The 56,795-nt window shown below is 45.5% G+C and overlaps 3 protein-coding genes across 6 annotated transcripts; all 3 read right to left on the minus strand.

Annotated features, from left to right (window-relative positions):
• Positions 1-13,674: 13,674 nt before the first annotated feature.
• LOC116502511 (zinc finger protein 501-like) lies at positions 13,675-14,841 on the minus strand. The gene has a single exon (XM_032208391.1). The coding sequence runs from the start codon at positions 14,839-14,841 to the stop codon at positions 13,675-13,677; it is 1,167 nt and encodes a 388-aa protein (XP_032064282.1).
• Positions 14,842-22,190: 7,349 nt separating this feature from the next.
• On the minus strand, positions 22,191-38,898 carry LOC116502768 (gastrula zinc finger protein XlCGF26.1-like). Of its 4 annotated transcripts, XM_032208694.1 has the most exons (7): positions 38,712-38,898; positions 34,794-37,727; positions 33,395-33,574; positions 29,472-29,654; positions 26,665-26,885; positions 26,435-26,547; positions 22,191-23,974 (listed from the first exon to the last, which is right to left on the minus strand). In XM_032208694.1, exon 2 carries the CDS (start codon positions 37,521-37,523, stop codon positions 35,640-35,642), a length of 1,884 nt encoding a protein of 627 aa, XP_032064585.1. In that variant the 5' UTR covers positions 37,524-37,727; positions 38,712-38,898; the 3' UTR covers positions 22,191-23,974; positions 26,435-26,547; positions 26,665-26,885; positions 29,472-29,654; positions 33,395-33,574; positions 34,794-35,639. The 4 variants fall into 4 exon arrangements, with proteins under 4 accessions (XP_032064585.1, XP_032064582.1, XP_032064581.1 ...); XM_032208691.1 differs by lacking the exon at positions 26,435-26,547 and having other exon boundaries at positions 29,472-29,623; XM_032208690.1 differs by lacking the exon at positions 26,435-26,547.
• On the minus strand, positions 22,604-23,887 carry LOC116502512 (gastrula zinc finger protein XlCGF26.1-like). Its single transcript, XM_032208392.1, has one exon. It carries the CDS (start codon positions 23,885-23,887, stop codon positions 22,604-22,606), a length of 1,284 nt encoding a protein of 427 aa, XP_032064283.1.
• Positions 38,899-56,795: the final 17,897 nt, after the last annotated feature.

Below are 56,795 nucleotides of genomic sequence, written 5' to 3' on the forward strand. Positions count from 1 at the left end.
AAGTAGACCCCGGCCTACTTCTTTGCAAGGTAGAAAAATGAGGGATTGACAGCATCACCACCAGATGGATTTATGACTGGCTGACCAATAGCACTCAATGTGTAGACCCGAATGGAACTATATTTTACTTTCATTCAGCATCTTTGGAGCAAAAGCCAATTTTTCTACATTGCTCATTTGTCCACTAAAGATAAAATGCATATTTTCCAAATCAAGATGTCACCAAGATTTATTTACTCACTTTTAAATTTGCAGTTAAGAGGTCTCTAGGTTACTTGTTACACCTCTGGGTCAAGGCCAGGTATGACCGTAACCACTGACCAGTTTGATTTCTCCTTAATTGATTGGCCCTTTGCGCAGGAAGCTGCTTCTCCAACTGAGCCAAGATTTCCAAATTCTCTAGAACGGAGTCACAGATAAAACTTGTGGGTTGTGATCCCACAAAGCCCCTTTCCCCTCTTTGGAGTTCATAGAGACATCCTCACTGGTCTCCTGCAAAGAGAAATGAAAGAGACTCAGATGCTGACTGTAATGTTGAAGGTAGTCTATAAATGACCTGGAAGAGGGAGGAGGAAATGGAATTAATTGTTTATGTTACAAATAACGGAGAGAGGATCTAAAATTCAAGAAGATCTTGATAAGCCAACATGGAAGAAACCAGCAATGTGGAAGCCCAAGAAGGACCAATGCATAGTTGTGAGTAGAGAAACTCAAAGGAAGGTGAGAGAGATCAGATGAGGAAGAGCAGATGTGAAAAGAGATGCTCTTTCCGGCTCTTTTGGGGGCTGCAAATATCCAAGGCTTCCTGGGCCCTAGAGCCATCTTGGATAGGCCTTTTGGGAAATATTTACAATGATGAAAGGCAGCCAAATTTTGGCCATCAGTTTATTCTGTTACCTGCTTTACAAGACCAGCCTCAAAACGTCCTTAGAATTTGTGCTTTGTATAAAATCCATCAAGAAGGGGCTGCCACTTCATAGCCCCTTTAGGGAAGAAGAAGGAAAATGCTGGTATTTACTGACTCTACCCAACTTTTAAAATCAGAAGCAAAGTAATCATCAGTGAAAAAGCAAAGGATTTCATTGTTCACCTTATATATTGGGAAGAAAGAAAGAGGGACTCAATTCTATTTAAACTTTTATTTCCTCCAAAACCCTCCCCCTCCCTACTGCAATGGGATTAGTCTCAACAAAGGTTTTAAAGCTCCATTTTTCCACCTGCACGTGCTGGATAGGATTCCTCAGAGACCTCGTGCTCTGACGGATCATACAGGGACCTTCTGAAAGCGACCTCCCCAAAGCTCCTTCCCGGCTCCACCCGGAGCTCCCCGAGGAGCCTTGGCGAGGAGGGGGCAGATCCAGGCGTGGACGGAGCCCCCTTTGTCTCCCTGGAGGGAAGGGAGGGATCCGCTACCTGCAGGGAACGCAAGAGTCGGATCTACCCGAGGAAAACCCTGCAAACCTAAGAGCGGGATCCGCAGCTCCCTCCCTCCTGGCAGGGAAAAGATCTCCAGGCTGGAGGGAGAGCAGCCCTACCTGACCCGAGCGGGATTCAGGAATCTCTCCCGAGGGATCCAGCGTCGAAGCGGGACACGCGGAGGGAAATGGAGATCCAGTAGGGGGATGGGATGGGGCGGGGCTTCTGTTCTCCTCTAGGGCCCCGCCCCCGCCTTGAAGCCCCGCCCCTCAGCCTCTTCCTCTCTTTGCCCCTTCAGTCCAATATCGCCCCCAGTTAGGACCACGTGCTCCGAATCCTCCTCTGACCCTCCGATAGGTATCTGTGTGACGTTTGGGGTCGAGGGGCGGGAAATGCGGAGGAGCCGCTCCCTCCAGACGTTCTGAGCAAGAGAGACACGTGTTTCAAGAAAGGAATCTCGGTTCTTTTTCCCGGGAAGCGAAGTTGAGCCTTTCCCGAGAGAGCGCAGCGGAGAATTTCCCAGGGGAGTGGAATGTTGGGTGGGGGCTCGGGAAGGGCTGAGGTGTCAGCGACCCTACATGATTAGGGGAGGGACTCTCCCACGCGGGAAATTTCACACTCTCTGTTTGTGCGTGCGCAGGTGTTTTAAGGTGCCCAAGGATTCCCCGTTGAGTCCTCTCAGAGACCCCCAAGTCTTCGGAAGCTTTGGGGCCGCTGCCCTCCTCTTTTTTCCTCCACTGCATCCCCACTCCGCGCCGGATCGGTGGGGAGGGCAAAAAGAAGTCCACGCTCTCCTCTGGGTCTGCAACGGACGCCCCCTTTGAACTGCGCCCCGTCCCCAAGACTGAACTCTTTCCTCCAGCGTGTGAACACATGAGACTCTGCCTGGAGACTGATGACGCTTCAAAAGGGGAAATTCCCATTGGCCCTTTCGCTTTCGCGGCTACTCCCAATTCCCAAGTTCAAGGTGAACGCTCCCTCCCCACCCAATCCAGCGCCACCGATGCGTCCTCTGGGGCTGGGAGCATCTGTGTCTTTCTCCCCTCTCTTTAAGGGGGCTTGTGGGGCAGTATCCATGGGCTCTACTGGAAGCGAAGGGGGTAAGGAGGGGGCTCCTCTGTGGGAGGAGAGGGACCCTCGCTGCTCCTGGGGGAAGGAGTGGGGGGGGGGGGGAGAAAGAGGCTGTGATCTCCGCAGTGGGAAAAGGGGTCGAGGATAAGAGAGGCGGGATCCTGCAGGAATCTCGATCTCCGCGTGGTCTCTGCCCCCTTGCTTGTCGCAATCCCCCCACGCTGGACGAAGAGGGAGCCCCCCCCCCATTCCCTTGTTGTGGCCGAGGTGGGAAGGGGTGGCGGAGAGGCCCCCCGATGTGGATAAGACATGCCCCGCGCCACTCGTGGCTGGGTGGGAGTGGGATCTTCCAGACCCCGAAAAAGAGATGGAGTTTCCTGCATCGAAAAAGATGCTTTTTTGGGGGCAAAATTGTTTTTGCAACTTCAGTTTTTCTTCTGAATCTCCATTTTTTAAGGTGTGGGAAATTGAGCTTCAATTCCCTTTTTGGGGGAGATCCTGAATTTGAGGAGACCCAGAACCCCCCCCCCCAATCCTATAATGCCCCATTGCTGAATCCGAACCTGGATGGGAAGTGAAAATTGAGGGAGAAGCATATGGGGGGGGGGTTGCTCCCCTGAATTGGGTCCCACAAACTTCCTTTGTTGAGGGGCCCTGGACACCCTCCCTTTAAGATGACCTTGGGGGGCTGTAGGGGACAGAGGAATGAACCCCAACTTCATGGAAATGCTGATAGTAGGACAAGTTGTGGGGAGAAGAAAAGTTGGGTATAACCAGGGAATCTGGGAGTCCCCTTCTCACATCACCCAGACACCCCCTGCAGTCAAGCCTCCCCCCCCAAATCATCTGAACTGGTTCTGCAGGACTGTTGCTCAAAGCAGGACCTGGGCCAGGCCACAGCAGCATCAGGATTTGAACCCAGGACCAACTGGCTCCCTAAGGGAACCTTCGCCTCTAATTCCTCATCTGTCGCCCGGGATTGCTGCAGCAAGAAGCAACTTCTGGAGGGAGGGTCTGTCCCACAGGCGTAGAACAGGGTCCTTGCTGCTGAAGGGGTGTCTCTCCTTGGGGGGCATCTCCTGGGGGCTCCTTCACTCTAGGCTCTTGGGGGGGGGCGTTTTATCTCTCCAGGAGTTGATGCTGAGACAGGGAATTTAACCAGCCAATTTCAGACTCTGAAACCCGAAGTCTTCACGGGCTCTTGGGCTGCGCCTCCTCTTTTTTCATCCAAAGCAGCCCCACTCCACGCCTGATCGGTGGGGAGGGGTAAAAGAAGTCCACGCTCTCCTCTGGCTCTGAAATGAACGCCCCACTCGAGCTGCGCCCCCTCCCCAAAGACTGAGCTCTCTCCTCCAGCGTGTGAAGACAAGAGACTCTGCCCGGAGACTGATGACGCTGCAGAAAGGATAATTCCCATTGGTCCTTTCGCTTTCGCGGCTACTCCCAATTCCCAAGTCCAAGGAGAACGCTCCCTTCCACACAATCCAGACTCACAGATGCGGCCTCTGGGGCTGGGACCATCTGCGTCTTTCTCGCCTTTCTTTGGGGGAGCTTGTGTGGCAGCATCGATGGGCTCTGCTAGGATTCCCCCGATGTTGATGCGGGGGAGGGGGGTGCTGGCTCCCTGGAAGCGAAGCGGGGAAGGAGACTCCCCGTAAGGAGAGGGCTTGTCTGTGGGAGGAGGGGGGCCTGAGAGGCACCCTCAGTACTTGTGAGAGAAGGAGGAGGGAGAAAGGGGCTCCTCAGGGTCCCGACTCACCCCCTTCAATAAGCTCCTTCCCCGGAGATCATCCGACCTGGCTCTACGGACCTTTGATCAAAGCAGGACCTGGGCCAGACCATACCAGGCTCAAAGGTGAGGTTGGCAGCATCGGGATTTGAACCCAGGACCAGCTGGCCCCCCAAGGAGAGAACTTTGGCTTCCCATTCCTCAACTGTAGTTCCAGGGCAGCTGCAGCAGGAAGCAACTTCTGGAGGGAGGGTCTGTCCCACAGGCCAACGCAGAGTCCTTGGTGCTGAAGGGACGTCTCTCCTGGGGGTGGGCTTGGGGGGAACTTATCTGGGGGTTCCTTCACTCTGGGCTCTCGGGAGGAAGAACTTTTCATCTCTGGAAACTTGAGAATTTAACCAGCCAATGCAGGCAGAAACAGGGCTGCAGGGAGGGGTGTCTGGGGGCCCCAGCGTCTCTCTGCCTCCCCCTTCCTGTTATCCTCTAAAAAAGACTCCGGACTGGCCGCTGTTGGGGGCTCCCCCCCCCCCCGGGTCTGAGTCAGAAGGAAAAAAGAATCCTTGAAAATGTTTCACTTCTCATCTAAGAAGCTTCTTCAGTTCTGACTGACTAGGAGAGGGGTGGGGGGAGAAAGGAAGGATTTGTATTGTGTCTCAAAGGAGAAGCCCATCAGGAGGAGAGGTCCATCTGCACCTGAAAAGCCCTGGGTGGCTCTTTCTGGGACAGCCACGTCCACCTTCTGGACAGAGAGGAGCCCTGGATGGAGAGAGGGGCCAAAGCGGCCATCTTTGCCAAAATGAGGAGCCCCCCCACAACAGAAGGGGGGAAAGGACGCCCCTCCTACGGTCTACAACAGGGTCCTTTCAGCAGCCTCAGGAAGGCTCCGCACCCCTTTGCACCCTGATTCAGAACCAAAGGACTGCAAGGAATATCAATCCTTCCATCCTCCACAACTCAGTCAGAACTGGGGAAGCTTCTGGGATGAGAAGGGAAACGTTTTCAGGGGGGAAAAACCAAGAAAGTCCCGTTTCCTTTTGGAAAAGCATCTTAGGGACAACCATGACCTGGAGGATGGAGGCTCTCCATAGAGACCCCTGGCTCCACTTTCCCCTTCTGAAATCTTGGCAGACCCAACCTGGACTCGTGGCGGCCTTAAAAGTCCTCAAGGGGGCATCTAGTCCACCCCTCCAATCAGATGATTCCGGTTGAGAGTGGGGGGGGGAGGAAGCCCACACTGCCCTCCCGTCTAGTAGAAGAAACGTTTGGTGTATCCAGGATAGGTGGGGCTTGAAGGGCTGGGAGAACCCAGGAGGATGGGGGTAGGTATCCTTATTGTGATCCCCCCACCAAGGCCCCACCATGATCCAAGGGCCCCTCCAGAGTGCTAGGAGGACTGCTGGACCATTTGAGCGTCTGCCTGCCCTTTTCTACTCTGGGAAGGTGGAAGCAGTGCATCAGGAAGTGCCTCCCCTTCCCCTCATTTTCCTCCCCCCTCCAGACCCCCCACCAAACGTGGATCTCTCTGGAAGAGACAATTCCCCATTTCTCCTCAAGGGGGCATCGTCCTGAAGCCTTTTTCTCATGTTTCCTGCCCCTCCTCTGAGAAGTGTGGCTCCCTCCTCTTAAGTAGCTGCTGGGAACTATGGGCCCTGGACTCCCTGATGGGTTCCTCCTCGGCCTCCCTGCACCCCTTTTCCTGATCCAGGGCAGATCTGAGACCCACTTCCTCCCCCCACTTTGACTGCACAGTCATCTTGTCTGTCGTGGCCCCTCCCAGTGCGTCTCCTGAAAAAGGCCCTCCTGATTGGTTTGAACAATACTTTTATTAAGGATTATATGCACAGAAAGAATACAAATATCTGTGTGTAAATATATGAAAAAGACAATGAAAAAAGGGAAATGAATCCCTCCCCAAAAAAAGAGAATAGCAAGAAAAAAAACTTTCCCAAAAACAGGCTGTGCGGAGGCCTTCTGAACAACTTAAAAGAACCATCCAGTAAAAAGAAAAATCAACCAAAAGAGCAACATGGAATCAAAAGCAAATAAAACTCCCCCAGGAGCAAAACAAAGAAAAGTTTTATTTGTATGTGTTGTTTATTTTTAAAAAATAATTTTTATTAAATGTTTTGATCTTTAAAAACAATAGTTATGTGTTCTGACCCCCTCGTTCCACACCCACAGACACTCCGAGCCAAAGATAAGTTACGGCATTTAATTAACAGAAAGACAGGTCCTTGGCAGCAAACCGGCACAGACAAGCTTGGGCAGCAATCCAGCACAGATAAGACGTGGTAGCAATCCAGCCTGCCAAGCTCACCATAATGTTCTCCAACATTAGTTCCTGCGTTGACTTCTGCAAGAGGGCCTTGTGCACAAGCAGTCTTTTTATAATCTGGATTGGAGCCTAATGTAAGGTGACCAGATATTCATATTTGTAAAGAGGGACACCATTGACCGTGTGTGTGTGTGTTTTGATTAAAAAATTTACGTGGAGCAACAAAAATTTTCATAGAACGCAAAAATAGTATTGTAATATATATATTTTTATTTCAACATAACTATAATTTACAAATATAATACATTTATTTACATTTATATTTATAAATATATTTACCAAAATTATATACAGTATTATTTTATTCTTTGTCATATTTCTCACTTGACTGAATTTTTTTTAGTAGATTGCTGTCGTTGTTTAAAAGGTCATGAAATTTTTCACAAGAATTTGTTAAATTATATTTCACACATAAAATGGCTTTCAAAGTCTCAACACTTAATTGTGATTTTTCTGATGTCCACACTTCATTTACCATAGAAAAAACGCGTTCAGTCGCAGCATTAGTTCCTGGTAAGGACAGCGCGTATTCCACAATTTTTAATGCATTATTGTATGGAATATGGTTTGTTTGAAAATGATGAAATATTTCTAACCATTTGTTCTCTATTGTGATTTTTGCTGATGCCCAAGATTCAACCTTTTCCTTATCAATATATTTTTTTAACAATGATACCTCATCAAAAAGATTATTTTCAGAAATATTATTATTTGGGAAATTTTGATTAATATGATCGAATGATTTTTGCACATCATTCCAATTAAGTTCTTGTTTTAATGCAACCCAATGAAAATGTTCAATATCATTGTACTGTACCGTCCACTCTTCTAAATAATCTACGCAGTTACTATAGAACTTTTGAATGTCATTGATGATCTCTGCATGATTTATTGCACCTTGTTCTTCTAGCTGGCTTATACTATTACGGATAGTTATCGGAATAAAAATATTTTCTAACCGCTCTTGATAGTGAAATTTTAAATTATTAATTTCATTTGCTACTTTGATTACCGAAATTTTGTCACTTTCAATAAGTTTTATACTGTTTTGAAAAACAGCTGCTTGATTGTGTACAAACTCTAGCCAAATTTTTGAAGATTCTTTTTCAAAAAACTCTTCTAAAAATCTAGGACATTTATCCTGTGATAGAAAGTAGGACTTCAAAGGATCGTATATTTTCAAAATTCTTTCGACAGCTGGCAAAAGAGCTAACCAGGGCGTTTTACTGCATCCAAGTATTTTCTGATATTCGACTTCCAGAGTTTCACAAAATTCTTTAAGCATTTCAACGCGCACAGTGTATGTATAGAAATAAGAATATATTTTAAAAACAATGTTTTCCACATCTACGGGCAACAAGTCAGCAGCTGTTTGAATAGCGTTATGTATTATGTGCACTGCACAACCAACACCAATAATGTTTTGATTAAGGTTTTTGTTTAATTTATAAAAAATATTATTTATATCTCTTCTTGGTTTTCCTCCAAAATTTGTGTTCATGCTGTCTCCACAATGTGCAATTATTTTATGTTTTAAATTGTTTTTTTCCAAAATATTAATAAAGGAACTGAAAATTATTTCAGAAGTTTCGCCGGGCAAAGAAACAAAATCTAAAATTCTAATTTGTATTCCAGTTTCCGAATCAAAAAATCTAAGAATGGTTGGAAATAACTTTATATCCTTATGATTAGATGTATTAGAATATATGGATATAAAATTAATTTTTTCTAGATTTTTGTTTAATTCTGAAAATGCATATGGGGAAAGCACATTACACACAATTGCCTCTGATTTTGTTCTAGCGCAGGCAAAATTTTTGTTGACTAACGTTTTGACAACTTGTGATGTACAGTCCATAGATCTGAAGGAATGGTGATTAATAGCATGAAAAGACATAAGTCCTTCTGCTAATGCTAATTTCTTTTCTTCTTCTCCATAAGTTGTTTTCCCAAAAAAATCCTGTATTTTGGAGGAAGATGCAACAACATTTAAATATCTTTTATGTTTCTGTGTGTCCAAGTGCTTTGAAATATCATTCTTCCCGCCGTGCAAAATAGAAAATTCACCATTACATTTCTCACATTTTACCATGTGATCACTTTTGGTTTTTTTAAGAAAAGGAAATTCTCTTCTTAGATCATCGTTGAATTTGCATCCTCTTTTCTTACTCATTATGTTAATAATCTAAAAAAAAATTAAAATTATACGATTTTATACGATATAAAATTCAATGAGGGTGAAACACACTCAATCTGGCAAAGCTGCCTTGCACCAACCTGGCCTGCCCATAGAATAGCAGCCACTTTGAGACACATAAACCTGGTCTGAACATATTGCATCACAAAGAAAACATTTGCAAAAAGGAACATTTCTTGTAGTAAATATATTTTATAAACAATTAAAAAATAAAATTCCCCCAAAAATAATTTTAAAAGATATTCTATAAATAAAAGAAATCCTTAAAAACCATCGTTAAGTATTACACCAGCAATAATTTACACTGTAACCATTTCAAACTATTCCACACAGAATAAATTGAAGTAAAACTATTTTTAAAAATTCTATACTCAATATTTTGAAATGTAATGTGCATAGAATTTTTAAAAATAGTTGTACTTCAATTTATTCTGTGTGGAATAGTTTGAAATGTTTAACTTCAATTTATTCTGTGTGGATTCTTTTTTAAAATTGTCTTAGACTATTTAAAAAAAGATTCTATCCAAAATAAATTAAAATAAAGCATTTTTAAAAATTCTATGCACAATATAGAATTTTTAAAAATGGTTTATTTTCATTTATTTTGGATAGAATCTTTTTTTAAATAGTCTAAGACAATTTTAAAAAAGAATCCACACAGAATAAAACTATTTTAAAAAATCCTATGCACAATAAATAAAATATTATTTTAAAATACATTAAAAGAAAAAAACCTGGGTCACTTACCAACAGGCAAAATCAACAGAACTCCGATGCGATGGATCCTTGCAGCGATGGATGGAAGCAACAGGGAGCAGGCAGGCAGAGAGGCAGCAGGAACAGGTAAGACACGGGACTGGACTGTGGAGGGACAACAAGGCTAGGGTCACTAAGCAGGTCTGGAGAGGGGGGGCGGGGGGGAAAGCTAGGCCGCCTTCGCCGCCAGCCCGCAGTTTTTGTGAAAGCTAGGCCGGGCCGCCCACCCGAAGCCTCCTGAGTCCCGCCGCCGGGGTTTAGTTGCTTACCTGAGGGGGAAGCAGCAAGCTCCTGGAAGGCGAAGCCGAAATGGAGGTCAGACTCAAGCTTTGGATGTTTTAGTGGCAGTGTTTATAACCTGGAAGAATGGCGCAACATGAAGAAGAAAAAGAATTAACATTGCAAATGATTATGTTTGAAATTCAAAAAGTATAAATAAGTACAAAAAACATTGAAAAGAGGATGGAGAACATAGAACAAAAAAACAGAAAAAATAGAGGGAAGAGTTGAAAATATTTATAAAACGATGAAATTTGAGGATAGAGTTTTTAAAAAATGAAGAAAAATATGAACAAAGTGGTAATAAAATTGTTGACATTGGCAGCAAAAAGAACGTGGTTGGAAACGTAGGGGGAGGGAGGTAAATATTTGTAAAAGTTTTGTTTTTAAAATTTTCAATTAAAAAAAAAAAGCCATTGGTTTCCTTGCTCGCCTTTTAGACGGAGCAGAAAAAAGAGGATCTCAGGTGGGCTAAGACAACCTGACCTCAATTCGGTGGATTCAAACCTTTCCTTTCCCCCAAACTCTCCCCACCCCATTGAAACGAGGTCGGGGCGTTTTAATGCCACACTACGAATCTCAAGAAATGCTCCAAAGCTCCGTTTCCTCCGTTCCTGCAACGGGCCTTCCGAGATATGCAATGCTCAGAGACCTCGTGCTCCAACGGACCACAGAGATCTTCTGAAAGCAACCTCCCCCGAAGCTCCTTCACGGATCCCCCCAGGATAGCCTTGCCCGGGCGAGGTGGGGGCAGATCCAGCCCAGGGACAGTCTCCCCCCTTTGCCCCCCTGGAGGGAAGGGAGGGATCCGCTCCCTCCAGGCAACGCCGGAGCCGGATCTCCCCGAGGAAAACCCTGCGAGCGGAAGAACGGGATCCGCAGCTCTCTTCCTCTTGGGGGGCAGGAGATCTCCTGGCTGGAGGGAGAACAGCCTTACCTGAGTGGCATCCAGAAGCCTCTCCCGGGGGATCCAGCGCCGACCCTCTAAGGAAGAAGCAGAACACGTGGCAGGAACCGGAGATCCAGCAGGGGTGGGGGGAAGCAGTGGGGCGGGTAATATTATCCCCTCGAGCCCCGCCCCTCCCCTTTCAGCCCCGCCCCTTGGCCTCCCCCTCTTCTTCTCTAGGCCCCTCCCCTCTAATCTCCCTTTCCACCCTGGACCACGTGCTCCGAAGCTTCTTCCAGTGTCCGTGTGTTTGTGATATTGTGTGTAGCCAAAACTGGGCCATTAACCTAAGCGGGAACTTTTCAAGATGTTCACAAAGAAACTCTTTTTAAAGTGCTTGGCCATTTGCCAAGAAATATTCCAGAAAGGACCTGGGTGAGGAAGGCAGGCAGAGAGGCCAAAAGAGAAATTCCCCCTTTTCGGTTTATTTTAAGGAAAACTCGGTTCAAAGGGCCAGGAAGTCCCAGCCATCTTCTGTTGCCTTTTTTCCTTCCTGCTAGAAAACTGGTTTGGTGATCCCAACTAACTGGATAGTACATGCTTAATTTTACTCTCAGCGATCATTAAGTCTTATACTGATCTGTAGTAGCCTCTGGTGCAAAGGTTACATCATGATCCTCCATGGTGAGAATTTAAATCGATTTTGGGGGGGTCTCTGAAGACCATGAGCCTGGGTGAGTTTCCTGCAATCTCGCCCTCTTTGGGTTGGTCATCTCCCAATCGGCAGAGCCCCTGGGACAGGAAGGAGTGGAGTTTTGGGGAGCAGCCCAGCTCTCTTGCTTGTTCTCATTGGGCCAATACAAGCACAGGTAGTCCTCGACTTGCAACAACTTCATTTAGTGTCCTTTCAAGGTTGCAATTGCCCTGAAAAAAGTGACTTATGACCGTTTATCACACTTGTGACCATTTCAGGAGCCCCATGGACATGTGATTGACATTAAGATGCTTAACAACTTGTTTCTATTGATGAAGGTTGCAGTGTCCCAGTGTCATCACTTTTTGTGACCTTCTGACAAGCAAAATCAATGGGAAAGCCAGAGATTCACTTAACAACGGTGTTGCTGCCCCACCTTATGTCTGGCCAGAGCCCCTGTTATCTCAGTCCATGGAGCTTCTCTTCCCACCATCCATTGAGACTGAAACCTCATCCATTCCTGGGCTGGACTGGGGCTGGTTGGTCAAAGGAGAGATCTCCTAGGAACATTGAGTCTTTGGCTTTCTACAGCCTTCACCCACGACCTCCATATCTAACCCCCAGGAGGGAGGAAGGTGGGAAAGGCCTTTGACTGTCTCTTAATAAAGGCAGCTTCTCTGGGCGGACATCTCTGATACAGTTGGAACCAACCTCTAAGCTGCACTTCAAAGTGCCGGTGAGTCCCAGCAATTTACAGCTGGCTTTTTTGGCAGCTGCTTGAAGACTTTGTTGGTGTTCTCTCTTAAGTGAATGGTAAACATTTTATTTTAACCCTTGGGATTTTTAAAAAATTCAGGTATCTTCAGGTCTTAGACTGGTCTATAACAGCCACTAGTGTGGGGCTTGTGTGACCCTCCATTATGAGCACTTGAAACTAACTAGCCTGACATTCACTGAATTATGGGGTGCCTGAAATGCAACCTGTTATCAATTAACTATTCACACAAAACTGATTACATAATTCAAAGTCGTACTTCCAGTGACCTATATGTTCTAAGTAAGATGTGGTCCAATTAATCATGAATGTGTCAGGCACATGTAGGTAACCAACAATGATCTGCCTTTAGGAGCAGGAGTCCATCCAAATCTTCAGAACATTTTCCCTAAAGTTCATCCAAAATCAACTTCTTTTAATTCAATACTGGAAGTCAGCAGTGTCCAACTAGAGAAGATGGAGTCAAAAGAATCAAGATGGCGGCTGTTTTAAAGGGCATCACCTATAAAGCTAAAAAAGCAGCAGGACTTTGACTGCAAAGCATGGCACAATCTATCGGCCATCTCGACTTTTTTGAACTCCCAGCCCGTATCCTGAAAACAGTTCTCTTGATTATTTTGAACAATAATTTTATTAAGGATTGCATACAGAGATCAAACAAAGAAACATAATACAAATATATGTCAGTGAATATATGAAAAAGACAAGGTGAAAAGAGAAATAAACCTCTCCAAAAAAGATAAAGGGAAAAATTAACTTTCCCTCTTCATCCTCAGCCAGCAAATTCAACTTCAACCCTAAAAGAACCACCTCTATAATTTATCTCCAAATAAAAAACCAGATGGATCTTCATTCAAGCCTCATCCCATTTTTCTCCTTTCTGAATCTCCGGTTCTCCTCATGAATCAACAAAGCTCTAGTAAGAAGTAACAAAAACACCTGTGTGCCTTGATTGATGACTGGAAATCCATTCCCAGTTATGGACATAACTCGAGGACTATCTATACTCTGCAAAACATTATATATAATCTCCAAACCCTCGTAGGTCTTTTGTGACATCATGGTGGTAAGTTACTAATTCAGCTTTGTCAGCAAAACACCCTCACACTCCTAATACCAAACAATTGTAGGATTTCCCTCCTGTCACTGTGAAATTGCTGATGAACGGTAAGGTGTGATTTTTGAAAAAAAAAATGTTTCCGCCTTGTTCCCAACTGAAGAGATTTATCTCTGCTATGGACTTTCTGGTACATTTTTAGTTGTGATTTACAATGAAAAGGTTTCTCACACTCTGCACACTTGTGATGCCAGTCTCCTGTCTGATTTCTGGTGGGACTGCAAAGTTCTGAAGGTTGGGCAAAACATTTCCCACATTGCAAACTTTTTTCTTCCCAGTGTGGATTCATTGATGCATCACAAGAAAATCTTTCCATGAAAAACATTTATCACACTCTTAGCATTTGTGAGGTTTCCCTCCTTATGGATTCGGCTATGAACTCTTAAGTGAAAATTAATGAGCAAATGCTTTCCCACAGTCTAAATATGTGTAGTTTTTTCCTCTGTGTGACTCTCCACGTGACTTCTAAAGGCTGATATGGAAATATAAAAGCTTCCACATTCGTTGCATTGATATGGCATCTCCCCTGCGTGGGTTTTATGATGTATCGAAAGCTCTCCCACGAATCGAAAGCCTTTTCCACATTCTACGCATCTGTAAGGCTTCTCTCCCGTGTGGATGCTCTGATGGCTTTCAAGGTGGTGTTTTCGGAAGAAGCATTTCCCACACTCCTCACATCTGAACGGCTTCTCCCCCGTGTGGCTCCTCTCATGAACCTGGATCTCTCGTTGTGTAGGGTAACTTTTCCCACACTTCCCGCATTTGAATATCTTCTCCCCCGTGTGGCTCCTCTCATGAACCTGGACCTCTTCTTGTGTAAGAAACTGTTTCCCACACTCCCCACATTGATAGGTTTTTCCCCCATCATGCCTCTTCTGGTGCGTACGAAGGTGAGAAGAATCCACAAATCGTCTTTCACATTCTGGGCATTCATAGGGTTTCTCTCCGGTGTGAATTCTCTGATGTCGCACCAGGGATGATTTCTGGATAAAACATTTCCCACATTCGAGGCACTTTTCGTTTTTCTCCCCTGTGTGTATTTTCAAATGACTGCGAAGAGATGAACTCAGGGTAAAACTGTTCCCACACTCAAAGCATTTGTAAGGCTTTATTCCCAAATGAATCTTTTTATGGCGCTGAAGATCTGACTCCTGAGAATAGCTCTTCCCACATTCCCAACACTTGTAAGGTTTCTCCCCTGTGTGAATGCTCTCGTGCTTTCTGAGATAGGCTTTTTTACGGAAAAATTTCCCACATTCCAGACATTGATGAGGTTTCTTTCCAGTGTGGATTTTCTGATGTGCACGAAGGTATGACTTTTGACGAAAGCATAAGTCACAAGTCTCACATTTATAGGGTTTTATTCTCGGGGACCTTCTGAGAACTTTGGCTTCTTTTCCAAAGAAGGATTTCTCTTCTTCCAAACCTTGACTGGATCCACTTCCCACATGGACCTCCCTGTGGGTCAAAAGGAGGGAGTGGAGACTAAAAAATTTCCCACACTCTGAGCATTCATGGGTTCTTCTGTGATCTTTTGAGGTGCTGCTTGTGTCTGATGGGGGATCCCAGAGTTTCCCATCCTCCATGCTTTCTGGCGGTGGTGGCTTTTCTGAATTCCTACTATCTACTGATAGCAGATAGTATCTTGTGGGTACATCTTTGGTCACAGCTGTTTTCCTGCTGGAAAGAAGAACAAAGGAATTGTATTTTCTTTTGAGAAACACAGAGAATCACATAAACTTACATTTGGAGGGGACCTTGAAGGTCTTCCAGTCTTGCCTCCTCCTCCAAAATGGGACATGGGTCCCCAGACACCCGAGACGAAACCTCCAGTTATTTTTGTCACCCCACATGCCTAGGAGGCAAACTCTTCTGCTGTTCCTTGACTCTTATCTTTTCCTCCTTGGTTTCTGCCCCTTGACACAGTGAAAAGGAAGCTCTGAATGTAGCAACAATTGAGACTGCAATCTTGGTCATTCAGTGAAGCAGTCGGTAAATGAGGGATCAGGTCTCAACCACCGTAATCCCAAACTCCTGTTTGCGGGTATTAAGTGATATGATGGTTTTTTAAATGGAGGAAAGCCCAGCCAATGGATGTGGAGGGTCTCTGTAGGGTGGGGGGGGTCTCTCCTGGAGCCATGGAATAGCCCTCCACATGAATTGGGGGTCCTGAAATAGGATGCCAAGCTGCAGCCACTCCTGGAAACCTCAGTCGCCTCAGCCCAGCCATGCAAAGTGCCCTGACTGACAGCAATGCTGGGGTTGGGCCTTAAATGGAGGCCCTCACCACTTTCAGCCAGCTGCCACTGACTCCAGGACTGGACTTCAGCCCAGTGTCCCCACTGCCTGTGTTAAATGCAGCCTTAATGCTGAGACCGATGGCCTTCTGCAGTCTTCTGCCATTCTCCAAGCTGCATATTCCAGTTTGTTTCCAAGCAACATCTCCCAAAGCATCTCCAAAGCTTCTTCAGGACCCCCTCAACCGGCCCATGTCCTGTGCCAGGACTCACATGGCCTCTCCTCCCACATAAGAGAACATCAGATTGCTTATCTGGGACTTTGTCTGCTTAATGACCCGTGAAATTGCTCAACAGCCTGACATCAGTACCTGGGAAGATCCTGGGAAAGATAATCAAGCAAGGGATCTGGGGAAGTCTAGAAACAAGCAAAGCTATTACTAGAATCCAACATGGGTTGGTCAAAAACAGACCATGGCAGAGAAACCTTATTGCATTCTTTGACCAAGTGACAGAATTAATGGAATATGACTGTAAGCACTGGCCAGTTTGATTTCTCCTTAACTGATTGGCCCTCTGCACAGGAAGCCACTTCTCCAACTGAGCCATGATTTCCAAATTCTCTAGAACGGAGTCCCAGGGCTGGAAGAGTGTATGCTGTGCACAGGCTGTGAGCCTTAAAAACGTCTGAGTGAATCCAGGAAGAGGGAATAGGCAGAGGGGCGGGAAGTGTGTGTGCTGTGCCCAGGCTCTAAGTTTTAAAAAGTGTTTCCATTGTCAGCTCTGTTAGCAGGGCTGCTCTGGGGTTTTCTTTCAGCCAGTGCTTCTGCCTGGGGTTTCCTTAAAGGGGGAAGGGCTGACTGGAGTTCCTTGGCACTTTTTAATGAGGTTTCTGGTGCTATGAGGTTCCTGGCACTGTCCTTTTGGGGTGTACTTCCCACACATCCTTAGAATTTGTGCTTTGTAAAACATCCATCAGGAAGGGCTGCCACTTCCGGGAAGGAGGAGGAAAATAAATTTATTTATTATTTATTTGTTTGTTTGTTTGTTTGCTTATATACCGCTTCATAGGGCTTTCAGCCCTACTGACTCTACCCAGCTTTTAAAATCAGAAGCAAAGTAATCATCAGTAAAAAAAGCAAAGGATTTCATTGTTCCCCTTTTATATTGAGAGGAAAGAAAGAGGAACTCAATTCTATTTAAACTTTCCCTCCCTCCCAAACCCTCCCCCTCCCCATTGCAATGAGCTTAGTCTCAACAAAGGTTTTAAAGCTCCATTTTTCCACGTGCTGACGGACTCCCCCTTTTGCCCCCCTGGAGGGAAGGGAGGGATTCCCTCCCTGCAGGCAACGCCGGAGCCGGATCTCCCCGAGGAAAACCCTGAGTGGGATCCGCAGCTCCCTTCCTCCTGGGGGTCAGGAGATCTCCTGGCTGGAGGGGCGGCCTGGAGGGAGAACAGCCTTACCTGAGAGGGATCCAGAAGCCTCTCCCGGGGCATCTAACGCCGATCCTCCAAGGAAGAAGCGGAACTGGAGGCAGGAACCGGAGATCCAGCTTGTGTTGGGCGGGGGAGGCGGGGGAGTATAATATTATCCCCTCGGGCTCCGCCCCCCACTTTGCGGCCCCGCCCCTTGCCCCCCTCCGCCCCTCCCCTCTAATCTCCCTTTCCAGCCAGGAGCACGTGCTCCGAGACTTCTTCCAGTGTCTGTGATTTTGTGTGTGTGTGTGTGTGTGTGTGTGTGTTTGTGTGTGTGTGCGCGCGCGCATCTTTGTTCCCATGGGGGCAGCTCAGCATCTGAGAGGGGAAAGAGGCCTGGGAACCCTGCTAGGCCTCTGCAGAGTAGAGTTTTTTTTTAATAATATTGATTTGTCTCCCGCCTTTTATTAGTTTTACACTCAAGGCAGTGAAGATACCCCACACATCCCCCCCTCCTATTTTCCTCATAACGACCCTGCGAGGGGGGTCGGGCTGAGAGAGCGACCGGCCCCAGGTCTCCCCAGCTGGCTCTGATGGCCAAGGAGGGCCTGGACCTTCCTTTCTAGCCCCGGTTCATTCATTTGACCTCAGCTACAGAATCAAGGTGGCAGCTTTTCCTGCAGCATAGCTGAAGTTCCCTCCCTTTTAAAGGCAGCCCCCCCCCAGCCCCCTCTGCCACTTCATCTCTTTTTCTGCTGAAGAGGAGATTAGGGGAAGAAGTGGTGGAAAGTATCCGAAAAAAACGAAGGAGAAATGGCCAAAGTTTATTCCGGGATCTTCATTCGGGTCCCTTTTGCCAGCAAAAAATGGGATCCCGAACCACAGAAAGAGGGAAATAGCTTCACATGTGCGGTCGAGGGGCGGGAAATTCGAAGGAGCCGCTCCTTCCAGACGTTCAGTGCAGGGGAGACACGGGTTTCAAGAAAGGAACTCGCTTTTTTTCCCTCTCCTTGGAAGCGGCGCCTTTCCCGTGACAGCCGAGCGGAGGATTCTCCATTAAACAGGGGAGGGGGCTGGGAGTAGCTGTTGGGGGGGGAGTTTTCGGGAGGGGCGGGGGGGTCTCAGCGACCCCACGTGATTAGGGGAGGGACTCTCCCACGCGGGAAATTGTGCATTTGTGTGTGTTAAGGTGCCCGAGGACTCCGCAATCATAGACTCAGAAACCCCCAAAGTCTTCACGAGCTCTGGGGCTGCGCCTCCCCTTTTTTCATCCAATGAAGCCCCACGCCACGCCTGATCGGTGGGGAGGGCAATAAGAAGTCCACGCTCTCCTTTGCGTCTGCAATGAACGACCCGCTCGAGCTGCGCTGAAAGACTGAACTCTCCAGCGTTTGAAGACAAGAGACTCTGCCCGGAGACTGATGACGCTGCAGAAAGGAGAATTCCAATTGGTAATTTCGCTTTCGCGGCTACTCCCAATTCCCAAGTTGAAGGAGAACGCTCCCTTCCCCCCAATCCAGACCCACAGATGCGGCCTCTGGGGCTGGGACCATCTGTGTCTTTCTCCCCTTTCTTTGCGGGCGCTTGTGGGGCAGCATCGATGGGCTCTGCTAGGATTCCCCCGATGTTGCTGCGGGGGAGGGGGTGCTGGCTCCCTGGAAGCGAAGCGGGGAAGGAGGCTCCCCGTAAGGAGGGGGCTTGTCTGCAGGAGGAGCGGGCCTGAGAGGCGCCCTCAGTTCTTGTGAGAGAAGGAGGAGGGAGAAAGGGGCTCCTCAGGGCCCCCAGACTCACCCCCTTCAATCAAGCCCTTTCCTCGGAGATCATCCGCCCTGGCTCTGCGGACCTTTGATCAAAGCAGGACCTGGGCCAGGCCATAGCAGGCTCGAAGGTGAGGTTGGCAGCATCGGGATTTGAACCCAGGACCAGCTGGCCCCCCCAAGGAGAGAACTTTGGCTTCCCATTCCTCAATTGTAGTCCCAGGGCAGCTGCAGCAGGAAGCAACTTCTGGAGGGAGGGTCTGTCCCACAGGCCAACGCAGAGTCCTTGGTGCTGAAGGGACGTCTCTCCTGGGGGTGGGCTTGGGGGGAACTTATCTGGAGGCTCCTTCACTCTGGGCTCTCGGGAGGAAGAACTTTTCATCTCTGGAGCTGAACCCAGGAGGACATTTCTTTCATCAGGCATAAGTATGGATTAGGTGAGACCTGGCTCAAAGCCAGTATTACTGTGAGAGGGACCTTGGAGTCCTAGTGAATGATCACTTGAATATGAGCCAGCACTGTGCAGCCACCTCCAAAAAATACAATCCTGGGTTCTATAAATAGAATCAAGATCACGTGAAGTATAACTACCGCTATATAAAGCCTTAGTACGACCTCACCTGGAATACTGCAACCGATTTTGGCCACCATACTACAAAAAAGATGTTGAGACTTTGGGAAAAAATATCAGAGAAAAGCGACTAAGATGATCAAAGGCCTGGAGACTAAAACATATTAAAAATGGCTGCAAGATTTGGGCTTGGCTAGTCTAAAGAAAAGAAGGACTAGGAGAGGCATGATAGCAGTATTCCAGTATTTGAGGGCCTGCCACAAAGAAAAGGGGGTCAAACTATTCTCCACAGCACCAGAGGGCAGGACAAGAAACAATAGTTGGAAACTAATCAAGGAGAGAAGCAACCTGGAATTAAGGAGAAACTTGCTAACAGTGAGGACAGTTAACCAGTGGAATAGCTTGCTTTTAGAAGTTGTGGGTGCTTCATCACTGGAGGTTTTTAAGAGAAGACTAGACCCATGATTCCAGAGGTGACATGCACATATGCTCCTCTGGCTGCCAGCTGGTCTTTGCTGGCGCTGTTTTCCAGGCTGTTTTGGGGCCATTTTCAGGACATTTTGGGGCTGTTCTGGCCCCACAAATGGGCAAAAAATGGTCTGAAGTCTGAAAAATGGCCCGGAATAAGCCCCCCCCCAAAAAAAACAGTGAAAAAAAGGCATGCGTGCACCGGCCAGTTGGTCTTCGGGTTTCTGGTCCTCCAGCTGGCCAACATGGATGTACGTGCTAGAAACCAAAAGGCAAGCTGGCTGGCACACAGATGCGCACTGGCCAGCTGGTTTTCGGATTTCCGGCACACCCCATGCATCTGCATGCACACGCATTGCAGTTTGGGCACTTGATGGACTAGACAGTTGCTAATCTAAAATAGTATAGGTTTTGATGAAAGAAATGTCCTTCTGGGTTCAGCTCCAAGTGGGGAAAAAGACACTGGAGACATGGAGGCTGCTTGGAAAGATGGTTTTAATGGTGGACACGACCACATGGCTTGAGTCCTGAACAGAAAAGGTGAGATCACATGCTTCAATCTTGGTGGAGAAAAGGGAAGGGAAGGACTGAGATGCTGAAAGTCCCTGGTTTTATGCCCTCTCTGGCCTTTGATCTTGATCTTGTATTCTGATTGGTTGTCGGACTCCCATGGGGCCATGCAGGGACAACTCTCTAGGCTGCGTTTTGAATCCAGGTTTGGTTCTCAGATGCCATGTGGCAAGTTGGGTAAAGGGCCAATATTATCATCATGCCTTAATCCCATCCCCCTGGAGCTGAAGGGGAGAACTCTTTATTATGTAAAGGGACTAGCTTGGCCATCTTAATGGCCCATTGACAAAGTGGGTGGGGGCAGGAAGCTACAAGGAGCTATTCTCTCTTAAAACATCTTTCTTCCTTTTCACATCCAGGGAAATATAATATTCTGCCTTTTCAATATTTCCCAGGATATTTCATTTTTCTGGGAGAGGGCTGGGTGATAACTTCCTACAGTTTTCCTGCTTGAGAAGAGGGCTGCACTAGAAGGTCCCTTCCAGCTCATGGATACTATTCAGGTGTTTGGGTGGGGGTCTCCTCCTAGGCAGTGCTGAAGCAAACATAATTTCCAAGTTTTTTTTCTCTTTGGTCAACATGTCCTTCCTCTCTTCTCCTCCTAACTCAGCCAGAATTTCACCTTCCTTCAGGAATTCCTTCTGGTTCCTCTCTCAGAAAAAGCCTCTGGGCAAAACATGTCATCCCATTTCACAGACATAGCAAGTGTAACTGCACAATATTTCAGTTTTGACTTCCCTGGGCATTTTGTCAAGGTTTACTTTACTTTATTAATTAGTCCATTAGGCCGTATCAAAGTGCAGCATTCCAAACATAAATTATTATCAAAATTCAATCAAACGAGATTGGAAGAGAATACAATTTAAAATGAGATTGGAATAAAATAATTTGATAGATAAGTAAAAATAAATAAGCATTTGTGACTCCCCGCCCCCAATCTACATTTTGCCAAGATATTTAAATTTATAACTGAAACGGGAGGTTGCGTAGCCAGTCAGAACAGTTACAGTTGATTGATTGAAGAGGGCTGGCCCTGCATGTGGAAATCTAAACTGTGATTGGCTGTCTTGAGTGAAAAGGGGGAGGTTCCTTGTTTCCCGCTTTTTTTGCCCTGTGTGCTCGCTGTGATTTACCTCATGATTCTGTTGTTTCACCTGATATGATCCTGTTTGCTTCTCCTGTTTACTGTAAATATATTTATTTTTTTAAAAAAACACATGCACACAATTTCCTGTCAGGGTCTCCGATTCCATTTGGTCACCGAGTGTGCAAATTCCCTGATTGCAAAGGTGCTTTTTTTTTTTCCAAAGAGGCAACTGGATTTTGTGGTTTTTCTTGGAAGATGTTTCGCTTCTCATCCAAGAAGCTGGATTGAAAATGCTTTCAAAGAAAAACCACAATGTCCAGTTGCCTCTTTGAAAAAAAGCACCTTTGGAATAACAGTGACCTGGATGACTGAGAATCTCCATAGGAAAATTCCCTGACACATTTCACCCCATTTAGCTTACAAAGCAAGTACAGGACCACAATTAATAATAGCAATAGCAGTTAGACTTATATACCGCTTCATAGGGCTTTCAGCCCTCTCTAAGCGGTTTACAGAGTCAGCATATTGCCCCCAACAATCCAGGTCCTCATTTTACCCACCTCGGAAGGATGGAAGGATGAGTCAACCCTGAGCCGGTGAGATTTGAACCACTGAACTGCTGATCTAGCAGTAGCCTGCAGTGCTGCATTTAACCACTGCGCCACCTCGGCTCTTTAAGCCCAACATTTCTGTCAGACAGAAACCTTAAACTAAACTATGATTATCTTTCAGCCCAGGAAGTGAGCCAAGCCTTCATTTAACATTATTCATCACTGGAGTGAACAATGTAAGAACAGTGCACTCTGGAGAAATTAAAATGTGATAGGATAGCGTAAATTCTTTTATTAAGGCTGGACAATAGACTAAAACATTTAAAAAAAAAAAATCTCAGGCCAGATGATTATGTACTCTCATACAGTTCCAATGAAAACAAAACTTCAAAGAAACCTTAAAAGTTTTATTTGACCCCTAAAACAGGATTTCCTATCCCAGTGCAGAGCTCCCTTCTGTCACTGTGTGAAATGCCTGGTAAGGTGTGACCTCTGAAAAAAGAAAGTGTGTTCATAATTCAGGAGATGTATCTCTGCTATGGACTTTCTGATGCATTTTTAGCTGTGATTTGTAACAAAAAAGGTTTTCTCACACCCCGCCCAGTTGTTAGGCTACTCTCCAGTGTGATTTCGGTTGTGCATATGAAGGGATGAAGGTTGGGCAAAACCTTTCCCACAATCTGAACATTTCTATGGTTTTTCTCCAGAGTGCATTCGCTGATGCTTCGAGAGAGTATCTTTCCGAGAAAAACATTTATTGCACTCCGAGCATTTAAAGGGCTTCTCTCCCGAATGGATTCGGCTGTGATTTGTAAGGTGAGCTGGCCGCGCAAATGTTTTCCCGCACTCTAAACATTTATAACTTTTTTCCCCCGTGTGAATTTTTATATGATTTCTAAGGTTTGATGTGGTACGATAAAATTGTCCACATTCGATGCATTTAAAGGGCTTCTCCCCGGTGTGAATTTGCTGATGTCTCCAAAGTACTTCCTTATAAGCAAAAGATTTCCCACATTCTATGCATCCGTATGGCTTCATGCCTGTATGGATCCTCTCATGCATTCTAAGGGTGTCTTTTCGGGAAAAGCATTTCTCACACTCCAAACATTTGTATGGCTTCTCCCCTGTGTGGGTTCTCTCATGATTATGCATGTCTTTTCGTGTAAGAAAACCCTTCCCACACTCCCCACATTTATAGGGTTCCTCCCCTTTGTGACTTTTCTGATGTGTCCGAAGTTCAAAAGAATACATAAATCTTCTCCCACATTCTGGGCATTCAAAGGGTCTGTCTCCGGTGTGAATTTTTTGATGTCGCCCCAGGGTTGATTTACTGGAAAAGTATTTCCCACATTCGAGGCACTTTACATTTTTCTCCCCTCTGTGTGTTTTCCAATGACTCCGAAGAGCTGAACTCTGCGTGAAACAATTTCCACATGCAAAACATTTGTAAGTTTTTTTCTTTTTCTCCCTTCTGTGTGTTTTCTCATGACTAAGAAGATATGTTCTCAGGGTGAAACATTTCCCACACTCAAAGCATTTGTAAGATTTTATTCCTGAATGAATCTTCTCATGGCCCCAAAGACCTGACTTCTGAGAAAAGCTCTTCCCACATTCCCAACATTTGTAAGGTTTCTCCCCCGTGTGAATTCTCTTGTGGTCCCTGAGAGTGGATTTTGCATGGAAACATTTCCCACATTCCAGACATTGATAAGGTTTATCTCCAGTATGGATTTTCTGATGTTTAAGAAGTTCTAACTTTCGTTCAAAGCATAAGTCACATTCCTCACATTTATAGGGTTTTAGGACACCTTCCAAATTTTGACTGGATCCGCTTTGAAAATGCATCTTCCTGTGGGTCAAAAGGTGGGGCCAGCAAGCAAAGGTTTTCCCACACTCTGAGCATATATATGTTTGATGGTTTTCTGGAGTGTTGCTTGTGTCTGACGGGAGAGTCAAGGGTTTCTCATGTTCCATACTTGTTGGTGGCTGCTGCCTTCCACTATTTTCTGCTGTTTCTGGTAGTTGACTTGTAGGTAAAGGTTGGATCACACTATTTTATTTCTGTTAGGAAAAAAAAGAAACAGAGAATAATATTTTGAGAAAGATAGGGCATCACAAAATCTGAGACTTGGAAGGGACCATGAAGGCCTTTCCAGTCCAACCCTGTCCAGGACCACAGAACACCTGGACAAAATCTCCAGTGATGGAGCCCCCACATCTCTTGGAGGCAAAATCTTCTGTTGTTGTAGTTGTTAAATGATTGTGTGTTGTTAAGTGAAGAACTGCCTGGGTACCTGAAGGGGATAGGGGAGACCCTGGAGATCCAGGGCAGGCCACACATGAGTTAAGAGAGCTGCAGCCAACCCCAGAAACCTCAGTCACTCAATGAGGCAGAAATGCCAGAGTGGTGCCTTAAGTGGAGGTCTGCGGTCTTCAGCCATCTGCCACTGACCCCAGGCCTGGACTTTTGTCACTGGTACCACTGAGAAATGTGGCCTTAATCCCCAGACTGGGTGGCCTTTACAACCTTGCACCTTTTTCCAAGCCACATGGTCCATACGGTTTCTAAGCAACATGGACCAAAGCATCTCTAAGCTCATCCAGGACCCCCTCAAGTCAAATACAGTCTATGCTGGGACTCTGATGGTGTCCCCTGCTTTTTTTGTGGAATAAATACAGCTTTTGACAGCTTTTGACAGCTAGCGGACTAGAACACATTGCCTATGGCAGAAAGGGAGACATCTACTGGTGAGTAGAGGATAGTACAAGACTAAATAGAAAATAACAGAAGAAAGTACAGCTATAACTTGACCTTGACTGTAGCAAGATAAAGATACTTTGAAGGGTGTGAAACAACAAGGAAGATTTGTTTTTGTAAGTGTTGTGGGTTGGACTTGCTATGTCGGTGGAAGAGAAAAATAAAAATAAAAGTGGAATTGGACGTTAGCAATTGGAAATAAGAAAGGAAAAAAGAACTTTAAGTTTAAGTAAATGTGATATAAAAGAAAAAGCTTAAACAATTTGTTAAATTAACTAAGCAGACACTATGGAATTTTGGATGTATGATGAATTACTTGATGTTAAAAAATGCACATGAAACGCTAAATGGAAAGAAAACAGTGGAAACTCAGAGGAAACAAGTAAAACAAGGAAAAGGAGAAAGAAAAGGGACTAAATGAAGAACATACTATAGAAAAAAAAGAGATTGAAAAAGAAAAATACTTAGATGATTGTGCTGGAATTTACAGTTACATACCGAAAGGAGACAAGGGGGAAGTGGCCCCAAGAAAGGGAAAATTAAATAGCAAAGGTGAGGGGAAAGATGGAGGGGGAACTGGTGGGAGATTCTAAAACAATAGAATTAAAAAGGCGAAAAAAGATTGGAAAGAAAATATATAGAAATTTCAAGAACAAGAAAAAGCTAGGTAAATGGGTGGAAAGAAGAGAATATACAGAAGTGAAGTTCCTGAGAGACTAAGAGAAAATGGTTGAAAGGAAGAAAGAAGGAAAAGGATTTATTAGTAAAATAGAATGAAACTTGGTAAATATAGCCAATGGTATATAGTTAATATGATGTGAGGGAAGTAGATTAATACTATTAATTGTGGATAATTAAATAAATGAAATGTTTACTATATAAAATTAAATTTGAGGATATATGCTATCAATAGTAAAGCAGAATAATAGATGAAAATGATACGTTTGATTAATTTGGAGAGGCAAATAATGATATTGTTTATATATTAAGAAGAAATTAAAACTAAGCGGGAAAATATGGAAGAAAACAAGATGACTGAAATGCGAAATGAAATATGATGTAAAATGAACTATGCATAATAGAAGATATAAAGGGGGAAAACCCGGACAACATTTTGTTTATAAAAGAAGTTAAAATATGTAACAAAAAATAAAAAAAACCCTTTGTTTTAAATTAAGAGTTTCCTTGGGGCCACATCTGCTTGTTTGATGCACTGAGCACAACCAGGTCCAACCAAAAAGCTGTGCATATTAGAAGGGGCAATTCAGCCAGGCCATCCTAAAAGAGACTCAGCCGCAGAAGATCAGACAGAAAAGGAGGAGGGGAAAATGGCTCTGATTTAACAATTTCCTCCAAGTGCAACAGCCAAGTTACTCATAAAAGGACCATGGCTGATCAAGGCAAATAAAGCTATAGAGGGCTTCCCCAAAGTGAAATGGAAGACCCAATTTGTCATCCTAAGCAGCCCTGACCTTTAAAAAAAAAAAACTGAACTGTGACATGGTTTAATGCTGGGGTAAATTCGCCCCAAATCCCCATTAAAGGATCCAGAGAATTTCAATTAATGTTTAAGCTTTAGGTAGAAGGCCTAAGTGCTTCAGCTTACTAAACTGTAACCGTAAATGCATTATGGGACAAGGCACAAAGAAGAAAAGTTTGCATACTTAATTGCTAAAAATGTATTGCTGAAACAAGAGGCAGTTTGGGCTAAGACAACATTTCCCCATGGAGATAAGCTAAAAACTGGACAGCAACAGCCCCACCTCAAGCTGAGTTCCCAGGGAGCCTCTTCTGGCTTCAGGGGTGCATGCACCAAGCTCCCCCACTCTGTGGCCTTCTGACCAGGGTCCACCTCCAACTCCATCAAGAGTGGCTTCTTCAACAAATATTGATTAAAGGAATTACGCCTTCACTCTGCATCTTGGTAGCACTGGCATTTTGACAAAGAAAGATGAAAAAAGCTTATTCCCCAAACCAAGATTTATTTACTCACCTTTAAATTTATAGTTAAGAGGTCTCTGGGTTACTTGTTCCCCCTCTGAGTCAAGGCCAGAGATGACCTTCACCGCTGACCAGTTAAATATTGCCTGACCAAATGGCCTTTGGTGCACAAAGCTGCTTCTCTAATAAGCCACAATTTCCAAATTCTCTAGAACGCGGTACCAGACAAGTTTGGTGGGTTCCGATCCAAGAACAACCCTTGACTTTTGCCTCCTGCAAAGACAAATGAAAAAGGTTCAGATGTTGACATTAATCTATAAATGACTTGGAAGAGAAAGGATAAAATACAATACAAATAATGGAGAGAGAATCAGGATTTAAGAACCTCTTGGTAAGCCAAAATGGAAGAAACCAGCAGGATGAAGCCCAAGAGGAACCAATGCATAGTTGTGAGCAGGAAACCTCAAAGAAAGGTGAGAGGGATCAGGTGGGGAAGAGCATCAGTGAAAGGGCTGCTCTTTCCTCCTCTTTTTGGAGGCTGCAAGGCCATAAGAATTCTAGGCCTCCTGGGACCTACAGCTACTTTGGACAAACATTTTGGAAAATATTTACAATTATGTAAGGCAATCTTCTGGCCATCAGCTTGTCCTATCAGCTGCTCACAAGATCACCCTCAAAACGTCCTTAAAGTTTGTGGTTTCTAAAACATCTACCCAGGAGGGGCTGCCCCATCATAGCCTCTTCTGAGAAAAACTAGAAAAATATAAAATTTAGAAATTATACACAGCTTTTTAAAGCAGAAGCAAAGTAAATGTTAGCATAAATCAAACTATTTCATTTTTAGCCTTTTTCCTTTAAGGTCAAAGAAAGAGGATATCTTGTAGATTAAAACAAGAGCTCAACTCAACTAATTTAAACCTTTTCTTTCCCCAAATCCTCCCCTCCCCATTGCCAGGAGGTCAGTCTGTGTTAAGACCACATTACAAACCTCAATAAATGGTTTAAAGCTCCGTTTATTTTATTTTTTAAATTGCACTTGCGCGACATACATGCTCAGATACCTCTTGCCCTGACGGACCATAGAGAGACCTTCTGAAAGCAACCTCCCCAAAACTCCTTCCAGGATCCACCCGAAGAGCCTTGGCCGGGAAGGAGGGGGCAAATCCAGCGCGGGGACGGAGCCCCCTTTGTCCCCCTGGAAGGAAGGGAAAGAGCCGCTCCCTGCAGGCAACGCCAGAGCCGGATCTCCCCCAGGAAAACCCCGAGAAGACGAAGAGCGGGATCCGCAGTTTCCTTCCTCCCGGTAGGGAGATCTCCTGGCAAGAAGGGCGGCCTGGAGGGAGAACAGCCTTACTTGAGAGGTACCCAGAAACCTCTCCAGAGATCCAGCGCCGATCCTCGCGGAAGAAAACGGAGACCCAGCCAATGGGAGGGGGAGGCGGGGGAGAGGCTTCTGCTCTCCACTGATTCCGCTTCCGCCTTGTAAGCCCCGCCCCTCATTGCAGATTCAGCTCCTGCCCGCCCCCAATTCCCCCTCCCAGCCACGACCACATGCAACGAAACCGCTTCTGTTTCTCCATTGGGCGTCGGTATCCAGGTTTTCCCTGCTCTTGCGAAGGGTGTCCTCTGCACGGTAGAAGCGCCCGCTTGTATGTGTCCATGGAGAAGCCCTATTTAGTTTTTTTTTGTTGTTGTTTCGTTCAAAGTGCCAATAACGGGAAGCAATTAACAGTTACCTTTTGTGGTATTTTTACTTTTTTGGTGTTCCTTCCTAACTGGATAATAAATGTTTAATTTTATTCCCAGGATCTTTTAATTCATCTGTCATCAAGTCTTACACTGATCTGTAATAGCCACGGGTGCAGAGATTTCATGTTGATGCCCATCGTGAGAGTTTAAATTGAATGGAGGTCTCTGAGCATGGACGAGTTTTCTCACATTCTTTGGTTTCCTAATCCCCAGAGACCCCAAGACAGTTAAGAAGAGAGTTTGGGGAAGCAGCCCAGATCTCACACGTTTTCCCAGAGGCAACACAATATAAAATGGAAATAAGCTTGAAAATATTGCCATGTCACTGGAAAATAGAAATGATTTAATGTTTTATTTCTATTGCTGATTTATTATTTTTGCAAATAACTCAAGGAAATGAACACATTCAACACACCTTCCTCCTCTTATTTTCCTCACAACCATACTGTGAGGTGGGTTTTACTGAGACGGGCTTAAGGTCACCCAGCTGGCTTTCAGGACCAAGGCGGGACTGGAATTCAGAGTCTCCTATTTTTGAGCTCTGGCATTAACACTAGGGTAGTGATGACAAACCTTTTTTTCCCTTGGGTGCCAAAGGCGTGTATGTGTGTATGAGAGATTGCACATGTGTGTGTGCCGACACCCATAATCCAATGCCTCACCATGCAGGCCCCACCCTTTGCACATGCGCATGATCCCCCCTCTACCACCCCCACTTGTGCGCGACATCCCCATTTTGGTGCTAGCAGGCCTCACTGAAATCTTCTGGGACCAAAGTGGCTTTGGGGATGGCTTTGGCTCTCTCCTAACAGGAGATCAGCACCCAACTTTGACTTGAAGTGGGGAGCTGCTCCGGCTTGGTAGTCATGTGACCAGGTGGGTGTGGCCAACTTATAAAAGTGGTGAAACTAACTTAACGCTCTTGCTTAGCAACCAAAATTTTGGCCTTAATTGTGGTCATAAGTCCAGTTTTCTTTTTTTTTTCTTTTTCCCACTTCCTTTCTCTTTCTTTCTCTTTCCTTCTTTTTCTTTCTCTTTCTATGTCTCTCCCCACCACACCCCTCTCTCTCTCTCACACAGACACAGACAGACACACACAGAGACACATACCTGGTCTAGGCACAGACGGAGCCTTCCCGGGGTGTTCTCCTGCGAGGATGTGCCTGGCAGCAGCAGCGGCAGCACACACCTTGCCCTTCAGAGGCTTTTTCCCCCTGCCGGATCAACTGCAGTGGCACCAACTGATGGCAGGATATTCCTTTCTTTCGGTGGAGGGAGAAGGACGAAAGTACTCTGGGAAGGCAGGTGGTGCACATGTGCAGCAGCCCCTGGACATCCGTCTGACCCCTGCCCTCCCAAACTGCCATAGCCACCGTCGCTTCCCCTCTCAGCCCCAGAGCAGCTGCTGCATCTTCATCAAGGGCTGCCCACCCACCCACTGAACGGGCTGGATGCTGACCTCAGCAGGCAAGAGCGCATCGGGGACCGCCAGGAAGGCCGCATGGAAGGCAGCCAAGCATGGCAGCGCTGCTGGGAAGGAAGCTGTGGCTTTTTCACGCTTCTGATGGGCCGCTCATGTTTGTAGCCGAATGAGAAGAAAGACACCGGACAAATCCTTCTTGGGATGAAGCTTGGCTTGGCCCCGAGCGATGCCCGGGGGGCTTCTTTTATTAGTTCCAAACAAAGAGAAGGTGTATACAAATTACATCAAAAGGCACATGACTAAATAATCCAATAATAATATTGCAGCGTGGCAAGAGGCTTCGTCTCTGGGCAGAAAAGGAGGGGTAAATGAAAGGTGGAGGGAAGTGAAGGAAGAGGTGGGGGGGAAGTGGGGGAAGACGCGAGCAGCTCGCATTCCTGCCTCCCTTTGAAGTGCTGGCTAACTGCTAGATACTAGAGGCTGGTACAGAGGAGCACACTAATTAATAGGAAAGCTCTTACATATTGCTAATAAGAATGTTTTGTTTTTGCGATGCAAAGGTCCGAATACAATGATTAATAACATGTTTGGTGGCTTCGCCTCTTAGGGGGGATGCCATAATGTAGCCTGAATACGTGTCAATGGAAACATGTAAATATTTCCAAGGGGCAAATGGAGGATATTGGGTAACATCCATTTGCCAAATCTGGCAACACTCTGTCCTCCTGGGGTTTACCCCGGTAGGGAGAGAGTTTGCCTGCTGGCTACAGGTAGGGCACTGCTGAACAACAACAGAGGCCTCATTTGCAGTAATGCCAAATTGTTTCATGAGCGCTTTCTTGTTTTGATGAAAATAGGAATGACTCTCCCATGGCGTGGGAGCTGTCAAAGTTAAAAGAAAAGAAGAGTTGGCAACAGCCGCTGCTGCAGCATCGGCCACATCATTGCCTTCCTGGAGAGGCCCAGGGAAGGGCTGATGGCTTCGAATGTGGGAAACATGAAAAAAGTGGGTGCGGGCAAAAATTAACTTTTGCAAAGATAAAAAGAGCGAGAGTAATTGTGGTTCCAATGAGGGAGAAAGATAGGCCTCATAAATTGATTTCACAATCTGAGTTACATAGAGGCTATCCAAAATCAAGTTAAAGGGTGTATTTGGAAAAGTAGAAAAAGCCAAAATAGAGGCAGCAAGCTCCGCACGCTGAGCGGAAGTCTGCAGGGGGGGGTGTAATTTTTGTGCACCACCGACCATTCTCCTGCCAGACACAAGCACCATAGGTTTTGCTTCTGTCAGCAAAAATAGTCATGGCCTGAGGAAGCGGGAGAGGGGAATATGGAGTGTGCCATTGCAGGGGAACAGTTTTCAAAAGAGCCAATCTAGGGTCGCGAGGTGCATGGCAAGAAATCTCACCTGGCCAGTCAGCAAGTGCGAATTGAAGGTTTTCCGAGTTAGCAAGTAAAGTCTCCCGAGTTGATAAAGAACAAGGGACAAAAATCGTGGAAGGTTCAATTCCAGCCAACAACTTTGTTCTGACACGGGCTTTTGTAATTAGAGCTGCAAAAAGTGCAGGTTTCTGAGAAATTGTGGATTTTGGGGTGTGAGACAAGTGTACCCATTCAATAATTAATAATTTTGAAGTTTTTTGCACCACGGCTCCTGTTGGGAGCCCAAGAGTGTTACATATAATGAAAGCTAAGGGGGGTGTTATCCTGAAGACGATCCACCCAATTTTGAGCAAGGGCCTCATTTACTTCTTTTAAAACTTGCTGATGTGTTTCATCTAATTTAATAACATCTGCAGGGTTTTTGCCCATTGTTAATGCAGAAAACAACGGAGCCAATTGAGGGGTTGTGAGCCCCATATATGGGCGTGCCCAGTTAATGGAGCCCAAATATTGCTGTAACTGTACTAATGTGGGAGTGTGTGGCAAGTCCAATTTTGGCATTGCAGGTGTAGCATGAGAAGCCAAAAGCTTGTGACCCAGGTACGAAAAAGGTTGTGCTGTTTGAACTTTTCTGGAGCTATGTGCAGGCCATTTTTGTGGAGAAGGTTAGTCAGAAAAGGTAATGTTGCTAAAACCGTACCTGGGGGCCCACATGCCGCTACTAAGATATCATCCATATAGTGGTAAATTAAAAAGTGAGGATGTGCCGTCCGATACGGCTGCAAAGTTTTATCTACAAAATATTGACACATGGTGGGGCTGTTGAGCATTCCCTGAGGCAGGACTGTCCATTGAAAGAGAAGCAGGTTTAGAGTTGTTAAATTCCGGGACAGTAAAAGCAAACAGTTTGCGATCTTTTTCATGGAGTGGTATAGAAAAAAAGGCATCTTTTAAATCAATGATCATGAGATCGCATTCTTGGGGAATCAAATTTGGATTGGGGAGGCCGCACTGCAGCGCTCCCATGGGTTGGAAAATTTTATTAACAGCCCGCAAATCATGCAAAAAACGCCATTTACCAGATTTCTTTTTTACAACACAGGGGTATTGTAAGGGCTGTGGGATATCTCTTTCCTCTTCCTCTCTTCTCTCTCTGTCTCTCTCATCCTCTTTCTCTTTGTCTCTCTTCACTTTCTCTTTCCCTCTTTTTCTTTCTTCCTCTCTCCCACTCTTTTATCACTTTCTCTTTACTCTCTACTGCCCAACCTGTCCCCATAATTTACCTACTTTCCTAAATAGACGCAGTTCCCTTACTGGATCCCTCACTCACTCAAACACACACACACTCATGCACGCACAAAAGCATTTTTCTCCATTCCAATTCGGATCGTATAAATCAATTGCTCTGTGAAACATCTGTGAAAAAGATTCAGGTGCTCAGGCATGAAAATGTCATCAAAGAAGCAGAAGAGAAATCAGAAGAGTCAGTAAGAAAGGGAGTAGCAAGAACTCCTTGAGACATGAAATCACGATGAGGAAAGACTAAGAGAGGCATCGTAGGGGGTAATGGAATAGAGGTAGCCGGGATCACCGGAAGGAAATAGGAAGAGCCAGGCATTGGAGCATCTATAGGTTCACTTGCCAAGAGACTGAAATAAGAAACAAGATAAGAAGCAGAAATAGCAGCATCAGCCTTTTGTGTGGGGCTGGCTGAATGCCCCAGGATTAGTTTCCCGACAGTGAGTCAGGTTGGAAAGCAGGCAGAAGCGTCCTCTAAAGGGATGTAATGCTGAGGAGATTCAGGGGCTGAGGGTGACAGAGGCATGCATACAAGGGAAGAGGAAGCCTTGGATTCAAAGTGTGAATTTAGTGAAGAGGTTTCCAAATATGGCGGGGGGTGTCCGGTCCCCCCATCATGGCCTTTTCATGAACTTTTAAGCATTCCATGATGATCCGCCAAGTGGAAAGTATTTTCGGTGGTGCCCTTGGAGGCTGGCGAAAATATTTTCCTAATTTTTCCCAAATGGTTGTTCGAATTGAGCCCTTCTCAGGATATGTGGGACAATTTTGATAAATGTACCTGAGAAGGTTAGTAAGATCTTTTTTCGAAGGGATGGGGAGAATATTTCCATTGTTTTTTAAGATTAATATTGAGGACTTGGACAATTCTCTAAGTTCGAAAAGGTGTGCAACCCGGGGCTTAGAGAATTCTGCCCCCATTACTCACGATTCTGGGAGGATGCTCTGTCTGCGACGGCCCGTCCTGGTATGCAAGAGGCGTTCCTTCGCCGGTGAGCATGAGGATTCCAAGTGAGACGGATGAGGCGACGTGCTTGATCAGCAAGATCACGTCGGGGTCACCAGTTGCGGCTTTTTCACGCTTCTGATGGGCCACTCATGTTTGTAGCTGAATGAGAAGAAAGACACCGGACAAATCCTTCTTGGGATGAAGCTTGGCTTGGCCCCGAGCGATGCCCGGGGGGCTTCTTTTATTAGTTCCAAACAAAGAGAAGGTGTATACAAATTACATCAAAAGGCACATGACTAAATAATCCAATAATAATATTGCAGCGTGGCAAGAGGCTTCGTCTCTGGGCAGAAAAGGAGGGGTAAATGAAAGGTGGAGGGAAGTGAAGGAAGAGGTGGGGGGAAGTGGGGGAAGACGCGAGCAGCTCGCATTCCTGCCTCCCTTTGAAGTGCTGGCTAACTGCTAGATACTAGAGGCTGGTATAGAGGAGCACACTAATTAATAGGAAAGCTCTTACGTATTGCTAATAAGAATGTTTTGTTCATCTCATGGTAGCATCCATCTCTGTGCCTGTGTTTTCAGGCAGCCATAACTGCCCTATACACAGAACTGGTAATGGATCTCAACAGGAAGTAGTCTGCTAGGTCCCTTCCCCGCGACTGGCCAGCCTGGACATGCTTGTCTGCCTTCCACACAGCTTTCCGCTTGCCTACCTTAGCAAGTTGGCCATGGGAACATTGAGTGGAAGGCAGGCAGGCTGGAACGGTGGAAAGTAGAGACTGGGTAAGGCAAGTGAGCACCGACTGAGTACCAGCTTGTGGGCGTGGCCAACTAGCAGTCCCTACCAGTTTGACCACCAATGCCCAATGTCCACTACCAGTTCTCCCAATCTGGTCAAAAATTTCTAATGGTTTCCAATGTTTTGTTTTCAGGTAAAACTTTTCCCACACTCCCCACATTTATATGTCCTTTCCTGTAGGTTTTCAGAAATCCATCACAGCAGGTGATGTCCAAAACGCCTGTCTGCCTTACGCAGAGTTTATTTGGCTTTTATAGTTTCAGCCAGCAGAATTGAGCACAGAAAGCAACGGTCTTGTTTTTGGTTTACTCCCTCTTTTTTCCCTTGTGAATCCAGGCGGCTATCTCAGCCAAGGTTGAATCTCACATCACTCCCTGATACGGCCTGTCTCTGCTCGGTGAGATCATGGGCTAAAAGATAAACGGCTACTGCGATTATGGCTGTAATGCGCAAGTCTGTATGTAACCTTTCCTCTTTTCCCACATCTGGTTCTGCTAATTAGGTGAGCTTGTAGGTATCCGAGATAACCAGCTACTGAGATCACAGTAGCTTTCTACGCATGTCTTTACGTAGCCTTACCTCTATTCCTTCACTTTCCTGTGTGTCCCTTCTGGTGTGTTGTCACACAATTCCTTGTGTAGGTGTGGCGGTCACCCACGGATACTTCACATGGCGTCTACAAAATTCAGCAGAATCCACAAATCTTTTTTCAGGTTCTGGTATTCATAGAGTCTGCTCCAGTCTGAAGTCTCTGATGTCAAAATTAGGTGTTTCTTTTCAACAAAACATCTCCAGTCTTTTTACTATTAAATAATTTTACATCGTCAGCGAAGAGGACGCAGCTGTTTTAATTTGATTGTATAGATCGTTGATGTAAAGCAGAAAGAGTGTGAGTCCTAAAGCGCTGCCTTGGGGGACACCCCTGTTAACTGGTGCCGGATTTGATAAGAGCCCTCCCTATTTTGACTCTTTGTTGCCTGTTGGACAGGAACGCGGCTATCCACTTGTGCATGGATCCAGAGATGCCGTAAGAACTTAGCTTTGACAGTAGTTTGTTGTGTACCACTGAATCAAAGGCTTTTGTATCTACTGCTTTACCCTGTTCAAGATGTGTGGTCCAGATGTTTCTGCAGTCTAGGAGTTGCAGTTTATAGGACAATTTTTTTCTAAAACCAAACTGCTTGTCATATAGCAGGTTGTTTGTCTCTAGGTGGAGGGTGATGGATTGCTTTATAATTGATTCCATGACTTTACATGTGATGCAACACAGGGAGATTGGTCTTTAATATTCGACTAGATAAAAGATTTGGTATAAAGATTTTTAAAGATTGGTATAACCGCTGCTATTGATCATCGGTTGGGCAGGGAGCTGGTTCAAAATGATACCTCATAGATTGTGCATTGTGTGAAGTTTCTGATGTTGAATTAAGTGTGACTTTTCAATAAAACATCTCCCACATTCTGGGCATTGGGTCTTTGTCCAATGTGAACTCTCTGATGTCGAATTAAATTTGACTTTCTGCCAAAACATTTCCCACATTCAGGGCACTGATGAGGTCTTTCTTTGGTGTGAACTCTTTGATGTCGAATTAGGTGTGACTTTCTGCCAAAACATTTCCCACATTCAGGGCACTGATGGGGTCTTTCTCCAGTATGAAGTTTCTGATGTTGAATTAGGTATGACTTTTCAATAAAACATCTCCCACATTCTGGGCACTGATGGGGTCTTTCTCCAGTGTGACGTTTCTGATGTTCAATTAATTGTGACTTTCTGCGAAAACATTTCCCACATTCTGGGCACTTTTCATTTTTCTGCACACACTTGAAAGGCTTCTCTCCTTTGTGAATCCTCTTGTGTTTTCTAAGATAATATTTACAACTAAAAGATTTCTCACACTCTGGGCATTTATATTGCTCCCCTAAGTGGATTTTCTGATGCATCAAAAGTGTACTTTTCCGGGTAAAAGATTTCTCACAAACTGAGCACTTGTGGCATTTCTCATCCGTATGGGCTTGGCAGTGAATTCTAAGGGATGATGAAGAAGCAAAGGCTTTTCCACATTCTAAACATTTGAACTTTTTTTCCCCTCTGTGAACGTTCTCATGACTTCTGAGGATTTGTACTGTACGGAAAAATGTTCCACACTCAATACACTTATAGGGCTTCACACCTGTATGGATACTTTGATGTCGAAAAAGAGTTTCCTTACAAGAAAAACATTTATCACAATCATTACATTTATATAGTTTTTCACCCCTATGTGCCCTTTGGTGTTTCTGAAGGTTACAAGAATTGGCAAATCTTTTCCCACATTCTGGGCACTGATAGGGTCTTTCCCCAGTGTGAACTCTCTGATGTTGAATTAGTTGTGATTTGTAGCCAAAACATTTCCCACATTCTGGGCATTCATGGAGTCTTTCCCCAGTGTGAACTCTTTGATGTTGAATTAGGTGAGCCTTCTGGCCAAAACACCTCCCACATTTTTGGCACTGACGGGGTCTCTCTTTGGTGTGAACTCTCTGATGTTGAATTAAATTTGACTTGCAGCCGAAACATCTCCCACGTTCAAGACATTGATGGGGTTTTTCCCCACTGTGAATTCTCTGATGTTGCAGCAGGCATGATTTGTTGGAAAAAGATTTCCCACATTCTAGGCACGTTTGGCTTCCCTCCTTTGTATGTGTTTTATTGTGTTTGCAAAGAGATGAGCTCTGAGTGAAACACTTCCCACATTCTAGGCATTTATAAGGACTCTGCGCTGTGTGAATTTTCTCATGTCTTCTAAACAATTGTTTATAACGGAAAGATTTCCCACACTCCAGACATTGATAAGGTTTTCCTCTGGTGTGGATTTCCTGATGTTTAAGCAGCTGCAAGGTTTGGGAAAAGCACAGCCCACATTGCACACACTTGCAGGGCTTCTCTTCAGTTGGGCTGTTCTGAGGCCTAGAGAAATGCCATCTCTCAGGAAATCTTCCCCAGCGCTTCCAGGACTCCTGAGGTCTCTTTCCCTGGTGGATTCGCTGATGGGCTCCAAGGTGCAAGCCTTTAGCAAAACGCTCCCTGCACTCTCCGCATTTGTAAGGCTTCAGTCCTGGGTGGCTCCGTAGATGTTTGGCAAAGCTCCACACTCCAGGAAAGGATTTCCCACAAAGGTAACACAGATGGGATCCATTTCCCGTGTGCAGCTTTTGGTGGATCAAAAGGAGAGACCGGTAAGCAAAGGATTTCCCGCAATCAGAGCATTTGAAGAGTCTCCCCTGATTCCTCTGGGGGGACCTTTGGCCAAAGTGTTTCCCCCTCTGCATAGTCTCCAGGGCTGCTCACTTCCACAACTTCCTATCAGAGGAAATTCAAACAAGCAGAACTTTGGCCAAAAGGTTGGAAGATGGGCAGGAGGAGGGGATCCAGCATGAGTCCGAAAGCTGAGAAGACGAAACCTCTGGCCCTGGTGACTGACCCCGATTGGATTCTGCAAGCAGAACTTTGTGCAAAGGTTTTCCTGGTGGCACCTGCAGAATGAAGAAAAAAGAAGTGAAGGAGAGAGGAAGATTTATTTTCTTCAGCTCTCCAAATAGCCCAAACAATAACTGGAAGACCTCCTATATCAGTGGTTCCCAAGTGTTTTTTGGCCATGCCCCCTCTAAGCATCTCTAAAATCCTGATGCCTCCCCTGTGACATATATTTCTTAATTTGCTGAAAAAGTGAACTCTACTCATGTGGAGGAAGCCTAAAAGGCCATTAACTTGGTTTATATAAGGTTCAAATTGCTCCCATTAAAAAATCAAATTGCCTCCCTGTGGTGCCTGGGCGCCATGTTGGGAACCACTGCTGTATATGAACCCTGGAAGCCCCTCCAAAAAAACTTCCATTCGGTCCCCCCAGAATCAAAGCCATGCTGGGATCCCCCCTATGTCCCCCCTCCCCCGGAGCAGACCTCCCCTTTCCCTTTTTTTTAGCATGATGAGAGGAATGGCTGACAAGAATCTCTGTTGCCTGCCTTAACAGTGGATGATCCCTGCCTTTTCCTTTTCCACAGGAGGGGGGGGGGGCGATGATGCTACATGATGTGAGACAAAGTGCAAAGATCCCCATAGGATTTTTTCAGCTTCTATCCAGCTTTGTAGAAACGAAAGTAAACAATTAAAACACTAGAATAAAAGCAAAAGCTACCAATTCTTCTCCATTGAGATGAAGCCGAAAGCAAGTGGATCTTTTCTGCCTTGGGAAAACAGTCAACTCAATTCAAGCCATTTGAACCCCTTTTTCTTCCCCTAAAGAAAAACCCTCCACTCCCCATTGAAGAGAGAAGGGCGGGTATTTCTTTCAGCCACCCAATAATCCTCCCCCTTAAACCCTTGGAGGAGAAGCCCCCTTTCCCTCCGTGGGGCGAGCCTTCCCCCACTTTGCCCAGAGGTTCCCCGTCCAGCCCCGCATCCGCCCGCACCCGCCCGCACCTTCCTCCTGGCACCGACTCGAGGGGACTCGGGATTACCTTCCTCCTGGCGGGGAGAAGCCCTCCTGGCAGCCCGAGGGAGAGAGGGAGCCGCACCTGCCCGGAGTGGAGCCCAGGAGCAGCCTTGCCGGACGCCCAGAAGTTGCACAGCCGCCCAAAATGAGGCAACTGGGGATCAAAACCTCCCGGAAACTCAGCTCCAATAAACGGTGGAGAGGGAGACCGAGAGGAGCTTACTAGAGAGGTCCTTCGGAAGCCTCTCCCCGCCTTTTCCGACCCCCGTTTCCTCCCTGGTAGAGTGGTGGAGACGCTCTAGCCCCTCATTTCTCTCTTCCTGCCCAGGGGACTGCAGTTTCTCGGCTCTTCAAGCGACGCTTCCCCCTCGCAGCGTGCTGGGCGAGCCGCCTCTTTCCCGACCGTTCGGTGTTCATAGAGGACGGGACCCTTTCCTCCTTTCCTACGCCCCGCCCGGAAAGGGAAGAGGCGATTGTGGATCCTCGCTCCCTCCTTCCCCCGAAGTTTGGGGAAACTTCAATTTCCCCTTATTGTGCCCTTCGGGGCAGCATCAGGAAACACCATCCCATAAACTTTGCTTCCTTCGTGGTTTGCTGACTGTGGGTAACTGGTCAGTTTGCATAACTTTCCAAACCACAAATGAGGAAACCTTCAGAATAACACAGATGGAAGGGAGCTCTGAGGTCATCTAGTCCAACCCCTGCCCAAGCAAGAGACCCTATATCATTCCAGACAAGTGACTTCTTCTGAAAACCCTCCACTGATGGAGCACTCAAAACTTTTAGAGGGAAGTCATTGCAATGTTCAATTACTCTGTTAGGAAATTCTCCTTTATGACAGCTTCTCAAATATTGGAAGGCTGCCATCCTGCCACTTCCAGTCCCTCCCTTCATTCAGCTAGACATAACCAGTTCCTGTAATTAAATAAAGCCAGTACCTGCAACCTTTCCTCTTTATGTTGTATCCTCCAGTCCCCTACTTATCTTTCTTGTTCTTCCCTGCATCCTTACTAGTCTCAGTGTCTCTTTTCTATTGTGTTACAAAATGTACAAAAACTCAGAGATGAACTTTAGCTCAATCTGGAATGTTTAAAGGTGTTCATGAATAAACGGTTTGAAACGCTTGGAGGGTTGCAAAGAAACCCCAGAGATGGGAGCTAATTTTAATAAGATTTTGCCTTGCCTGTTTTGGAAAGAAAAATGATATTGGGATCAAGACGGAAATCAGCTCTTCGAGAGAGGCTGAATCACGAAGGGAAGCCCAGAAGAGTTCTGGAATTCTTACTTTGTTGATAAAGGTTGGAAGGACAGAATCTTAAATTCAGAAAGTTGTTTCGCTGTGATGAAAGAAATGTCCTTCTGGGTTTGGCTCCAAGTGGGGAAAAAGACCCTGGAACATGGAGGCTGCTTGGAAAGATGGTTTATTGTTGGACAGGACCACATGGCTTGAGTCCTGAACAGAAAAGGTGGTCACATGCTTCAATGTTGGTGGAGAAGAAGGGAAGGCTGAAGGAGGGGCTTGCTAGGCTTTTTATAACATGTTCAGTCCCACCTCTCTGTTTCCTGTTCCTGTGTAAGAAATGTATTCTGATTGGTTGTCAGACTCCCTTGGGTCATGCAGGGACAACTCTCTAGAGTGTGTTTTGAATCCAGGTTTGGTTGAGTTCTCAGATGCCATGTGGTCAGTTGGGGCCAATATTATCATGCTTTAATCCCATCTCCCTGTAGCTGAAATGGAGAAGTCTTTATTATGTAAACTGGACTAGCTTGGCCTTCTTAATATTCCATTGACAAAGTGAAGGAAGCTACAGGCAGGTATTCTGTGTTTTAAAACATGTTTCTTTTCACATCCAGAGAAATATTCTGCCTTTTCAATATTTCCTAGGATATTTCATTTTTCTGGGAGAGGGCTGGGTGATAACTTCCTACAGCAGTGACATTTTTCGGAAGAGAAAGTAGGACAAAATGAGGGGGATAGGAAGAATGTGGCATTCATTGAACATTAATTTTAAAGAACACTCCCGAAATTATGATGGATAGCCAAGTAAGTTACATGTCCATCATTTGCACATAATTTAGTTCCAATTTGAATTGGAATTACACTATATTGCCAAAAGTATTCGCTTACCTGCCTTTACTCGCATATGAACTTACTGTAAGTGACATCCCATTCCTAATCCATAGGGTTCAATATGATGTCGGTCCATCCTTTGCAGCTATAGCAGCTTCAAACTCTTCTGGGAAGGCAGTCCACAAGGTTTAGGAGTGTTTATGGGAATTTTTGACCATTCTTCCAGAAGCGCATTCGTGAGGTCACACACTGATGTTGGACGAGTTTACATGGCCTACCACTTCATGGCTGAATTGCTGTTGTTCCCAAACACTTTCACATTCTAATAATACAGCTGATGGTTGACTGTGGAATATTTAGGAGCGAGGAAATTTCACAACTTGATTTGTTACATAGGTAGCATCCTATCACAGTTCCATGCTGGAATTCACTGAGCTCCTGAGAGTGACCCATTCTTTCACAAATGTTTGTAAAACAGTCTGCATGCCTAGGTACTTGATTTTATACACCTGTGGCCATGGAAGTGATTGGAACACCTGATTCTGATTATTTGGATGGGTGAGCGAATACTTGGCAATATAGTGTAGAATAACAGAGGTGGAAGGGACCTTGGAGGTCTTCTAGTCCAACCCCCTGCTTAGGCAAGAAACCCTACCCCACTTCAGACAAATAGATATCCAACATCATCTTAAAAACTTCCAGTGTTGGAGCATTCACAACTTCTGGAGGCAAGTTGTTCCATTGATTAATTGTTCTAACTCTCAGGAAATTTCTTCTCCGTTCTAAGTTGCTTCTCTCCTTGATTAGTTTCCACCCTTTGCTTCTTGTTTTACCCTCAGGTACTTTGGAGAATAGTTTTGACTCCCACTTCTTTGTGGCAGTCAGCAGCCCCCGATTTATCTCTGACAGTCGTTCAATTCCAAATATCATTTTGCCTTTTAAAAATCTCTGTTAACTCTCTTATGAAAATTATGAAACAGTAAATGGCTCTGCATTTGATCTCTCAACTTCACCTTTATTCTCTGTGTTCTGTGCCAAGCATCACAAAGAAGCTTTGTATCCCTTCAATAAGGCACTTCAAAATGGTTTTTAAAAGTGTACATTGTCTTTATTGTGTCATTGAAAAACATGCCACCCAAGCCACAAGTCAGCTCTTGTGAATGGGAGATGATATATGGGAGAGGTTATACACGTTTATAGTGATAAACATACTGTTTATTATGGTTTATACTTTTTAAATAATTTTTTAAAAAGTTAATTTAAAACAAACACAACATCCTTCTTTACATGCTATAGAAAGTATATCAGTTGGTTACAAAAAGACTTTCGTGCATCTCTTCCACAGTCAACAAACATAATTCATATTAACTTAAGTATTTTAACTCAAATATTCATACATGTCACCATCATTATATCTTCATTTTCATTTGACTATAATTGTTTAAGTGTCCATCATAAAATATACCAAAATTTAGTACATAACCCATACTGGCCTTTCAATTACTATTTCTAAAATCCTCCACTAACTCTAAATCCTTATGTCCTATTTTAGCTAAACATCCAAGATATTTAATAACAAAGTTTTCTAATCCTCCTTTCCAAATCACTATTTAAAGTTTACATTGTTTCCTTATAGAGGAGCCAAGGTGGCGCAGTGGTTAAATGCAGCACTGCAGGCTACTGCTAGATCAGCAGGTCAGCGGTTCAAATCTCACCGGCTCAGGGTTGACTCAGCCTTCCATCCTTCCGAGGTGGGTAAAATGAGGACCCAGATTGTTGGGGGCAATATGCTGACTCTCTGTAAACCGCTTAGAGAGGCCTGAAAGGCCTATGAAGCGGTATATAAGTCTACTGCTATTGCTATTGCTATTGCTATTATATTATACCCATATCTATATATACGTTGTTATATATTCCAGAGGGTAAGATACAGAAGAAGAAAAAACCAAAGAATCTATGGATTTAAAGAGAGAAATTCTATTAGCAAAAGCATTGATAACACTGTTGACAATCAAAGATAAGCTGAATAAGGAAAAAGAAAGAAGGCATCAAGATTATACGAGAGATCTTATAAGCAAGGAGTTGCTAAGAGGAGTCTATACAAAGCTGACCATGAAGATGATTAGAGGACTGGCATCACTGATGGCAAAAGATATGAGACTGTTTTGCTCTTGGAAAGATAAAGGTTATAGATGGAAGAATATAATTTAAAACTAGTTAAACTTAGTGAAATATATTGACAATAGATATATCTTAAATAATTGATAATGTTACTAATGTATACAATGTGTAGTGTTATGATGAATATAATTGGATATGAATATTGAATGGTACCTATGTAAGGAAGATAGCAATCCTTTTGGATTATACCTAAAGGTTAATAACAACAACAACAACAACAACCACTTTTAAATTACTCACAGGCATTATTGCAGATAACATTATGGATTATTTGGAAACAAATAACATCTTGCCAGTAGAGCAAAAAGGCAACAAAAGAAGGAGCAGGGGCACAAAAGATCAGCTCCTAATTGATAAAATGATATTAGAAAATTGTAAGAACAGAAAAACGAACTTGAATATGGTGTGGATTGATTACAAAAAGGCATTCGACTCATTACCACATAGTTGGATCATAAAATGCTTAGAAACAACTGCCATTAGCAAAAATATTACATCCTTTACTGAAAAGGCGATGAAACAGTAGAGAACTGAGTTGGCAGTAGGGAATGAGAACTACGGAATGGTTAATATCAAGCGAGGAATTTTCCAGGTTGATTCACTTTCACCTCTTCTCTTCATCATCGCAATGATCCCACTATCAGTAATCTTTAAAAAAAAATGAAATTAGGCTACCAAACAGCCAAAGAAGCTGAAAAAAATTCTCATTTATTATATATGGATGATTTGGAACTCTATGGAAAGTCAGAAATAGAAATCCAATCACTGACAAACACAGTCCGAGTATTCAGCACCGATATTTCAATGCAGTTTGGCATGGAAAAATGTGCCACTGTATCCATAAAAAGGGGCAAAATCACTACATGTGAGGGAATTGGAATGCCCAATGGCCAACTAATTAAATGCAACGAAAATGAAGCCTACAAATAGTTAGGCATTCTGCAGTTGGATAACATCAAGCATGGAGAAGTAAAAACTATTGTCAGGGGAGAGTACACCAACAGAGTTAGGAAAATTTTGAAATCTAAATTGAATGGTGGAAAAACAATCAAGGCCATGAATACCTGGGCAATACCAGTTATAAGATACACAGCTGGTATAGTTAACTGGACACAAGCTGATTTGGACATTTTAGACCGAAAAACCAGGAAACTAATGACAATGCACTACAGTTTACATCTGCATGGTGATACTGATAGACTATACCTGCCCCAAAAATCAAGTGACAGAGGATTATTACAAGTGAAGCAAATAGTTGAAGAAGAAAAACATGCACTGGCTGATTATTTAAAAGAAAGTCAAGAACATCTATTAATCGAAGTAAAGAACAAAAATCTACTGAAGGTCCAACAGACGAAACAAGAATACAGAAAAGATGTGATAAAATCAAGAATGGAGAGTTGGCAGAACAAAGCATTGCATGGCCAATTTATGGGAAAAATAAAAGATAAAGTGGACAGTGAAAAAACTTGGTTATGGTTAGCAGCAGGTACATTAAAGAAAGAAACAGAGTCACTAATCCTGGCTGCACAAGAACAAGCTATCCGCACAAATGCCATTAAGGACTTTAATTTGCCGTCGCTCGGTGAAAACTCTGATGGGGCGCAGGAGTTCATGGCTTCCATGACAGCCATGGGCTTGACTCAAGTAATCCGAGGCCCAACCCATTCAGCGGGACACATGCTTGACCTCGTATTTCTCTCGGAGCAGTGGATGTGTGATCTTGGTCTGAGGGGGAGTGACATCATACCCCTGTCGTGGTCAGACCATTGCCTACTGAGGCTCGACTTCCGGAGGCCAAACCCCCACTGTAGGGAGGAGGAACCGACCAGGTGGTTCCGCCCCAGGCGTCTTATGGAGCCAGCAAGGTTCCAGACAGAGCTTGGGGTTATTCCTGACACTTTCGCCCACAGTCCGGCAGAGACTCTGACTGCTGCGTGGCACTTGGCAGCGTCAGAGGCCCTCGACCGGATTGCGCCACTGCGGCTCCTCCGAGGCGGCGGATCCCGGAGACCTCCTTGGTTCACCGAGGAGCTCCGGGAGATGAAGCGCCGGAGGAGATGCCTAGAGCACCGTTGGAGGTCCGATAAGTCCGCTTCGAACCGAGCAATGGTAACCACCTGCACCAGGGAATATACTAGGGCACTTAGGGCAGCTAAAAGATCACACATAGCCTCCCTGGTCGCATCCGCTGAGCCGCCCTGTTTAGGATAACCCGCTCCCTATTGAACAAAAGGGAGACGGGGGAACCCTTGCAGGGCAGAGCTGAAGAATATGCCCAATTCTTAGCGGACAAAATTGCTCGGTTTCGGACGGACTTGGACTCCACACCTGCAGTTCCAGCCGAGGCACAGGGGGACCAAGTAGAACAGCTCTGGGTTGAGTTTCAGGAGGTTACCCCCGGGGATGTGGACAAGGCCATGAGAGCTGTGAGTTCCTCCACCTGTGTTCTGGATCCGTGTCCCTCATGGCTGGTTTCTAACTGCAGTGAGGTGACACGAGGCTGGATCCAGGCGGTTGTAACCGCCTCCCTTCGGGAGGGGAACTTCCCCGCCGCACTGAAAGCGGCGGTGGTGAGACCCCTCCTGAAGAAACCATCCTTGGATCCAGCTGTCCTTAACAACTATCGCCCGGTCTCCAACCTCCCCTTTCTGGGGAAGGTTGTTGAGAAGGTGGTGGCCTTCCAGCTCCAACGGTCCTTGGAGGAAGCAGACTATCTAGACCCCTTCCAGTCAGGCTTCAGACCCGGTTACAGCACAGAAACCGCTTTGGTCGCATTGATGGATGATCTTTGGAGAGCCAGAGATGAAGGACATCCCTCCATCCTGGTCCTCCTTGACCTCTCAGCGGCTTTCGATACCATCGACCATGGTATCCTTCTGCGACGACTGCGGGAGGTGGGAGTGGGAGGCACCGTGTTACGGTGGTTCTCCTCCTACCTCTCGGACAGGTCGCAGTCGGTGTTAGTGGGAGGGCAGAGATCGTCCCCAAGGCCCCTAAAATATGGGGTGCCGCAGGGTTCGGTCTTATCCCCCCTACTATTTAACATCTACATGAAACCGCTGGGAGAGATCATCCGTAGGCACGGGATCAGATACCATCAATATGCGGACGATACTCAATTGTATCTGTCCGCCCCGTGCCAAATCAATGAAGCGGTTGACGTGATGGACCGGGGGCTTGAAGCCGTCATGGACTGGATGAGGATTAACAAGCTTGTGCTCAACCCAGAAAAGACCGAGTGGCTGTTGTGTTTTCCTCCCAAAGATTTGGCCAATAATCCAACACTCAGGCTGGGGGGTCAAATTTTACACCCCTCAGAGAGGGTCCGCAACTTGGGAGTCCTCCTGGATCCACAGCTGTCATTCGACCATCATATAGCGGCTGTGACCAGGGGGGCATTCGCCCAGGTACGCCTGGTGCGCCAGTTGCGACCCTACCTGAATCGGGAGGCCCTCACAACAGTCACTCGGGCCCTTGTGACCTCTAGGCTGGAATACTGCAATGTGCTCTACATGGGGCTGCCCCTGAGGAGCATCCGGCGACTTCAGCTAGTACAGAACGCAGCCGCGCGAGTGATTGCGGGTGCACCCCGATTCACCCGCATTACACCTATCCTCCGCGAGCTGCGCTGGCTACCTGTCGATCTCCGGATGCGCTTCAAGGTGCTATTGATCACCCATAAAGCCCTACATGGCAGTGGATCTGGATACTTGAGAGACCGCCTTCTGCCAATTACCTCCCTACGACCTATAAGATCCCATAGATTAGGCCTCCTCCGCATTCCATCGGCCAGCCAGTGTCGGCTGGCAACCACAAGGAGGAGGGCCTTCTCAGCAGTGGCCCCGACCCTTTGGAACGAGCTCCCCGTAGAGATTCGTACCCTCTCCACCGTCCAAGCCTTCCGCACAGCCTTGAAGAACTGGCTCGCCCGTCAGGCCTGGGGATAAGGATTCCTACCCCGCCCGAATGTTGTATGCATGTTGCCCATTATTTTATTATGTGTTGTTGTCTCAATGTTGTATTTCCCCCTTCCCTGGTTTTCTGTGAGCCGCCCTGAGTCCCCTCAGGGAAAAGGGCGGCCTACAAATGCAAATAAAACCTAATTAAGGCCAAAATCGAAAAATCCTCTGATGATGCCAAATGCAGACTTTGCAAAGAAGCTGATGAAACTGTTGATCACATACTCAGCTGCTGTAAAACAATTGCGCAGACTGATTATAAATTGCGGCACAATTCAGTAGCACAAATGATCCATTGGAATTTGTGTAAAAATTATAATATTAAAACAGCAACAAACTGGTGGGAACATAAGCCTGAAAAAGTCACCAAAAATCAGATGGTCAAGATCTTGTGGGATTTTTGCATACAAACGGACAAAATACTGGCGCATAATACACCAGACATCACACTGGTTGAGAAAAATAAAGTTACAATCATAGACATCGCAATACCAGGTGATAGCAGGGTCGACGAGAAGGAATATGAAAAAATCGCAAAATACCAGGACTTAAAAATCGAAATTCAATGACTATGGCACAAACCAGCAATGGTAGTTCCAGTGGTAATTGGCACACTGGGTGCTATTCCAAAAGTACTGGAATTACATTTAAAACAGTTAAAAATTGACAAAATCACCATCAGTCAAATGCAAAAAAGCCGCACTGCTTGGATCTGCATGCATATTACGAAAATACATTATGACGTCCTAGACCCCTGGATGGGGCCCGACTAGTAATCACTAGTAATCTCTTTCTTTCTTTCTTTCTTTCTTTCTTTCTTTCTTTCTTTCTTTTTCTTTCCTTCCTTCCTTCCTTCCTTCCTTCCTTCCTTCCTTCCTCCCTCCCTCCCTCCCTCCCTCTCTCTCACACACACACAAACAAAATATTCTGGAACTGCGCTGCACTGGGGAGTTTTCATGTATAGAGGTGCCTGGCAGCAGCAGTGGCAACAGAGCACACCCTGCCCTTCGGGGGCTGGTTACCCTAGCCAGATCAACTGCGGCGGCACCAACAGACGGTGGGATACTCTTTCTTTTGGCAGAGGGAGAAGGAAGAACGTGCTCTGTGAGGGCAGGCAGTGCCTATGTGCAGCAGCCCCAGAAAATCCGCCTGCCCGCACCCCTCCCAAATCACCAGTCACTGCGCTGCCCCTCTCAGCCCCAGACTCTCATCTCCAGCAAGGACTGCTCACTCACTCACTGGCTGGGCCAGGCTGGATGCTGAAGACAAGAGGGCATGGGGACGGGAAGGCCACATGGAAGGCAGGCAAGCATGGGGGGGTTGTGGGGAAGGAAGTAGGCTGCTAGCTCCCTTCCCCGTGGCCGGCTGGCCCCGACATGCTTGCCTGCCTTCACTAGCTGGCCTTGGGGAGACCGGGAAGGCCACGTGGAAGGAAAGCAAGCATGGCAGGGCTGCAGAACGCAGGGAAATAGGGGAGGCAGGCTGAATATGAGTATGAGAATTTGTATTCTTTGTAACAATATCCAAATGTCTTACTTTTGTATCATTTCTTCCAAATCACTTTTCCTCATCAATTCTATCTGGTCTTCCATTTTCCTATTTTGGTCAACTTCTTTGTCCATTAGCTATTGATTTTAAAACCAGCCAACTCACTAAAAATCTGTTTAATGTTTTTATTAATATTTTGATTTCCTCCAAAAGACTTTTAAAATTATGACAAAACTATCAGCAAAGTTCTTTTTACCTCAGATATTCTGTCGGTTGTGCTCTAGGATACATATTCTATGATTCTATTTATTTCCTGGATTCGTTAATCCTGCCCAAATAGAGACTTTTGATGGCTTACAAGGCTTTAGCAGAAACCTTAGCTTTTCGCATTATTTTGTGAACACCCCCTATGTTTGCTTCTTATCCATTTCCCCCTTTTTTTTTAAAAAATTCTTAGAATTATAGGGCTAGAAGGGACCTACCACAGAATAACACAGCTGTAGTCTTCTAGTTTTACCTTCCCTGCCCAGGAGTCTTAATATACTTCCAGACAAGTTCACATGCTCTCCCACGATCTAAGAGTTTCTAATCCCCCCTCTTTATGAAGTCTTATATGACTTCTAAGGGTTGAACAATTATGAAGAACTGTTCTATCATCAGGGCCTATTAGGGCTTTTTCCATGTGAGTTTTCTGATGTCTCCCTTTTGAGAAAACATTACCACACTCTATGAATCTCTACGGCTTCGCTCGCAGATGGACCTTTCTGATGTCGAATTAGGTGTCCCTTCTGGCCAAAACATCTCCCACAGTCTGGGCACTGATGGGGTCTTTCTTCAGTGTGAACTCTATGATGTTGAATTAGCTTTGACTTTTCATCAAAACACTTCCCACATTCTGGGCACATTTCATTTTTCATGCAAGGCTTCTCCCTTTTGTGAATCCTCATGTTTTCCAAGGTAATATTTACAACAAAACGTTTTCTCACTCTTCGGACATTTACCATATTTTTCGGAGTAAAGGATGCACCAAGGTTTTGAAGAGGCAGATTTAAATCTATAATCTATAACATAGCAAAAAACAAACTGTAGTATTTAGAGACAGGTCGCAGTCGTATTCTCCACGTTCCTTTTCTAACAACTCTCAGTTAATCATCTATAGGGAGACCTCTATTTACACCCACAATGGAGCCCAACATTTCTGTTGTTAAGGGAAAAACTTGTTAAGTAAGTTTTCCCCAATTTACGACCTTTCTTGCCACAGTTGTTAAGTAAATCACTGCAGATGTTAAATTAGTAACATGTCTGTTAAGTGAATCTGGCTTCTCCCTTGATTAGTTTCCACCCATTGCTTCTTGTTCTACCCTCAGGAGCTTTGGAGAATAGTTTGACTCCCTCTACTTTGTGGCAACCCCTGAGATATTGGAAGACTACTATCATGTCTCTCCTAGTCCTCCTTTTAATTAAACTAGACATATCCAATTCCTGCCACCGTTCTTCATGTTTTAGTCTCCACTCCCCTAATCATCTTTGTTGCTCTTCTCTGCACTCTTTCTAGAGTGAAAGAGTATTTTTCCAGGCAAACCATACATCACACTTCAAACATTTAGATTGCATCTATCCTATATGGATTAGAGTGTGGTTTTTAAGGACTATTGACAAGAAAACGCTCTCCCACGATTTGAGTTTCTAATCCCCTCCTCCTCCCTGCTTATGAAGTCCTATACGACTACTAAAGGTTGAACAACTATGAAAAACTGTTCTACCAACAGGGTCTATTAGGCCTTTTTCCATGTGATTTTTCTGATGTTTTGCTTTTTGAGCAAAACATTACCATACTCTATGCATCTCTATTGCTTCACTTATGAATGGACCTTTTGATGATTTTCAAGATGTTGTTTTTGGGGAAAACCTTTCCCACACTCCAGATATTTGTACAGCTTCTCCCCCATGTGGATTCTCTGATGAGCTCGTAACCGTATTACTGTGAGAAAACTTTTCCCACATTCCCCATATTTATAGGGCCTCTCTCCTGTGTGACTCTTCTGATGTCTCCGAAGTTCAGCAGACGCCACAAATCTTTTCTCGCATACTGGGCATTGATAGGGTCTTTCTTTGGTGTGAAGTCTCTGATGTTGAATTAAACTTGACTTGTAGCCAAAACATTTCCCACATTCAGGGCATTGATGGGGTCTTTCTTCGGTGTGAACTCTCTGATGTCGAATTAGATGTGACTTTTCAATAAAACATTGCCCACATTCTGGGCATTGGGTCTTTGTCCAATGTGAACTCTCTGATGTCGAATTAAATTTGACTTTCTGCCAAAATTTGATGTCGAATTAGGTGTTCCTTCTTAACAAAACATCTCTCACAGTCTGGGCATTGATGGGGTCTTTCTCCGGTGTGAATTCTCTGATGTGTCCGCAGGCATGATTCCCTGGCAAAACATTTCCCACATTCTGGGCATTGATGGGGTCTTTCTCCAGTGTGAACTCTCTGATGTTCGATTAATTGTGACTTTCTGCGAAAACATCTCCCACATTCTGGGCACTTTTCATTTTTCTGCACAGGCTTGGAAGGCTTCTCTCCTTTGTGAATCCTCTCGTGTTTTCTAAGATAATATTTGCAACGAAAAGATTTCTCACACTCTGGACATTTATATTGCTTCTCTAAGTGTCTTATTTCATGCATCCGAAGTGAATTCTAGGCATTTATAAGGACTCTGCGCTGTGTGAATTTTCTTATGTTTTCTAAACAATTGTTTATAACGGAAAGATTTCCCACACTCCAGACATTGATAAGGTTTCCCTTCGGTGTGGATTTGCTGATGATTAAGCAGCTGGGAGGTTTGAGGAAAGCATAGCCCACATTGCACACACTTGCAGGGCTTCTCTTCAGTTGGCCTCTTCTGAGGCCTAGAGAGACGCCGTCTCTCAGGAAATCTTTCCCAGCGCTTCCAGGACTCCTGAGATCTCTTTCCCTGATGGATTCGCTGATGGGCTCCAAGGTCCGAGCCTTTAGCAAAACGCTCCCCGCACTCTCCGCATTTGTAAGGCTTCAGTCCAGGGTGGCTCCGGAGATGTTTGGCAAAGCTCCACACTCCAGGAAAGGATTTCCCACAAAGGACACACAGGTGGGATCCATTCCCCGTGTGCAGCTTCTGGTGGATCAAAAGGAGGGACCGGTAAGCAAAGGATTTCCCGCAATCGGAGCATTTGGAGAGTCTCCCCTGATTCTTCTGGGGGGACCTTTGGCCAAAGTGTTCCTCCCTCTGCATAGTCTCCAGGGCTGCTCACTTCCACAACTTCCTATCAGAGGAAATTCAAACAAGCAGAACTTTGGCCAAAAGGCTGGACAATGGGCAGGAGGAGGGGATCAACTATGAGTCCGAAAGCTGAGAAGACGAAACCTCTGGTCCTGGTGACTGACTCAGATTGGATCCTGCAAGCAGAACTTTGTGCAAAGGTTTTCCTGGTGGCACCTGCAGAATGAAGAAAAAAGAAGTGAAGGAGAGAGGAAGATTTATTTTCTTCAGCTCTCCAAATAGCCCAAACAATAACTGGAAGACCTCCTATATCAGTGGTTCCCAAGCGTTTTTTGGCCATGCCCCCTCTAAGCATCTCTAAAATCCTGATGCCTCCCCTGTGACATATATTTCTTAATTTGCTGAAAAAGTGAACTCTACTCATGTGGAGGAAGCCTAAAAGGCCATTAATGTGGTTTATACAAGGTTCAAATTGCTCCCATTAAAAAATCAAATTGCCTCCCTGTGGTGCCTGGGCGCCATGTTGGGAACCACTGCTGTATATGAACCCTGGAAGCCCCTCCAAAAAAACTTCCATTCGGTCCCCCCAGAATCAAAGCCATGCTGGGATCCCCCCTATGTCCCCCCCAGAGCAGACCTCCCCTTTCCCTTTTTTTAGCATGATGAGAGGGATGGCTGACAGAGTCTCTGTTGCCTGCATTAACTGGGGATGATCCCTGCCTTTTCCTTTTCCACAGGAGGGGGGGGGGCGATGATGCTACATGATGTGAGACAAAGTGCAAAGACCTCCATAGGATTTTTTCAGCTTCTATCCAGCTTTGTAGAAACGAAAGTAAACAATTAAAACACTAGGATAAAAGCAAAAGCTACCAATTCTTCTCCATTGAGATGAAGCCGAAAGCAAGTGGATCTTTTCTGCCTTGGGAAAACAGTCAACTCAATTCAAGCCATTTGAACCCTTTTTCTTCCCCTAAAGAAAAACCCTCCACCCCCCGTTGAAGAGAGAAGGGCGGGTATTTCTTTCAGCCACCCAATAATCCTCCCCCTTAAACCCTTGGAGGAGAAGCCCCCTTTCCCTCCGTGGGTCGAGGCTTCCCCACCCCCTTTTGCCCAGAGGCTCCCCGTCCATCCCAGCACCCGCCCGCACCTTCCTCCTGGCACCGACTCGAAGGGACTCGGGGCTACCTTCCTCCTGGCGGGGAGAAGCACTCCTGACAGCCCGAGGGAGAGAGGGAGCCGCACCTGCTCGGAGTGGAGCCCAGGAGCAGCCTTGCCGGACGCCCAGAAGTTGCACAGCCGCCTAAAATGAGGCAACTGGGGATCAAAACCTCCTGGAAATTCAGCTCCAATAAACGGTGGAGAGGGAGACCGAAAGGAGCTTCCTAGAGAGGTCCTTCGGAAGCCTCTCCCCCCCCTTTTCCAACCCCCGTTTCCTCCCTGGTAGAGTGGTGGAGACGCTCTAGCCCCTCATTTCTCTCCTCTTGCCGAAGGGGCTGCAGTTTCTCGGCTCATCAAGCGACTCTTCCACCTCAGAGGGCGCTGTGGGAGGCGCCTCTTTCCCGACCGGTCGTCGTCCATAGAGGCCGGGAGCCGTTCCTCTTTTCCTACGCCCCGCCCGGAAAGGGAAGAGGCGATCGGGAATCCTCGCTGCCTCCTTCTCATGAAGTTTGGGGAGACCGGCGACAATTTTCCCCTATTGTGTCCTTAGGGGCGTCAGGAAACACCATCCCATTGCTTCCTTCGTGGTTTGCTGACTGTTGGTAACTGGTAGGTTTGCATAACTTACCAAGCCACAAATGAGGAAACCTTCAGAATAACACAGATGGAAGGAAGCTCTGAGATCATCTAGTCCAACCCCCTGCCCAAGCAAGAGACCCTATACCATTCCAGACAAGTGACTTCGTCTGACAATTCTCCACTGATGGAGCACTCAAAACTTTAGAGAGAAATCGTTGCAATGTTGAATTGCTCTGTTAGGAAATTCTCCTTAATTCTGGACTGGATAATCCCCTAGATTATTTTCCAGTCATTGCTGTTTATTCTGCCTTAAGGTGCTTTGGAAAATAGGTTGTCCCCTCTTCTTTATGACAGCTTCTCAAATATTGAAAGGCTGCCAACCTGCCACTTCCAGTCCTTCCCTTCGTTCAACTAGACATAACCAGTTCCTGTAATTAAACAAAGCCAACCTTTCTTCTTATGTTGTATCCTCCAGTCCCCTACTTATCTTTCTTGTTCTTCCCTGCAACTTTACTAATTTCAGCATCTTTTCTGTATTGAGATACAAAATGTACAAAAACTCAGAGATGAACTTTAGCCCAATCTGGAATGTTTAAAGATGTTCACGAATAAACGGTTTGAAATGCTTGGAGGGTTGCAAAGAAACCCCAGGGAATAGGAGCTAATTTTAATGAGGCTTTGCCTTGCCTGTTTTGGAAAGAAAAATGATATTGGGGTCAAGACGGATATCGGCTCTTCAAGAGAGGCTGAATCACGAAGGGAAGCCCAGAAGAGTTCTGGAATTCTTACTTTGTTGATAAAGGCTGGAGGGACAGAATCTTAAATTCAGAAAGTTGCTTCGCTGTGACATTTTTCGGAAAAGAAAGTTGGACAAAACGAGGATAGGAAGAATGTGGCACTCCTTGAATATTAATTTTAAAGAACACTCCCAAAATTATGATGGATAGCCAAGTAAATTACATGTCCATCATTTGCACATAGTTTAGTTCTAATTTGGTGGCGGATGATGGATTGCTTTATAATTGATTCCATGACTTTACATGTGACGCAACACAGGGAGATTGGTCTTTAATTTTCGACTAGATGAAAGATTGGTATAAAGATTTTTAAAGATTGGTATAACCGCTGCTACTGATCATCAGTTGGGCAGGGAGCTGGTTCGAAAAGATACCTCATAGATTATGCCTAGTGGCTCAGCTAGGGCAGTAGCAAACTTTTTCAAAAAGTAGGCACATACCCCGTTTCCCCGAAAATACGACAGGTCTCGATACGAAACCCAACCAGGCTTTTCAGCACATGGGTTAAAATACCACCCCCCTAAAATAAGCTCCCCCCAAAACTACTTAAAACGCGTGCGCGATGAGAGATGGCAGGCTTTTCAGAAGTTCACCAAATCCAAAAGATAGGGGTAATGTGGGATGGGGGAGAAGAAACGAGAGGGTTGTGATTTATTTCTTTTTTTGCACTTATTTAAATGTGTCACATTTTGCACCCTGGTCTCCTTCAGCCCCGTGTTGGATGGTTGCAGCGACTTGGAGGTTGTGTTCGGGTGGGCGCAGCCCCTCGGTTGCCATCCGCTACCTCCAGGTGGGAGAAGTGAGCTGCGAAGGAACGACTTGTTCTGCCCAACCCATCACGTGTTGCCCGGTGGCCGGGCAGAAGTCAGGCGAAGGAAACCCAACAGCCCTGCCAGTGCCACCCACCCCACCTCCGTCTATCTTTCTCACCCTCTCCACGTGACGCGGCCCCTCAACCTCTCGGGACATCGCCTGGCAAAGCCCACGCCAAGCAGGCGCGGCACCTCCTTTTGACAGCTGCCTTTCTATCTTTCTATTAAGCGTGCCCGAACGGTCCTGCTCAGTGGCAACCACAAAAGTCGCTCGCCCTTTCCTTTCCTCTCCGCGCCTTTTGGAAAGTGCTGCTCCCATGGAGGGAGATGACTTTGACTTTGAACGCTCCGACGCTTCTCACGGTTGACAGCTACCACCGCAGTTCTTATCGCGCAGCGGCAAGGCTTTGCGGCTTTCCTTGATTTTGGGAGCTGACTTTGGCGGATGCGGGGCGTTTCACGCTTGCTGGCAGCTCTTGCCGCGATTGCCATGGAGTAGCGGCGAGGCTGCTTTTAGAAGAGTTTGGAGCCTCCATTTCAAGTCGCAGTAAATGCCATCTATCTATTCCCCTCTAGGAGAGGAGAAGGAGGAGGAGGAAGAGGAGGCTGCATGAGAGTGGAAGCTTGCAGGTAAAAGGAGGATGGGAGAGGATCTGAGAAAGTCAAAGCCCTTCCCCACTCCTTCCCTCTTTTTCTTCATCAATCTCCCCCCCCCTACACACCCAAGCACACCACCCACCTCATCTCCCCCGTCTAGTTGGTGCAACTCTGCTTTTTGCAAAGAAAAAAAGGGGGGGGGAGTCCCAGAGCAAGAAACCCGCCTTGCAGGATATCGAATGACCCATTAAGCTGCGTCTCCCCCGCTTTCCCTCCCTTCCCCTCCAGCCCCCCCCCCCCCCCGTCTTTTGATGAGTCCAAGCTGTCACAGCCAGCCAGGTTCGCTTGCTTGCTTAGCAGTGCCATTTTTCAGAAACTGAAGCAAAGTCTGGGGGGGGGGCGGCCCATCCCCTGCCCCCCATCACCGATAATAAGGCCACAGCCATGTTTCAGGGGTCAAAAAAAAATAGGACCCTGTCTTATTTTTGGGGAAACATGGTAGTCCATTGGGGCCAGTAGATAGGGATCTCTTTAGGTTTTGTAGTGCCGTTTCAATATTATCTACTGTAAAATCAATATATGGTAAATCTTGTTATGATGCAACTACAAAGTGAGGGACAGTGGCCATTGCTGTCAACAAAGACCGAACTGAAGAATGTACCGAAAAGCTTGGCCTTAACAGCATCATTGTTACAGTCTTCCCCTTTAGACACTTTTAAGGGTGAGATCGTTTTCGAGTTTTTATCATTTTTTGTTAATAAAATTATAGAAGGCTCAGGTGGACTTTGAGTAAGAGTTCTTCCTCCTGTTTGCAATAGTGGTTGGTACATTCACCCTTTATCTGGTGACATAAGACTTTGTAGTGGCCTTTAAAGTTAGCCAAGTAGCCAATTTTGTTTTCTCGCCAAAGAGATTTTTTTCTTGGATTGCAACTTAACTTATTGGGGATAATTTGTTCTTTTTAGCTTTCGAGATCATTTTTGGTACATATAGATTAATAACTCTATTGATTTAGAGTGAAAAACAATAATAATCTGCAGTTTTACAACCTGTGAACAAAAGGTGAACAAGGGATGTGAGGTGGGCAGTTATGAAATTATAGTTGGCATTTTTAAAGTTATAATTTGAAGTACCGTCATTACAACCCTGTTTGCAAGGACACAAATTGAGACAAAAATCTAACGTGCTGTGATCGCTGTTGG

Source organism: Thamnophis elegans, chromosome 2 (assembly GCF_009769535.1).
Source record: "Thamnophis elegans isolate rThaEle1 chromosome 2, rThaEle1.pri, whole genome shotgun sequence".
NCBI lineage: Eukaryota > Metazoa > Chordata > Lepidosauria > Squamata > Colubridae > Thamnophis > Thamnophis elegans.

What these genes read in the sequence shown, in the direction of transcription:
- LOC116502512 (XM_032208392.1), bottom strand. Translation starts at nt 23,887, where the DNA reads ATGGAACATGAGAAACCCTTGACTCTCCCGTCAGACACAAGCAACACT.
- LOC116502511 (XM_032208391.1), bottom strand. Translation starts at nt 14,841, where the DNA reads ATGGAGGATGGGAAACTCTGGGATCCCCCATCAGACACAAGCAGCACC.
- LOC116502768 (XM_032208691.1), bottom strand. Translation starts at nt 37,523, where the DNA reads ATGCAGAGGGGGAAACACTTTGGCCAAAGGTCCCCCCAGAGGAATCAG.